The 72,089-nt window shown below is 47.2% G+C and overlaps 2 protein-coding genes across 2 annotated transcripts in view; one reads left to right on the top strand and one right to left on the bottom strand.

Annotated features, from left to right (window-relative positions):
• LOC308151648 (cytochrome P450 3A27-like) overlaps positions 1-11,684 on the top strand; it is a 14,876-nt gene extending 3,192 nt beyond the window's left edge. Inside the window, exons 8-12 of the mRNA XM_080524556.1 lie at positions 194-269; positions 9,047-9,207; positions 9,432-9,658; positions 9,846-10,008; positions 11,022-11,684. Coding sequence (XP_080380682.1) covers positions 194-269; positions 9,047-9,207; positions 9,432-9,658; positions 9,846-10,008; positions 11,022-11,150 — 756 coding nt within the window. The 3' untranslated portion in view covers positions 11,151-11,684. The remainder of the gene's footprint in view (positions 1-193; positions 270-9,046; positions 9,208-9,431; positions 9,659-9,845; positions 10,009-11,021) is intronic.
• A 9,849-nt stretch (positions 11,685-21,533) lies between these two features.
• On the bottom strand, positions 21,534-67,847 carry slc26a11 (solute carrier family 26 member 11). Its single transcript, XM_080524402.1, has 13 exons — positions 67,518-67,847; positions 64,843-65,035; positions 63,714-63,799; positions 63,530-63,609; positions 63,146-63,288; positions 51,430-51,608; positions 41,998-42,070; positions 40,357-40,468; positions 40,083-40,138; positions 29,983-30,123; positions 29,576-29,703; positions 23,111-23,210; positions 21,534-22,161 (listed from the first exon to the last, which is right to left on the bottom strand). The coding sequence occupies exons 1-13, from the start codon at positions 67,743-67,745 to the stop codon at positions 21,917-21,919; spliced, it is 1,764 nt and encodes a 587-aa protein (XP_080380528.1). The 5' UTR covers positions 67,746-67,847; the 3' UTR covers positions 21,534-21,916.
• Positions 67,848-72,089: the final 4,242 nt, after the last annotated feature.

Below are 72,089 nucleotides of genomic sequence, written 5' to 3'. Positions count from 1 at the left end.
CAAGGCTACTTACTTACTTCTTAGCCTAATCCTAGACTAAATAGCTAACAACTGAGATTTCCATTGAAAGTGTGATTCAGCCCAGGACAAGGCTTAATCTGTGTCCAGGAAACCTCCTTACATGTTCCACAAGTGTCTCTGTGTCGTATAATAAGACTCGTTCTCGTGTGATTTGACCTGACGTTGCTTCCAGAGTCGGATGGATTTCCTGCAGCTGATGATGGACTCCCAGAAAGGCAGCGGCTCAAAAGGAGAGGAGCAGAGTAAAGGTGCCTGCCTCAACCACACACACACACACCCCTCTCCCAGCTGACACACCTGCCTCAACCACACACACACACACACACATACAGTACCTGCTTTAAATGCATAACTAGCCATCCATACTTCTTCTTCTTCATCTTCCTCTTCCTCACTCAGCTCCTCCTCCTGATCTTCGCTCAGTAGCTCCTCCTCCTCTGACTCTGCCTTCTTCCCCTTCCCTTTATCTTTTCCCTTCTTTCCAACATCCTTCCCTTTTCCCTTCGGAGGCTCCTCTTTTCCTTTCTTCCCTCCTTTCTTATCGTCTTTCCCTCCCTTCTTATCATCCTTTCCTCCTTTCTTGTTGTCTTTTCCTCCCTTCTTGTCATCCTTTCCTTTCTTCTCCTCCTCCTTTACCTTCTTTTCTGGTTCTGATTTCCCTCCTTTTTTGCGGCTTTGGAATCTTTCTTGGCAGGCATTCTGACGGGCAGCTACAACCACACCATGCCCTCTCTTGGGCTCCGTGCCGCAAACCTGGCGGCAGCACACACACACACACACACACACACACACACACACACACACACACACACACACACACACACCATCACACATCCATACTAGCTAATACCGTATGTCTGGAAAGGTTTTGAGAACTTTGAGAAAAGAACGATAAGGCACAACGAGTTTCGGAAGACGAAGAATGCTCCCTGGATTTCCCTCCCCATCTGCCTATAGAAGACAGGCCCGTAGTGAGGGGGGGTTCGGACGGTTCGAACGCCCCCCCATCACGGCCAAGGTCCAGATGTTCAGAAAAACAGCCAAACAGGGTAAAGTTGTTATATTTACCTCACTAACGTTAGCCTTACTAGTAGTACTAGCTACGTTATTAGCATGTCTGCTAGTCTGTCAGGTGAATTTGTGGTGAATTTGTGAACATAATTGTAACGGACTGAGTTCTAGTGGGTTAACATTACTGTTGCTTTAAGAGTTGTTGTTGTTGGATGACGTTCATCCGGGGGAGGGAGGGTTCTGGGGCTGAGAGCGGAAGAGGAGGGACTTAGGAGAGAGAGCGGGAGAGTTAGACCAGAGTGTTGAGTGCTGGGTTTTGTTATGATTGAGTGTGAGAGATATAACTTGTAACTGAGAATAAAGCTGGTAATCAAGAACCCTCCGTCTGGTCTGTGACAACGCTACACTAGTGTCAGAAGAAAAAAAAAAGAAAAAAAGAAAAGAGAGACACGAAGCTACGAGGGAAGTACGCCTACAACCGCTAACGCAAGCTAGCCTGACGTACTCGCCCTTCCCCAACGGAGTCATGCTACCCGGCGGTGCGAACAAGATCAAGCGGGAGGAGGAAGACAGCGCGTCAGTGGCAGAGGGCCACTGGCACGGAGCGACAACGTCAACATTGCTCCCCTCTCAGTGAAGACACCCAGGTATGATGGCAAGGCTGATTGGGAGGCTTTTCATGCACAATTCGAACTGTTATCCAGGGCTAACAAATGGTCCAAAGAAATTAAGGCTCTACAGCTTGCAATGTGCCTTACTGGTGACGCTCTGTCAAGCCTGCTGTTACTGACCCCGGATGATAGAAGTGACTATGATGCTTTAGTGGGGGCATTAAAGAGGCGTTTTGGACAATGTTCAGCGGACAGCTTGCTTCGCTCTGAACTGTACAGTCGGAAGAGGCGGCCCGGGGAGCCGTTGAGAGATCTCGCTAATGAAGTGGAAAGGCTCGTTCACCGTGCCTATGCTCACATGCCCCCGTCCATCCTGAGTGAATTAGCTCGAGACCACTTCCTGCAGGCACTACTGCCGAGTGATCTGCGTGTCCAGACGCTGCTGGCTCATCCTAAATCTCTCCTGGAGGCATTGGAGCTAGCCTCGGAGAGGGAGATGCTGGGCGCTGGCACCCCCGCCGCTACGTTGGAGGACGCACCGAGGGTGAGGGCTGCTGTCGTGTCGGAGAGGAGTGAAGCGGCGCCGGCCTGGGCGGTGAAGCTAACACAACTGGTACGGGCTGCCTCGCTGAGGGGACAACAGCGGCCACGGATGGGACCGAGGCTCTGCTGGGCATGCGGAAAACCCGGCCACCTGGCCAGAGAGTGCACCAACACGGCGGAGAAACCAGGAAACGGTATGGGGAACGCATAACCGGGACGGTGCGACTCCCCGGGGCGGCGTCCCGACCCCGCACAGGCGGGGAGACAACACGACACGACCAGGTGGGGACATTACAAACAGGGGAGGGTGGGGGCGGCCAGCAGGTGCAGGTCGTCATGCTGGGCCGGACGGGGACGGGAAACTGCTGGTACGCCACGGTGACATTTGGGGGGATATGCTGCTCCGCCCTCGTCGACACGGGGTCATCGGCCACCCTGGTGAGACCCGACGCGGTGGGGAGCGGGACCACAGTTTTACCCACCACGGTGAGATTACAGACAGTAACTGGGGACCGGGCACCCATGGTGGGGGAGGCATTGGAGACTGTGGGGGTCGGGAGGGAGAGAGTTCACTGCCCAGTATGGGTAGCGGAACTAGAAGACTGCATATTGGGACTGGACGTGCTCGAAAGACTGGACTGTGTGATTAGCACCCGGAGGGGGACACTCACATTCCCAGACGGACACGTAGTGCAGATGACTAGACAACCCACCCCGCCGAAACGTTCCCCGACCCCCACCGTTGCAGTACTGACAACTGAGACAGCAGCCAACACGACTTCCGGCGGCGTCCCGGATAGACACCCGATACTGCCCCATGCCCCACCCACCACCACAGATGCGCAACCGCACCCCACACCCGCTGCGCCCACTGGTAAGGGGGGGGGGGGAGAAGACGGAGAGAGGGTCTCGGTCGTGAGGGAGGTGTGGCAGGGGAACTGTGATGGACTGTCGCATGTTGAACAGGGCCTACTGTGGCAACTGTTATTAGAGTTTAAGGACAGTTTTTCCCTGTCAGAGGACAACGTGGGACAGACCCACCTAGCCCAACACAGCATCGATACGAGGGATGCTCCACCCATCAGGATGAGACCCCGACGATGGCTCGACAGGCAGCGGCAGAGAAGGCGTTACAGAACATGCAGCGTGCTGGTCTCATTGAACCCTCCACCAGCCCCTGGGCCGCCCCAATCGTCATGGTCCCCAAGAAAACAAAGGACGACTGGCGCTTCTGCGTGGACTTCAGACGCCTCAACGGCGTGACCAAAAGGGACACCTATCCCTTCCCACGAGTCGACGAGTCCCTCGACGCGGTGGCGGGGTCCTCCTGGTTCACGCCGTTGGATCTACGCAGCGGATACTGGCAGGTCCCCCTCACCCCCGACGCCAGACCCAAAACCGCATTCGTCACACACGGGGGCCTGTGGCAGTTCAAAGTTCTTCCCTTCGGCCTCTGCAATGCACCCGCCACATTCGAGAGACTAATGGACAACGTGCTCGCTGGGATCCCCCGCCAGGAGTGCGTCGTATATCTGGACGACATCCTGGCCCATGGAGAATCATTCGAGACGGCCCTCAGGGCGCTCAGACGCGTGCTGGAGAGGGTGGCTGCAGCGGGTCTGAAGCTAAACCCCCAGAAATGCCACTTCATGAGACGGGAGGTCAACTTTCTGGGGCACAAGCTGGGGTCTGGCGGTATCAGCACCACACAGGAGAAGGTGCAAGCGGTGGAAGACTGGCCCACCCCCAGCTCCAGTTCCGAAGTGAAAAGTTTCACAGGACTAGCCTCCTACTACAGGAGATTTGTGAGGGGCTTCTCCACCATGGCCCAGGGAGAAGTTCATCTGGACAGACGAGTGCCAGAGAGCATTCACCTCGTTGAAGAAGGCCCTCTTGGAGGCCCCCATCCTCACCCCCCCCGACCCCACCCTGCCCTTCATACTCGACACGGACGCCAGCAATGTCGGCGTGGGGGCGGTGCTGTCACAGGTGACCTCGGAGGGGGAGAAGGTGGTGGCATACTACAGCGGATCACTCAACAAACATGAACGCCGCTACTGCGTCACCAGGCGGGAACTGCTCGCCGTGGTCAGGGCTGTCCAACACTTCAAGTACTACCTCGGGGGCCTCCACTTCACAGTCAGGAGTGACCACTCCGCCTTGCAGTGGCTCATGACCTTCAGAGAGCCAGAGGGCCAGCTGGCACGCTGGATCGAGGAACTACAGGCGTACGACTTCAACGTGATCCACCGTGCGGGTAGACAGCATGGAAACGCGGACGCGCTTTCCCGCCGGCCCTGCGCCACTGACGGCTGTACCTACTGTGAAAGAAGAGAGGTGCGGGAGGAGGAGCAGCTGCGACAAGGGGTGAGATGCGCCGCAGCGGCCCTAACAGCTATCGACGCGGGAGAGTGGAGACGCAAACAGGAAGAGGATGCTGACATCGGGCCCGTGCTCACGTAGGTAGCGGCGCAACACCAACCCCGGTTGGAAGAGATCGGCCTGTGTTCAAGGGCTACAAAGGGGCTGTGGAGTATGTTTAACAACCTGCGCCTGTGTGACGGGGTACTGCAGAGGGGGTGGAAAGACGCGGCCACAGGAGAGACACTGTGGCAGGTGGTCGTACCCAGGACCCTGCGGGAAACGGTGCTACAATCAGTCCACGGAGCCCCTGGATCTGGTAATTTCGGGGTCAGCAAAACGCTCCGCCGCCTTCGTCAGGGGTTCTACTGGGGCCAACATGGGCGGGACGTGGGGGACTACTGCCGCCGCTGTGACAGCTGCACAGCACGTTAAGGCCCCACGGGCACATCTCACGCCCAACTCCAGCAGTTTCCCACAGGCTGTCCCATGGAGAGAGTGGGGATTGACGTGCTAGGTCCGTTTCCTCGCTCAGACAAAGGTAACCGGAACAGGTAACAGGAAATCATCGTAGACTTCAGGAGGAAAAAGTCCGAGATCCAGCCCCTGCTCATCGACGGAGAGAGCGTGGAGAGAGTCTCAACCCTCCGATTCCTGGGGATGCACATGCGGGATGACCTGACCTGGAAGGACAACACAAAAGCCACCATCAAGAGGGCACAACAGCGGCTATACACCCTGAGAGTCCTCAGGAAGGAACACAGCAAGCAGGAGATACTGGTGACCTTCTACCGCGGCGCAGTGGAGAGCATCCTCACCTACGGCATCTGCAACTGGTTCTCCAGCTGCACAACAGCGGAGAGAAATGCGCTACAGAGAGTCGTGAGAACAGCACAGAAGATCACCGGCGCCCCCCTCCCCTCTCTGGAAGAGCTGTACAACACACGCTGTCTCAGGAAGGCCTCCAAGATCTCCAGGGACCCGACCCACCCTGGGTACGAACACTTTACCAGGCTGCCCTCGAAAAGACGGTTCAGGACCCTGGCCGCAAGGACAAACAGACTGAAGAACAGCTTCTACCACAGGGCCGTCCAGGCCCTGAACACAGCAAAGACCTAAGTTCTGGGCCCTGGACAGTCTGGACGGATTGATGGCAGCTGCTGGACTGAAAAAAAAATCAGGTGTAGTGCTGAGGCACAAACATGTACATTTCAAGCCTGCAAACTGTGACACTTTAAATAAATGTGAAATAATACTATTGTGCAATATGACAACCCTAGTCGTCTATCTGTACAGTATAGTACAGTGGATAGTGTACATAGCCTTTATTTATGTAAACCAGCTCCTTCCCTTCTTGTGATTTTTTTTTTTAAGTTTTTTTTTTTTTTCCCCTTTCCTAACACCAGGGGAGCCACCCCTCCTAAATTTCGTTGTTTGGTACCTGTACTGTAGCAATGACAATAAAGTCCATTCATTCATTCATTCATTCAACCGCTACATCCTCACTGCCATGGATTATTACACAAAGTGGCCGGAGTACTGCCTGCCGGACCAAGAAGCAGAGACAATAGTGGATGCACTGGTGGAGGGGATGTTCAGCAGACTGGGGGTCCCTGAGGTCATTCACACCGACCAAGGCAGGAACTTTGAATCTCGCGTGTTTGCGGCCATGTGCGAAAAGCTTGGCTCCCACAAGACCCGCACCACACCCCTCCACCCACAAAGCGACGGACTAGTTGAAAGATTTAACCGCACGCTGGGACAGCAACTGGCCATAGTGACGGCTAAACACTAGCGAGACTGGGACGCGCATGTCCCCCTGGTGTTGATGGCGTACCGGTCTGCGACGCAAGACTCCACCTTCTGCTCCCCCGCACTTCTCATGCTGGGCAGGGAGATTAGGACCCCGGCTGAGATGATGTTGGGCAGACCGCCCGACCCCCCGGCGGACCCCCCGGGGCTGGAATATGCCCGAAAGCTGCAGGATCGACTGGAGTGCGCCCACGAGTTCGCCAGAAAACAACTGCGGAGTGCAGGGGCGAGACAGAAGAGGAACTACGATGTGCACACCAAAGGGCAGCATTTCACGGCCGGGGAGCTGGTCTGGGTTTACAACCCCCAGAGAAAGAAAGGCAGGTGCCCCAAACTGGACAGCAAGTGGATGGGGCCCTGCAGGGTCCTCGAGAGACTGAGCGAAGTCGTGTACAGGGTCCAGCTGCCGCCAAGAGGTAGGAGAGTCGCCCTGCATCGAGATAGACTGGCCCCCTACCGTGGCACGGGCACCCCCCCAGGAGAAGGGGGTGAACGGCGCGGTAACCGGGTTGAGTTACCGGTTATACCACTATGAAGGCAAAAAGCAGGAATTATGTTTTTTATTCATTCACTTTTTTGCTGGTTGTGAACAATGAAACAAACAATAATTTAGTACTTGCCTTAATTTTTCTTACTTTTACCTTAGTGTCTCTAACATACACACACACTGACTGCAACTTGTCCATGTATGCCTGCCATCATTCATACAAAATAAAGTGCCAAAAGGCTGAACTGCCCAGAAAGCAGGAGTTAACATGTTTGAAGGAAGGACTACATACAACGCTGGAATAGCCGTTTCAATTAAATATCTTCGACAAAGTACTTCATATCTTGGTTCCAGTGTTTTCATCATTCGGCGCAAAACTTTGTTTTCGGCTACACTGTACGGGTGAAGGTCCTTGCAGATAAACCCAGTGATATACTTGCTAATAGTCGTAGCCCTCTGGGAGTTAAAAGGAAGCCTTGCTTCGAAATATAATGGTCCCAGACTTTAGATTTGTAGGCTAGAGGCAGGTCCGGCCCTAGGACTTTTGTGGCCCTAAGCGAGATTTTTTATGTTTTAACTATTCTTCACACGAGAGATGGTGCAGAAACTGGGAGCATCAACGTTTTTTTTTGGCCAGTTGGTTATAGACCAATTTTCTAGAGTGACTGAGATGATGTTGACAGATGACAGTCCCATCGACTGGGCTTGTTCCTCTCCACCATTCAACTTTGTCCATGTTTGTCTCCCCAGGCCTCAGGGTCACATTCCTGAGCAGTTTTGTTCCTCTCCATTTGCTCAATTTATTTAAGACAACCTGATCCACATTGATTCCTATGCAAATCAGAGACCCTATAAAAACAAAGATATTGATTCCAAAATTACATTAATGATTATCCTTGCATTAAGATGGACTCAATGAACAATCCAACATCAGTCCTAAAAAAAAAAAGAATGTGGTTGTGGCCCTAAGCGACCGCTTAGTCCGTTTATGCCTTGGGCCGGCCCTGGCTAGAAGTGCATCTAGTATTTGTTTTTCCCTGCTTTCCACCATTCATCTTCTTATACGTAGTTGGTTCACCTCCGTTCTACATCGCACATGCGCAGACTTTTTAAAAATAAATGATATTGATATTTGCCAATGTTAATCGATAATCGTATTGCAAGAGGCCACGATACGATAATCGCCGTGTCAATATTTTGTCCCACCCCTAGTGTCAAATCTGTGATGTCATGAGTTGGGTTCAATGAGATGAATGATGATTGGCTGGTCCTTATCAATGGCTCCTGGTTTCAATGCTGTGGTATTCTGGATGGTATAAAGCAGTGGTTCTCAAACCTCTCCTCGGGGACCCCCAGCCGCTCCACATATTTGATCTGTTCCACCACCAGCACACCCTGGTGTGAGGATAGTTTGATCTGTTCCACCACCAGCACACCTGGTGTGAGGAGAGTTTGAGTTCTTTGGTCCCGGGGTTCTGTGACTGAGGTCACCTTTGTTCCTGGGTGCTGTTGTGTTGTCTTCATGTTGTAAGTATATGAGTATCAGTGTTGTGTTGTCTTCATGTTGTAAGTATGTGAGTATCAGTGTTGTGTTGTCTTCGTGTTGTAAGTATGTGAGTTGTAATGATCATTGGTCATCTCTCTCTATTCTCTATACTAGAATGTAACTTTTCTCTCTAAGTATTTGCCTTGTACTAGATATGTACAAGTATACATTATATTAAAGCCTCATTGGGTTAGGGTTAGGTTTAGGGTTAGGATATATTATAGGGTATATATTTATTCTATTTGACCTTACTTACCATGTTGTCCTAATAAGCACAGACTCAACGTTTCTATGCACACAGTAATAATACAACAGAGATTTATGTGGTCTATGTGAAAGAATTCTGGCAATCTGACAAAAAACTGAACACCACTGAAAAAAGGTCCACTTAAAAAATAAAAAAAAAGACCCACCCGTTCCACCAGGCTGGCTATGGGCCTGGAAGACACAACACAATGTCGGGACGGTATGCCGGGAACATATTCAGTGCATCGGAGGACCCTAACTATTGTAAAACGTCAACCAATTCCTTTCCTTGGGGTCACTTAGTGGCATAGCACACTAATGCGCATAATGCATAATTGCAAAGTCCCTGGTTCGATTCTGGCCATTGACATATCCTGCATGTCATCCCTCTTCTCTGTTTCTCTCTAGGATTGAGTGATCATGAGATCTTGTCCCAGGCAACCTTGTTCATCTTTGCTGGCTATGAGACCACCGCTACTACTCTGACCTTCCTGGCCTACAATCTGGCAACCAACCCTCACATCATGACCAAGCTGCAGGAGGAGATAGACACAGTGTTCCCCAACAAGGTACCCCCTCTGCAGTTTCCTATTCATATTCATCTGATACAGGAAGTATGATGGTGATACATGAAATGCAGATTTGTGTGTAATCTCGAACAGTACAGTACGGACAGTACTTCTGGTGCTGATGTGGTTGACTCCTGGCCAGTGCTATTAATTTGTAAACAGGAAGTAGATAGATGATGCACTATTTCACAGGGTGCTAATGTGATTGTAACATCCCTGTGCAGGCTCCTATCCAGTACGAGGCTCTGATGCAGATGGACTATCTGGACAGCGTGGTCAACGAGTCTCTCAGGCTGTACTCTACTGTTGTGCGACTAGAAAGGGTCGCCAAGAGAACCATAGAGATCCAAGGCATCACGATCCCCAAGGACACAGTCGTCATGGTTCCCATTTATGCCCTGCACCGTGACCCCGACCTGTGGCCTGACCCAGAGGCGTTCAAACCAGAGAGGTGAACCGCATCATAACCACATGAACCACACCATAACAACAATCTCAATCGCACCCGCAGCCATAAGAGCAGTGTTCCACAACAACCATAAAACACGTTAATGCTAAACACACAAACAGGGTCTTCTATGCGACAGGTTATCATGATTCTTATTCGATTTTTCCCCCCCACTCCTCTCTGTGTGCAGGTTCAGTAAGGAGAACAAGGACCGCATCGACCCATACGCCTACATGCCATTCGGGGCGGGCCCACGGAACTGTATCGGGATGCGATTCGCTCTGGTGATGGTCAAGTTGGCTTTGGTGGAGGTCCTACAGAAGTTCAGCTTCGCCACCTGTGAGAGCACAGAGGTGAGACCCTCAGCTGGATAGGGGCATTTGACAGCTTCAGCTTATGAGGAGGGCCCTGAGTTTTGTGTGACAGGACCAGGAAAAGTCCAAGTCCCCTGTACTACGGGGGGGGCCTTGTTATATAGACTATGACAAAACAAATGAATGTGTTATAAACAAGTTTTTCCTGGTTAAACCTTGTGGATACAGCACCATATTCAGAAACATCAGGATGTTGTACTAGACTTACATTTCTACTAACCCGGGTGACATTTGTAGTATCTTCTTAAGTAACTTGTTGGAGATGAATCACGAATATGCTTCTGAGTTTTAAGACTATTTATTTAAACAAAAGTACAGTTTACAAAGGACAGCTGCTGCTGGTGTTACTGGAAGGATGAGAGCTGGCTGTTGGGGTGGTCAAGAAGGGCAGTTCCCTTCGCCCACTCACTATTTATCAACAATAATATGTAAATACAGTTTCAAATAATCGTCCTATCACATTCACTGCAGCCTGACCCAGGTGTGAAGAAAGGGCACTCACATATGATGTCACCCTGGGCTAATGTTATTCCAGGTCAAAGGTTTTAGGGCAGATTCACAGGAAGTCATTCTAAGATGACCATATAAGGACAGTCACTTCCTGAGGCAAAACATATGGCTCTAAGACAAAAGGATGTGTTAAAAACACATGTCATAAAACCCCCCTTTGTCAGCAGACATTCTTACATAGCCTAAAGCCTAACCCTAAGTAATACAGTCCATGCATGTGTGTGTTTAAGTAACATATACTACACATTCTACTAGTGAGGAAAGACTTCACACCCAGAGACCGTCAGAAGCCAATACTGATTTACAAAGTCTAGTTTGACCTGTAGCTGTAAATAAAGCTGTAAGACACCCCCATATCTTAATAGTCTACCCCTGCACTGGTGAACTGTTTGGAATACATATTACAGATTTAACCTTTAAAATGTTTTTTGATTCTTTTGTAATTGAAATCACACTTTATTCAAACATGTCTCTTTCCACAGATCCCATTGGAGTTTAGCGGAGAAGGGTTGTTGAGCCCCAAACGACCAATCAAACTACAGCTGCTGTCCCGTTCGAAGCCCGCCTGCCAGCAGTCCAACAACAACCAGCTCAAAGCAGAGATCCGGTGATGAGAACCTGCTGCAGGTCTCTGGGTTCTGCTGCTCCTGATAGGCTGCTCTCATGTCACATGGTACCTGTCTCTCTAGTAGTGTCTTACTGCTCCTGATAGGCTGCTCTCATGCCACATGGTACCTGTCTCTCTAGTAGTGTCTTTCTGCTCCTGATATGCTGCTCTCATGTCACATGGTACCTGTCTCTCTAGTAGTGTCTTACTGCTCCTGATAGGCTGCTCTCATGCCACATGGTACCTGTCTCTCTAGTAGTGTCTTTCTGCTCCTGATATGCTGCTCTCATGTCACATGGTACCTGTCTCTCTAGTAGTGTCTTACTGCTCCTGATAGGCTGCTCTCATGCCACATGGTACCTGTCTCTCTAGTAGTGTCTTTCTGCTCCTGATATGCTGCTCTCATGTCACATGGTACCCAGGGTTCGAGTTATGTGGGAGCCAATGGGAGCTGAGCTCCCATAGAGATGGTCTGAGACTCTCTGAGCTCCCATGAAGGCAGTAAAATCAAAAATCTGTGGGGGTCGCTAATAATACATTACCACAACTATTATTTGATCAAAATGTCAATGTAATGAATATTATTTAATTTATATTATAAATATTGTAAAATAAACACGTTTTCCAAAAGAGCTACGCGCACCATTAATCTCCTGTGAATGACAGTAGGCCTTTGACTGCCTGCACTTCACCACCAAGACACCATGGGGCGCAGTAGAATATTGTGCAACAGCAAAAGGTTGATTAATCAGCTGTGCGGTAAACCGTTGGAACACACAGTGCACAGCTGATTAATCAATTAAACCAATAGAGTGAGACAGGATATGTTCATATACCAGTTGCCTTTCAGGAAGTAGTGAGATCGTGCACCTAGCCTATTATTGAGAAGCAAACATTCATTCATTAGCTATACAGGAGTATATACATACAGTAGCTACCATGCCGCCCAAAAAAAGGCAATTTTTTGACCCTCTCCCGTTCATCCAATCTTGGATAAAGAAAGAACATCGGACGTCAGCATCATGGGTTCCAGGACCGCGACCGCAGCCTACTGAAAACAGACCAAACAGGTCTATCTTGTCTCCGTAAAGGTAAGGTGGCTTTTACTTTTTACTAACCTAGTGTACATGTATTTTTCGCTCCTTCTGTATAGCAAAAATAACACAATTATTGGCCGAGATACATGTGTGACTATCGCTTTTATAGCTGTTGTTTCATGTGGGGCTGTTGATGTGGTGAAATGAGTAGCCTGCAGCTGTAGCGTCAGGATATGTTGGTATTTGAGGAGGAGGATGAGGATGAGGATGATGTTTCGGTACCGGTACCGTTTTTAAAGTATCGATTTGTCACCGGTATCGAATAAAACCCAAACTGTACCCAACCCTAACTATATGTTTACATGCCAACTAATTAGCTAATTCATTTCTGTCATTTAGAGCTGAGGGGAGCAACAGAGAGACGGACAACAGGACAGTAACAGAGAGACAACGGGAGAGGAGAGCAATAGAGACAGAACTGAATGCACTGAACTTTTTTTAAAATTCTTTGCATTATTAACACTGTTGTGTTATTGTGTTATTAAAGTGTTTAAGTGTTTTATGGTAAAGCATTATGAGTGGTGTGTGTGCAGGTTGCTCGTGAGTTGTATATTTTGGGGAGGGGGGAGGCTTGTGTATGGGGGCGGGGGGTCCTCACACAAAGGAGTAGCCTAGGGCCACTGACCACCTTAATCCGCTACTGCCTATAGCTAATTAAAACTTGTAAGTCCCATCGCTGTGTGGGCATGATTCGCGCGTGCATGAGAACATTTCGCACTGTTATTTTGGAGACCCCCACAGAGATCAGCTTATAACTCGAACCCTGATGGTACCTGTCTCTCTAGTAGTGTCTTACTGCTCCTGATAGGCTGCTCTCATGTCACATGGTACCTGTCTCTCTAGTAGTGTCTTACTGCTCCTGATAGGCTGCTCTCATGTCACATGGTACCTGTCTCTCTAGTAGTGTCTTACTGCTCCTGATAGGCTGCTCTCATGTCACATGGTACCTGTCTCTCTAGTAGTGTCTTACTGCTCCTGATATGCTGCTCTCATGTCACATTATATGATTTATTGAGTAATTGTTAACATTTCGTATCATTGTAATGTGCTGATGTAGGCTACTGTATATCATTGTTTGTTTACCCATTGACATATTGTCTTATGTCGCTACTTCTATGACTTGACACACTAACAAACTTCCCTACCTTTTCTGATATAGTATTGCTGTAACACAACTGATAAAGGACAAATAATTAATGACATAATGACACAAAACCCAGTTATATGGTCTTGTGGTGTTTTTGTGATCGTATTACTGCACTCAAAAGACCAGATAACAGGGACGGTAACAGATACAGATGAACACATTTCTAAACCTTATTTATGCTTTCATTAACGAAAGATATCAGAGGATTTATGAGTTAGCTGGCTAGCTTGATGACCCTGCTTGATAATAATCAGCTCAGCTCTCCAGGAACATATGTGCCATAGTCCAGAGAGTTTACACTTCCCACACTGCCACTCCCCCGTTGCCATGACACAGGAAGTGGGTCAGATGTTTTGCTGCACAGTGAACCATGGGTGAGAGGTGGCGGTAGGACATTGAGTAATAGTATGCAGTAATATTATTTCAAAAAAGGCCAGCCAGGCCTGTAAATACAGTGAAGTAGATAATATGTGACAGGGTCTGATGAAAAAGTAAAAAAAAGGTAATGACAGTTTCAGTTTTTCCAGATTTTGTTGGGAGGAGAAAAAGAGAGGAAAAAAGACGGTGCTTCACAAACCAATGAATGCCTTGACTTGCCTTTTTTTGTGTGCATGTTTTGTTTGCATTTTGATTACATTATATAATTGTATTTGGTATAATGACAAATAAACTTGAAACTTGAATTATCGCGCAGGAGTGCGTACCTCTCCACGGAGCGTATTCACAAGTGAAGTGTGCTATTTTCATGATGGAGTGGGTGGGGAGTCCCAGAGACAATGAGTGGCAGGGGGCTTTTATGTGTGTCCCAATTTTATTTTATTACATTTTAATTTTAATCATAATTTGATTGTGATATCATTTTATAGTGATATAAAGTGAATAATTCAATAGTGAGTTTTCCCAACGGTATTTAGCTTTACAAAATACTGTTTACTGTCATATACCTCAATGGGAAGGTTGCACCAGCTGTCAAGCATGGAAGTGAGAGGAACTCTCAAACACCCTCCCAGTTCTGGGGGGCTGCATGTCTACTATAAACATGGATTGTACAGTATTTAGAACCATCTTCAAACCAATATGAATAATGAACATGAATACACCAACCAAATAATGTGATTGCTTTAGCTGTTCATATTATAGGGTCTGATATCTATTTCAGATGCAATGTCCTGTCCTTTTTACACATGCTCAGTATTTTGTTTCTCTCAAAAGTAACACTGCATTGAACCTGAGATTTACAAATTCATATTACAGCTCTTGGAAGAGGAAAGAGAAATAAAAAAAATAAACATAGACAAGGGTACAGTTATATTTTGTGTAACCTTGTAAATGGAAAATTGTCAGTGTGCAATAGCGCTAATGGTACAGGGTAGAGTGGTAACACTGCTCCCTATTTTATTTTAGACTCAATGACACTGAGCCATGGTCACAGAACACTGAGCCATGGTCACAGAACACTGAGCCATGGTCACAGAATCAGTTTATTGTTATATCCCATTATACAAGTATCTTTTTGGAGTTCACAAGTCCACAGTGAGCAGAATTGTCAGCAGAGTGTCAAAGGTATAATAATACACCATGCCATCTACCGCATCACGCAAGCCGGCGCAAGCCTGCCACCCGGCAATCACTCGCAAAAAGACTCTGCTAGCACCATCGGTGGTCAGTGAAAAGTCGATGGTGACTGGGCAGCACGACCACTGCGGGTGGTGCCAGTCGGCCAGCAGATGTGGAGGAGCGGAGTGAACGGGCAGGTGTGTGGAGGTGGAGGAGAGGAGTGAACGGGCAGGTGTGTGGAGGTGGAGGAGAGGAGGGGCAGGTGTGTGGAGGTGGAGGAGAGGAGTGAATGGGCAGGTGTATGGAGGTGGAGGAGAGGAGGGGCAGGTGTATGGAGGTGGAGGAGAGGAGTGAACAGGCAGGTGTGTGGAGGTGGAGGAGAGGAGTGAACGGGAAGCTGTATGGAGGTGGAGGAGAGGAGTGAACGGGCAGGTGTGTGGAGGTGGAGGAGAGGAGTGAACAGGCAGGTGTATGGAGGTGGAGGAGAGGAGTGAACGGACAGGTGTGTGGAGGTGGAGGAGAGGAGGGGCAGGTGTATGGAGGTGGAGGAGAGGAGGGGCAGGTGTATGGAGGTGGAGGAGAGGAGGGGCAGGTGTATGGAGGTGGAGGAGAGGAGGGGCAGGTGTGTGGAGGTGGAGGAGAGGAGGGGCAGGTGTATGGAGGTGGAGGAGAGGAGTGAATGGGCAGGTGTGTGGAGGTGGAGGAGAGGAGGGGCAGGTGTATGGAGGTGGAGGAGAGGAGGGGCAGGTGCAAGCCTGCCACCCGGCAATCACTCGCAAAAAGACTCTGCTAGCATCATCGGTGGTCAGTGAAAAGTCGATGGTGACTGGGCAGCACGACCACTGCGGCCCCGCAGAGGCGGTGGTGCCAGTCGGCCAGCAGATGTGGAGGAGCGGAGTGAACGGGCAGGTGTGTGGAGGTGGAGGAGAGGAGTGAACGGGCAGGTGTGTGGAGGTGGAGGAGAGGAGGGGCAGGTGTGTGGAGGTGGAGGAGAGGAGTGAATGGGCAGGTGTATGGAGGTGGAGGAGAGGAGGGGCAGGTGTATGGAGGTGGAGGAGAGGAGTGAACAGGCAGGTGTGTGGAGGTGGAGGAGAGGAGTGAACGGGAAGCTGTATGGAGGTGGAGGAGAGGAGTGAACGGGCAGGTGTGTGGAGGTGGAGGAGAGGAGGGGCAGGTGTGTGGAGGTGGAGGAGAGGAGTGAACAGGCAGGTGTGTCGAGGTGGAGGAGAGGAGTGAATGGGCAGGTGTGTGGAGGTGGAGGAGAGGAGGGGCAGGTGTATGGAGGTGGAGGAGAGGAGGGGCAGGTGTATGGAGGTGGAGGAGAGGAGGGGCAGGTGTATGGAGGTGGAGGAGAGGAGGGGCAGGTGTGTGGAGGTGGAGGAGAGGAGTGGCAGGTGTATGGAGGTGGAGGAGAGGAGGGGCAGGTGTGTGGAGGTGGAGGAGAGGAGGGGCAGGTGTGTGGAGGTGGAGGAGAGGAGGGGCAGGTGTATGGAGGTGGAGGAGAGGAGGGGCAGGTGTATGGAGGTGGAGGAGAGGAGTGAATGGGCAGGTGTGTGGAGGTGGAGGAGAGGAGGGGCAGGTGTATGGAGGTGGAGGAGAGGAGGGGCAGGTGTATGGAGAGGAGGGGCAGGTGTGTGGAGGTGGAGGAGAGGAGGGGCAGGTGTATGGAGGTGGAGGAGAGGAGGGGCAGGTGTATGGAGGTGGAGGAGAGGAGGGGCAGGTGTGTGGATGCTGATCATTGCTTGCATGTAGCAAGGGACCGTTCCCTTGGCTGCCGGGTAGGTGAGCACACAGGTCTTAAAGCTCATGCGAGCTGCTATGGGGAGCCGGTGATGGGCGCGGAGGAGAGGGGAGACTTTGGGGATGTTGAACACCAGACGGCCGGTAGCATCCTGGATGAGCTGCAGAGGTCTTTTGATACATAAGTAAGTAAGTAAGCTAGCTAGCTAGCCAGCTATGATTGGAAACAGATTAGTATCCAGTTATGGAATTTATCACCACTTTGGCTGATGTGATGATGTGACATGGCTTTGTTTGGCTAGTTAACTAGTCACCTCAGTAACATTAGCGTAGCATGCTAGCAGCGGTTTTAATATAAAATCAGGGCTCTCAAGTCTCACGCATTGCCCAATGGGTGAGACTTGAGAGCCCTGATAAAATGGCCATGCCAAGATAAAAGCTATAGCTGACTAGTGAGCCTGCATCAACCTTAATGCTATTTAAGTGGGAGATGCAATCTATAATTGATCTAGGGCCATATTTATCTAGCCTACATCATGAATGTTTCTAACATTTTGTCTGAATCCAAGATGGCAGACACTGAAAATAAATGAATCCTGGTTTCCATCCAATCCAGGATTAAAATGATGATGTGCAACGCGTCTCTGATTAATTTTAAGACTAGTTTAAACCTGGATTTACTAAACCTGGATTAAGCCTAAACCAGGATTAGTTTAAACCAGGTTGGTGCAACCCAGCCAGTCAGCCATTTCTATTAATTTAAAATATTCACGCATGACTTAACGCACAACTGAAGAATTATTACAACAAGATGTAATAACTTTCAGAGCAGCAGCCTTTGACACCACTTGGACATACTTCTCCAGCACATTTTGTGGTCACAGGAAGAGCAGAGATTTAAACCTGGGGTCTAAAGGCCCTCACATAGTCGAGCGGACAGCACGCGGACAGTACGCGGAGTGGACTCTGAGGGTATCAACATTCAATACGCATAACTTCTTCAACTTTTCAGATTTCAATGTATGACACATCATTTGAAAGCTTACAATCTTCCCTTTCATAATCTGGAAACTGAAAAATAACCTTGCCCTACTTGGGGACCTTTTCATCAGACCCTGTCACATTTAGTCCTCCACTTTATATCACAGCTAGTATAACACGTTTAATTACTACCAAACCAAACCAAACCAATATGGTCTAAAGTGAACAGCACACTGTCCATTTGTCATATATTTTTCATACATGTCCAAACATACAGTACCTCACTTGATAGCGGCGGCTCTTTGCATGAGCGAACCTCTCGATGACTTTCCTGTTGAAACGTTTGCAGGAGAAGTGCTATACAAATAAAGGTTATTATTATTGAAATACATCTGTGCCTGGATCAATGTATTTTTAATGGAAAGCATGGTAAGGGCGTTCAGTTGCTGTTGTCCCATTGTGTTTCTTGCGAATGTCTTAATCCTCTTCAGTGTTGAAAACGTATCTCCAACTTCTCTTCCAAACTCAATGTACTAACCCGCATGGTCAACCATTAATCTACACGATTCATTGTTAGCTAGTTAGCATTAACGACAGAGGTACAGTAGTAGTACAGTGCTTTGTGATCGTTTTCCTGTCACATCAGAGGCCTCATTTATAGAACGTGCTTAGATCAAATTTTGATCTTACCCGTGTCGTACGTAGAAAACCACGTCAACATAGTGATTTATACCATTTCAACGTGAGTCAATTTGACCGTGGAAACGATCGTAGCTCTACGTCGAGTATTCAACTTGCTTACGCACATTACCTACTGGTTATGCAGAGTTATTACAGGCATGTGAGCCGCACTGCCTAGTGTAATTCATGCAAGTGGCTCGTAATAAAACTAACGATGTTGTTATCAGCCGAGAAAATGAGTTTAATTCAAGATTTAAAAGGAACTGATGTTTATGATTGTATTTCAGTCTTCCTTTATATCCCTCCGTAGCTGCCTATCTCCCCTTCAACATGCCTAGTGCGTTCCACAACGGACCTTGCCCGGCCATGCGCTAAATTATACTGGATTTTCTCCGGTGTCAGGGAGTGAGCAGCCATATAAGAATAAGACCACCTGATAAGAATAAGACCATTATATTATTACAGTATAAGCAGCACTCGAGTTGAGGGTGGATGGCATCCCCCCTGAAATAAAAACTGTCAAAATCGCCCCCCTCTTTCCATACTTTATGTCATTTTGTCAATGAACGTGGTATTACTGCTATTTCAAGGTGCGAGGGGGCACGCACACATGCAATGACATTTTTACCAAGTTACTGACACTGAAGTCACTGACGCTGAGGGGATGCTAAAATTGTCCTCTTATGATAAAATCCACCACCTCCCCTGATTTTCTTTTACAACTTGAGTAGAGTATTTAAGCATGTGCCTGGTTAGTTGTCATGATCAAACGTTACAAATGCAACTTACCGAGAAGCCACCCTACTCTGCCCTCTCCCACTTCCAGACGAACGCCTACCCTATAGCACTTGTCTTAATTCAGCCGCTCTAATTGAGCCGCTATCACAGGGCGTTAATACAAGCCTCATTCACCTGCGTTCATTTTACCTGTGTTGGTATTTATAGAAGGAAGCACGTACGCAACTTTAAACCATCTCAGCCCGTTTTATAAATAATGCTTACGTCCGTTTAGAAAAATGTGCTTACGTGAAAGTCAAAGATGACGTTCAAGTACTTTTTTATAAATGAGGCCCCTGGCCATGTTAACATCATTAGCGTTTCATATTTTTTCGCCAGCTGTTGCTAGGTAGAATTCATTATTGGGCATAAACTCTTCTGCTCCATCGCCCAGTGTACTTTTTCCCTTCTTACATCAGTCACACTCACGTTCCCTTAGCAACGATTAGGCAGACCGCACCACTGCCCTACAGCAGAGATAGGACAGGGAGCGCAGTCCACAGCGCGAGAACAAACGCACACACTAGAGAAATTACTCCAAAACAGCACTATAAGGATTGTGAGTGAAGTTTATTATATGTATAGACACCAATTTCACCAGTGAATCACTATTTCGTATTAAATATAAAATACATGTTGCGCTCTGTTCAGATGTAACAAGCATCTTGCACCACACCGCCACCTGGTGGCCTAGTGGGGCATTGCCCTAATGTAGAATCGCCGTGGCTAGAGATGTGGACAACACCTCAGGAACCCCACCAATATCACATATTGATTGATTGATTGATTGAGAATGTTTATTTTGGTCCCCTATACAATTCACAATACAGATATTAAAAAATGTACACAGTCACAATGCATAACACCAGGACCAAAAAGGTGTAGGCTGAAGCCATGGCTTCATATCAATCTGTTATGCAACTGCTATGTAGTCATCTGAGAATGCTACCAATGTGTTTCTAAATCCCATTCATTATAAAGTTAGCGAAAACATCAGTCAATCAAATTATACTTACACGTACAATAGACTTAGAGCTAGACCATATAACTTGTCCAGGAGTATGTATTTGTCCAAGGGCTTGTTCAGGCAGGTTGAATGTTACAGAGCGTTCAGCAATGCGGCCAACAGGTATGCATGAATAAGTTATGTCTGCTCTGTACATTGCATTTCTATGCCTATATCGATGTGAACATTTCGCACACACGGAATACACCCCTGGACACCAGATTGAAGTATTCCCTTATTAGTGTTACACTGGCACATACAAAAATACAAAAAGTATATCTGCTGAAGACCTATGTTTAATTATGTATCGATAAAAACACACTTTGGTGGATGAAGTCCTGGCTGTGTAATCACACAGACTGTGCATAGGCAATCAAGTAGATTTGGTGAGTTCATTTTTGTACCTTGTTCATTTGGACAAGATAATGTAAAGGGAATTGATCATGGATCCATACATGTCATTTAACATAATTTTTCTGTGTGTAATTGTACTTCTGCACTGTCAGTGTCATATGTATAAAAACATTACAACAACAAAAGGTTAAAATAATGTATTATACTAATGTAGTATTTCTCCAGTTTAGAGTCCTTGAGATAACTTGCAAAGGATGTGTGGTTGCAGGTCAGTTTGGGTGATAAAGTGATTGGCTTTTGCTCTGTTCCAGATCCTTGATGTGCTTTGGTTCTGAAGGGGTTAAAAACAAACCAGGAACATGTTGTTGCTGTTGTAAGACCAGACAGTGATCTAGGATCAGCTTACACAATCCTAACCTTAACCATCAGGGAGGAAAACCTGACCGAAGATCAGCGCAAACCTGACCTTACATTTATGTAGAGAGATGCATTCATACAACACCCAAAACAACACAGTAGAGGCGCACCCATATGATTTTGGGAAAACTGAACAAAATAACGAGTAGTCTCTATTAAGAATCGTCTGATTCTGAGGGCACAAGAGAGTTCTCAATGTTTAGTATTGATTCTAGGCTTTGCATTTGCCTTTGGAGTTCTGCTCTTGGTGTCTGTCAACATGAGGATCAAGAACATGTCAATGAAAGTCAGGGGAGCCATTATGAGGCTGAAATATCATAAAAATCGAATAGTTAATTCCAACAGTTTGGAACATCATTAAAAGGAAAGGAAGCATCGGTGAGCTCAGAAATCGACAGAGTAAGACTTCTTGTGGATGCTCACCATGATTAAGACATCATTGAAACAGGGGGACTATGTCTAAAAACTGGTGTATATCGTGAAACCAATATGTACACAAATACAAGCTGAGAATCTCCAATGGGATCTTCACTGTCCCATGACTTATGCAGGGTGCTGTACATACATACAGTACATACTATACATGCTGTTGACTGTAGTTAGGAATAGAAATGTTTTCATCATGGTGAATCGGTTTCTTGACACATGACATGTGAAACATGAGAAACATCAGGTACAATGGAGAGAAACACTGTGCTGGGTTTGTGAAGTCAGTATTTAGTAGATTTTTCCTTAAGTGGCAAGTTTTGACAGTATGTACCTTTAGTAATCAGTAGGCAGTATGAACGTTTGGTCACAGCACTAGTCTGCCCTGATCCATTTCTAGGAGGACTAGCACTGCTGACCCTGTGCTCTGATAGGTCCAGACTAGGAGGACACTGCTGACCCTGTGCTCTGATAGGTCCAGACTAATCCCAGTCACCAATTTCAAAGTATCAGTTTTGATCCATTGATTGGAGGTCAATCATGAATTTGTTCTGCATACCATCAAACATCACCACCTTGTTGGTTGGCTAGACGGTCACTGGGTGGGTGACCGATAGGATCTGCAGCGCCGCCTCCACACTCTCTGTGTGCCTCAGGCCCGGCAGGTCCGCCGCCAACAGAACCTCCAGAACAGAAGGCTGCAGTCCAGAGAAGACCAGGCCCGCGCCGTGCAGCCTGAACTGTCGTAGCAGGTCTCTGAGCTCCTTCACCACGGTGGAGTCTGCTGTGCTGACGTGGTGACAGTCTAGAACCACCGACCTGGGGGGAGAAGCTAGGGGGACAGGGGGGAGAGGGGGAGGACAGAAGGTAGGAGAGGAAGGGAGGAGGGGAGAGGGAAGACAGGAGTTAGGAGAGGAAGGGAGGAGGGGAGAGGGAAGACAGGAGTTAGGAGAGGAAGGGAGGAGGGGACAGGGAAGACAGGAGTTAGGAGAGGAAGGAAGGAGGGGAGAGGGAGGACAGGGGTTAGGAGAGGAAGGGAGAAGGGGAGAGGGAGGACAGGGGTTAGGAGAGGAAGGGAGGAGGGGAGAGGGAGGACAGGGGTTAGGTGAGGAAGGGAGGAGGGGATAGGAGGGGAGTGAAGGAAAGTGAAGGATAGAAAGGAGATAGGGGACAGGAGATGAGGGACAGGAGATAGAGGACAGGGGAGTATTAGGTGGACAAGAGATTGGGGTAGTAGCATAAAGGGGGGATAGGGGAGTAGTACAGATGGGGGACATGGAAGGATGAAAAGGGGTAAAGGGTGGACAGGGGTGGGGGGGATAGAAAGGGGATAGGGGAGTAGAATAGAGGTGGGACAGAGGAGGATAGAAAGGGGAAAGGGGGGACAGGGCGTAACACAGTAGAATAGTTTCTGTGGAAAACTCACTCCTTTACATCCCAATTCAGGCAATAGCTTACACACGTCCAGAGAAACATCCACCAATAGGCACATGAAAATATTTTTAAAGATCTGCAGGAATTGCGTCATGCAAACATGTCATCATGGACCACAATCTCAAAAATAACCGTTTCCAACATCTGGTGGAATCAATGCCACGAAGAATTGAGGCTGTTTTGAGACCAAAGGGAGCCCCTACCCAGTATTAGTATCGTGTTTCTAATAAAGTGTTCTGTGAATGAATGAATGAATGAATGAATGTCAAATGTCAAATGTCAAAATGAGTGTATTTTGCTGCTATAAAAACTCAAGTAAAAGTGTTTGTACATCCACATGCTCTTACCCTGCAGGGCCTGGGTGTATATGACATGGCTGAGATACTCTGTAGCAGGAAAACTGATCCCACTGCCCAGCTCCATCACCAACACCTCATGATCTGAGACCTGTACACAGAGAGATAGTAGTACACTCCAAAGTATTAGACACACAAGAAAACCAACACAAACCTGTAAAGAATAAATGACACAGCAGCATTAAACACGTCACACACACGCCCCGCATAAGCAACGGCACGGTGAAGCATGTCGTCTTCTTTTGGCTCTCTACTCCAAACGTTTGGATTTGAAATCAAATAATGACTATGAAGTTACAGGATATACTCTCAGCTTTTATTTGATGGCTGTGGGGAGCATGGCGCGTTCTGGCCTGCAGAGGGAGCCAGACTGTCGTTGGAGGGGGATAATGAGCTGACTGTGGACAGGTGTCAGTGATCAGACTCGTTATCCTAACTGGTCTATTTAACCTGTGTGTGTTTGTTCCCCCGGGAGAGTGAAGGAGACGGAGAGTGGCTGCCACACACACAGACAGACAGACAGACAGACAGACAGACAGACAGACAGACAGACAGACAGACAGACAGACAGACAGACAGACAGACAGAGAGAGAGAGAGAGAGAGAGAGAGAGAGAGAGAGAGAGAGAGAGAGAGAGAGAGAGAGAGAGAGAGAGAGAGAGAGAGAGAGAGAGAGAGAGAGAGAGAGAGAGAGAGACTGTTCGAAAGAACGACAACCGATCCCGAAAGGGGGCGGAGTGAACATGGAGCAGAATGCCAAGTCCCGAGAGGGGAATCAGCTGGGTGTGACGCGCTGGAGCGGCGCACGCCTGCATTCCCAGCGACTGAACTTTATTCTCCCACCTCTCCCCAGCGCGTCGGTGACGTGGCTGGGCCGGTTGTTAAATAAATACGTGTTGATTACACCGTTCCTCTGTGTCGACCTCCCTCTGTGCCTAGAGACCTTTACATCTGGCGCCCAACGTGGGGCACAGAGAGGGGGTCGGCACACGCACCCAAGAGGATGACAGATGCAGAACTAGGCCAGGTGGTGGCACCTGGCCCGTATGCAGCAAGCCCAGACGGCCATGTTCGCGGAGCTGAGGCGGGGACAGGCCGAGGAGCGGGCCAGGTTCCGCGAGCTGCTCAACCGGACCGAACCAGCCGAGGGGGGTCCCCGGGTCCGGCCCCAGAAGATGGGGGAATGGGATGATCCGGAGGCCTTCCTCGCCACCTTCGAGGGGCTGGCCAGGGCGGCGGGGTGGCCGGAGCCGATATGGGCGTCCCAGCTGCTGCCCCTGCTCACCGGGGAAGCCCAGCTCGCGGCGCACGGGCTCCCGGCGGCCGCCCAAGCCGACTACACCATCGCGGCCAAGGCGATCCGGGACCGGCTGGCCACCTCCGTCGGGACTGCCCCGTGATGGAGGTGGGCATGGTAGTCCGCGTCGTCGGCGGTCCGACCCCTCCCCCGTGTCCAGGACAGGCGTTTCGCATCCCAGTAAGGGTACAGCGCGAGACGCACCAGGCGCTGTTGGATTCTAGTTGCTTACAGACCATGATCCACCAGCGCCTGGTTCGACCCGGGGCATTGTTAGAGGCATCGCGGGTTTTGGTGAGGTGTGTGCATGGGGATATTCACGAGTATCCGGTAGTCTCCATCGAAATTCGTTATGAGGGGAAAAAGCATAGTGTTCGGGCGGCGGTTAGTTCGCACCTCACGCACCCTCTAATTTTGGGTTTAGATTGGGCTGGGTTTCCGCAGGTATTAAGGGATACTACTGGGGTGCGTGCACGACCGACAGGGAAATGGGAGGCGTGCACAGTGCTCTGCGCTGATGCGAGGGCGTCCGACGCTGCCGAGGAGCCGGAGGAGGCTGTGGGTCCAGCACCTGCGGATCTGCCGCCTGCGTTCCCTCCAGTAGCCGACTTCCCCCTCGAGCAGTCTCGCGACGTCACTCTACGCTCAGCCTATGACCAAGTGATAAGTATTGATGGTGTGCTGGTACGGCCAGACGCTGTGCGCGCCCACCCATATTTTGTATTGATTGGGGACAGACTGTATAGAGTGAGTCGTAACACTTGCAGGGACGAGGAAGTGACCCAGTTGTTGGTACCTGGGAACCGCCGGGAAGCTATATTCCAGGCGGCGCATTATAACCCTATGGCAGGCCACTTAGGATACGACAAAACACCCAACCGGATAATGGCTTGATTTTATTGGCCGGGGATTCGGGCAGAGGTGCGGCGGTGGTGCGCATCCTGCCGCGAGTGTCAATTAGTCAATCCCCCGGCGGTGCCCAGGGCGCCGTTGCGCCCCCTCCCCCTGGTGGAGGCACCATTCGATCGTATTGGGATGGATATAATCGGGCCATTTGAACGTTGCTCACAGGGCTATCGGTTCGTGTTAGTCCTCATTGACTACGCGACTCGATACCCCGAGGCAATACCGCTTCGTACTATCTCTGCAAAGAGTGTAGCACAGGCATTATTCCAGGTCATCTCCCGGGTGGGGATCCCGAAAGAGATCCTCACCGACCAAGGCACTAACTTTATGTCACGAACACTTAGGGAACTCTACGGGTTGTTAAGACATTAAGGCGGTCCGAACGAGCGTATATCACCCGGCCACTGACGGGCTGTGTGAGCGATTCAATCGGACGCTTAAGTCAATGATCCGTAAGTTCATTCACGAAGATAGTCGTAATTGGCACAGGGGTTAGACCCTCTGTTGTTCGCAGTGCGGGAAGTACCCCAGGCTTCCACAGGGTTTTCCCCCTTTGAGCTCCTGTACGGGCGCAAGCCACGGGGCGTCCTAGACCTGATTAAAGAAAGCTGGGAGGAAGGGTCTAGTGACAGTACAAATGAAATACAATACGTCCTGGACCTACGAGCAAAGCTCCACTCACTGGAGGTTATGTCACGGGAGCATTTGCTCGAGGCCCAGGAGCGTCAAAAACGACTGTACGACAGAGGGACTAGCCTACGCAATTTCGCACCGGGAGACAAAGTCCTCGTATTACTGCCCACGTCTAGCTCTAAATTACTTGCCAAGTGGCAAGGGCCGTTCGCGGTCACACGGCGAATTGGTAGACTACGAGGTAGTGCGGTCGGATAGAGGGGATAGCACACAAATATACCATATTAATCTCCTAAAAAAATGGAACGACGTGGTCCCTGTTTCCCTGGTGTCGCTGCTTCCCGAGAGAGATGAGTTCGGGCCGGAGGTCCCAAAAACTAGTATTAGTGCCACGACCTTCTTAGGAGACCATCTCTCTGCGAGCCAGCGGGCGGACGTTGATAAATTGCAACATAGCTTTGCGGATGTGTTCTCCCCTATACCCGGTCGTACTCGCCTCATAGAGCATCATATAGTTACGCAACCGGATGTTACGGTACGTACGCGGCCATACAGGCTGCCGGCTCACAAACGAGATGTGGTGAGCCGGGAATTAGACTCTATGCTAAAACTGGGCGTGGTCGAGGAGTCGCACAGCGACTGGTGCAGCCCCATCGTGCTGGTGGCAAAGCGCGATGGGTCTGTACGGTTCTGTGTTGACTATAGACGGGTGAATTCCGTGTCAAAGTTCGATGCCTACCCTATGCCCCGGATCGACGAGCTCCTGGACCGGCTTGGCACGGCTAAATATTACACGACATTGGATTGCACGAAGGGATACTGGCAGATACCATTATCGCCGGTATCCCGGGTAAAAACAGCATTCTCTACCCCGCGGGGTTTATTCCAGTTCACCACGCTTCCGTTCGGGTTGTTTGGGGCCCTGGCCACGTTTCAGCGGCTGAACTCTGCGTATGCTGCGGCCGCACTCTGCGTATGCTGCGGGGTACTTAGATGACATTGTCATCTATGCGGACACCTGGCCGCAGCATATGCAGAGGGTGGCTGCGGTACTACAGTCGCTGAGGCAGGCGGGGCTGACGGCTAACCCGGCGAAGTGCGTGATCGGGCGGGGGGAGATCCGGTATCTGGGGTACATCCTGGGCGGTGGGGAAGTGCGACCGCAGGTGGATAAAACCACTGCGATCACCACTGCCCCGCGGCTCAGGACCCGGAAGGACGTGAGGCGGTTCCTGGGACTTGCCAGCTCCGAAAACCCTGGCACAAACTGCCGGTAGTAGCTGGCCTGTCCCAGGAACCGCCTCAAGTCCTTCCGGGTCCCTAACCCGACCTCACCCGGAAGGGGGCCCCATATCCGGTCCAATGGAGTGAGCTGTGCCAAGTGGCGTTCGATGGGATTAAGAACACCCTCTGTGGGGAGACAGTCTTGTATGCTCCTAACTTTAACGTTTCTTTACGCGTTCTGGCCTGCAGAGGGAGGCAGACTGTCGTTGGAGGGGGATAATGAGCTGATTGCGGACAGCTGGGTGTGACGCGCTGGAGCGGCGCACGCCTGCATTCCCAGCGACTGAACTTTATTCTCCCACCTCTCCCCAGCATGTGAACATGGTGGAGGGGACGTGGCTGGGCCGGTTGTTAAATAAATACGTGTTGATTACACCGTTCCTCTGTGTCGACCTCCCTCTGTGCCTAGTGACCTTTACAATGGCATTTGGTGTATATTGGTTTCACCTTTTATGCATAGTCCCTATATTTCAGGGCACCAACAAAGAAACAGATTCATATAATGCCAAAATGAAGTACTCATGTTTAGTATTTAGTTGACAATCCTTTGCATGCGATAACTGCCTGCAGTCTGTGACCCATTGACCCACCAGACGCTGAGTATCTTCTCTGGTGATGCTCTGCCAGGCCTATACTGAGGCTGTCTTCAGTTGTTGTTTGTTTTGAGGTATTTTTGCCTAAAATCTTATCATCAGGTAATTAAATGCATGTTTAATCGAATTTAAATCAAAAATCCAAAACATTGACTTGTCCAGTCGAGGACTTTTTTGTCCTGAAAAACTCTCTAGTTGCTCTGCCGTTTGGAGTCATTGTCTTAATGTATGATGATGTCATCCAATGGATTTGAGCCATTTGCTTGTACTCAAGCAGACAAGATGTTTCTGTCCAAACACATTCTGCTTCTGCCGACAGCAGTTACATCATACAGCAGTTACATCATACAGCAGTTACATCATCAATTAAGACCTTCAAAGTTAGCAGCTACACATGCCCAAACCATAACCCCCCCTCCACCATGTTCACAGATGAGGTGGTATAACCCCCCCTCCACCATGTTCACAGATGAGGTGGTATAACCCCCCCTCCACCATGTTCACCCCCCCCCCCCCCTCCACCATGTTCACACCCCCCCCCCCCCTCCACCATGTTCACAGATGAGGTGGTATAACCCCCCTCCACCATGTTCACAGATGAGGTGGTATAACCCCCCTCCACCATGTTCACAGATGAGGTGGTATAACCCCCCCTCCACCATGTTCACCCCCCCCCCCCTCCACCATGTTCACAGATGAGGTGGTATAACCCCCCTCCACCATGTTCACAGATGAGGTGGTATAACCCCCCTCCACCATGTTCACAGATGAGGTGGTATAACCCCCCCTCCACCATGTTCACACCCCCCCCCCTCCACCATGTTCACAGATGAGGTGGTATAACCCCCCTCCACCATGTTCACAGATGAGGTGGTATAACCCCCCCTCCACCATGTTCACAACCCCCCCCCCTCCACCATGTTCACAGATGAGGTGGTATAACCCCCCTCCACCATGTTCACAGATGAGGTGGTATGCTGTACATCTTGGGCAGACTTTTTTCTCCAAACTTTCCACTTGCAATCACTCTGGTCCATGACAATATTCATATTATCTGTCCACAATACCTTTTTCCAGTCTGCAGGATTTTTCTGTAATTTTAGCACTAGTGGTTCCAGTTTTAATGATGTTCCAAACGGTTCATGTTGATAAGCTTAAGGTTATGCCTATGTTTCTGATCATTTGCAGATATTCCAGACATTTCAACCTAATAATGACTTCCTTGATGCTCATTGATGTCTCATTGGTCCTCATGTTGACAGACCACAATAGCAGACTCCCAAACTGTTGGTTTGTTACCCTGAAATAGGGAGATTGCGTATAAAAAGTGTTATCGTTTCAGAATGTTGAAAGCTGAGAATCTCTACTTCAACCTCATCACCTGTTTGATTTAAAAAAAAAAAAAAATGTATAGAGCCAGAGGAAACAAAAATACTTCACTGTCACATTTACGCAGGGCATTGTAACCACACACACACACACACACACACACACACACACAATAAAATACACAGCAGCATTAAACACAAACCTGTACAAGTGCACAGCAGCATGGAACATAATATACACGCATGCAGGCACACGCACACACACACACACACACACACACACACACACACACAGACACAGACACAGACACACAGACACAGACACACACACAGACAGACACACACACACAGACACACACACACAGACACACACACACACACACACACACACACACACACACACACACACAGACAACCTTGAGCGTTGGCCTGGCAACGTTGTAGAGCAACATGATCCAGGACACGACCACGCCTGCAACGATGCCATACTGCACCTCCCAGAAACTCAGGAGGAACGTGGCCAGGAAGGGCAGCAGGTCCAGTTCTAGAAGGATGGACACACACACGCACGCACACACACACACACACACACACTCCTAGTTAGAAGACACTCACAATCAACCCTAACCCTAACCCTAAATATCCGACCTGAAAACCTCTACTGTGATGCAACCCAAGCTTCCCACGCAGGGTGGAGTCTGTGAATCAACCAATAGAAAGCCCCACGCAAACATCTTACATGACCCAGGGTTTCCGAGAGCATATGAAGGCAGCATTAGATCGAGGTTGCATATTAAAAAGGGATGAAGACTGAATCACTCACTGCGTATCCTCCAGAGCTCAGGGACCACGCGGTAGTCCACCATGGGAGCCACGGCACAGATGATGACGGCAGCCAGAGAGGCTTTGGGGATGTAGTAGAACGCAGGCATGAGGAAAGCCAAGGACAGGAGGACGACCACACCTGACCACCAGGGGAGAGAGAGACCATGAAGGACCACCAACTGACCACAGACTGACCACAAATGTAAATGGTAAATGGTAAATGGACTGCACTTATATAGCGCCTTTATCCCAAGCGCTTTACAACGGCCTCTCATTCACCCATTCACACACACATTCACACACCAATGGCGGCAAGCTACCATGCAAGGTCGGCCCGCTCACTGGGAGCAATTTGGGGTTCAGTGTCTTGCCCAAGAACACTTCCACATGTGGCCAGCCGGGGCTCGAACCGCCGATCTGCCAACCTTGCGATCATTAGACGGCAGCTCTACCTCCTGCGCCACAGCCGCCCCCTCCGTACATGGTACAATCGGCACGACGACATCTGACCATCAAAGGGAGAAAGACAGACCTTAAAAACCCACACATTGACCACAAGCTACCATGTATGGACATGAGGAACACCAAGAACCAGGAGCAGGACCACACCAGACTACCAGCGAGATCACCAACAACCTGCACACAGTGACTAAGTGCAGAAAAGTGCAGTTGTCGGGACGCAGGCTCAACTCAGGTCAAAGGCCAGGGAGAAGAGGTACGTCTTAGCTACGGTTTTAAAAGCCTCGACGCTCTGGGCAGATCTGACGTGGAGGGGGAGGCTGTTCCAGAGCCTAGGGGCTGCCTTTGCGAATTCTCTATCCCTCTGGTTTGTAGCCTGGTCCTAGGGACCTCCAGCAGCAGCTGGTCAGCTGACCTTAGGGCCCGGGATGGGGTATGGTGGCGTAGATGACTAGTTGCGATACCCTGGGTTTACATCTTGCACACACATAGGATTTACCTGCGGTCTAGCACCCCAGTTTAGAGTAAGCACCACCCATTGTACTTTGAGGTCCCTAGCACCCGTAAGGGAGGGTGGGATTATTTTCGGATTATCACTTTTATTTGGTGCCACTGTTAGTCCTCTCTGTGCCCTGTGTTGCTTTATCAATAAATATTAATTTATTGCATCTTGGGTTTCCTGGTTTTTGTGTGACTGCACCCTCACTTGTCTATTCTGTTGCTTTATGTTGCGCCCTGCTACCCCGAGTCACCAGGGGGCATAACAACGAGGCCGATCGAATGATCCACTGTATCAAAGGCGGGTGAGAGATCTAGGAGTGCCAAAATGGCGGGACTACCAGAGTCGGCGGCTAAGAGCAGATCATTTAGGACTCGCAGGAGGGCATGTTTGGCATATAGGAGGGCAGTGCTACGGCATGGTTTGAAGCCAGACTGAAATGTATGTATGTGAATGTTATGCATAACAAAAAATGCTTGCAACTGAACGTAAACCGCTCCCGGACTTTGGACAAGAACGATAATTGGGAAATGGGCTTGTACCACAGCGTGTTTGAAGGCAGCTGGGACACGTCCAGAACTGAGAGAGGTATTGATCAGTAATAAGATAATTGGGCCGACCGACTCAAACACTTTTTTAAGAAGGCGAGAGGGAAGGCTGTCTGAGGGGCAATTTGTGGGCCGTAGGTGCTGAACTAAATTGGAGAGTGAGGAGGGGGATACCAGCTAGAACTGCATTAAGACAGCAGGCTGTGGACAGAGGGGGGGGGGGGGGGGGGGGGGGCTGGAGTAGTTAAGAGGTGAGCTGGTCAAAGAGCAGAAAAGTTGTCAATGAAAATTGTTGTGGTTGTGGATATTGTTTCATCATGGGTTGTATTATTGTTTCTGTTAATAATGTTGTTTTTTAGCTGGTATTTTCTGTCTATGTTGTGTGATTGTTTGTGATATGTTTCTGTGTGGTCCCTAGGAATAGTAGCTGTTAGTAGCCTGATGATGAAACAGCTAATGGGGATCCGTATACATGAAAAAAACACACAGCATAAAGGCCGTCTAACCACCAGTGGGAGAGAGAGGCCGTGAAGACCACACATTGACCATGTGTACATTCTTGCACACAGACCAGATATTTACCATAGTTAACCAAACTCTAAGGAATTAACCACAAGACAACATTCATAGACGTAGAATGATATACTTGATCTGGATATACGGTGCCCTGTACAGGTAATGGGACAAAGCATTTTTGCTCCTTTTGGCTCTACACTCTATACTCTACAGATACTCTATACTCTATAGATACTCTATACTCTAGGCAAACCTAAAGCCTAGAATCAAGACTAGACATTGACATCTCTCATATGACTGCACAAATGATGTGACAGAACACATCTAACCTGTCAAGTCAAGTGTCCCATCACTTTTGGATACCGTGAAATAGGGGGACTATGCATAAAAACTGTTGTAATTTCTAAATTGTGAAACAAATATTTACACACATACCTTTTATCAAATAAAAGCTCAGTCTCTACTTTAACCTAATAATATTAGGTTCATAATTTGATTTAAAATCCAAACTTGTGTACTGTAGAGCCAAAAGAAGAAAACATTTGTCACTGTCCCATCATTTATGCAGGGAATTGTATAATCATTTATTACTTTTAATCTAACATTATACTGTAGGTTGGGTCAATATCATATTTTATTATTTAGTTTGGTTCTGTTTTGGGCCAATGTAATTGACATGAAAACATGATTGACAAATGAATATGGCGGAAAAGTCATCTTCATGGCTCTACAGCAAAAGTATGGATTTCCTTGAACAGCCATGGAACAACTCACGGTGACCCTGTGAGTGATTTTTTTTTAATACATTTGCACTCGATCACATTTTAGGACCCTCCTTTCATGACTTGTCCTAGATATGTGCATTCTACCACCCAGTAGTATCCTTACATTTTCAAAATCATATCAGGATAAGCTAGTATAAAGCTATTTAGCAGTTTTTCTGTGTAGGAGGCAGGCTAATTTACAAGAAGCGACCTCTAGTGATCTTTGTGTATAAGTAGCAGATTTGCATTCTAAAGAGGGGGTCTATTAGACCCCCAAGGTGGCACTAATAGTAGGTGAAATAGGCACGGCTGGCCTAGTGCTAGGATACTCTCTGCATGTTAATCTCTCGCCAGGCACACTGTCTGGCTCTGCTAGATTATGCTGTGTGACAAAAGGATATTAAATGAGATGTAGAGTAGTGCAGGTGTAGAGTAGAGTAGGTGTAAAGTAGTGTAGGTGTAGAGTAGTGTAGAGTAGTGCAGGTGTAGAGTAGTGCAGGTGTAGAGTAGTGTAGGTGTAGAGTAGTGTAGGTGTAGAGTAGTGCAGGTGTAGAGTAGAGTAGTGTAGAGTAGAGTAGGTGTAAAGTAGTGTAGGTGTAGAGTAGTGTAGGTGTAGAGTAGTGTAGGTGTAGAGTAGAGTAGTGTAGAGTAGTGTAGGTGTAGAGTAGTGTAGGTGTAGAGTAGTGTAGGTGTAGAGTAGAGTAGGTGTAGAGTAGAGTAGTGTAGAGTAGAGTAGTGTAGGTGTAGAGTAGTGCAGGTGTGGAGTAGTGTAGGTGTAGAGTAGTGCAGGTGTAGAGTAGAGTAGTGTAGGTGTAGAGTAGTGCAGGTGTAGAGTAGTGTAGGTGTAGAGTAGTGCAGGTGTAGAGTAGTGTAGGTGTAGAGTAGTGTAGGTGTAGAGTAGTGTAGGTGTAGAGTAGAGTAGTGTAGAGTAGTGCAGGTGTAGAGTAGTGTAGGTGTAGAGTAGTGTAGGTGTAGAGTAGTGCAGGTGTAGAGTAGTGTAGGTGTAGAGTAGTGTAGGTGTAGAGTAGTGTAGGTGTAGAGTAGTGTAGGTGTAGAGTAGAGTAGGTGTAGAGTAGAGTAGTGTAGAGTAGAGTAGTGTAGAGTAGTGTAGGTGTAGAGTAGTGCAGGTGTAGAGTAGTGTAGGTGTAGAGTAGTGTAGGTGTAGAGTAGTGTAGGTGTAGAGTAGAGTAGTGTAGGTGTAGAGTAGTGCAGGTGTAGGTGTAGAGTAGTGCAGGTGTAGAGTAGTGTAGGTGTAGAGTAGTGTAGGTGTAGAGTAGTGCAGGTGTAGAGTAGAGTAGGTGTAGAGTAGTGCAGGTGTAGAGTAGTGTAGGTGTAGAGTAGTGTAGGTGTAGAGTAGTGTAGGTGTAGAGTAGAGTAGTGTAGAGTAGTGCAGGTGTAGAGTAGTGTAGGTGTAGAGTAGTGTAGGTGTAGAGTAGTGCAGGTGTAGAGTAGTGTAGGTGTAGAGTAGTGTAGGTGTAGAGTAGTGTAGGTGTAGAGTAGTGTAGGTGTAGAGTAGAGTAGGTGTAGAGTAGAGTAGTGTAGAGTAGAGTAGTGTAGAGTAGTGTAGGTGTAGAGTAGTGCAGGTGTAGAGTAGTGTAGGTGTAGAGTAGAGTAGTGTAGGTGTAGAGTAGTGCAGGTGTAGAGTAGTGTAGGTGTAGAGTAGTGTAGGTGTAGAGTAGAGTAGTGTAGAGTAGTGCAGGTGTAGAGTAGTGTAGGTGTAGAGTAGTGTAGGTGTAGAGTAGTGCAGGTGTAGAGTAGTGTAGGTGTAGAGTAGTGTAGGTGTAGAGTAGTGTAGGTGTAGAGTAGTGTAGGTGTAGAGTAGAGTAGGTGTAGAGTAGAGTAGAGTAGTGTAGAGTAGTGTAGGTGTAGAGTAGAGTAGAGTAGTGTAGAGTAGTGTAGGTGTAGAGTAGTGCAGGTGTAGAGTAGAGTAGTGTAGAGTAGTGTAGGTGTAGAGTAGTGTAGGTGTAGAGTAGTGTAGGTGTAGAGTAGTGCAGGTGTAGAGTAGAGTAGTGTAGAGTAGAGTAGGTGTAAAGTAGTGTAGGTGTAGAGTAGTGTAGGTGTAGAGTAGTGTAGGTGTAGAGTAGAGTAGTGTAGAGTAGTGCAGGTGTAGAGTAGAGTAGTGTAGAGTAGTGCAGGTGTAGAGTAGTGTAGGTGTAGAGTAGTGTAGGTGTAGAGTAGTGTAGGTGTAGAGTAGTGTAGGTGTAGAGTAGAGTAGGTGTAGAGTAGAGTAGTGTAGAGTAGAGTAGTGTAGGTGTAGAGTAGTGCAGGTGTAGAGTAGTGTAGGTGTAGAGTAGTGCAGGTGTAGAGTAGAGTAGTGTAGGTGTAGAGTAGTGCAGGTGTAGAGTAGTGTAGGTGTAGAGTAGAGTAGGTGTAGAGTAGTGTAGGTGTAGAGTAGTGTAGGTGTAGAGTAGTGCAGGTGTAGAGTAGTGTAGGTGTAGAGTAGTGTAGGTGTAGAGTAGTGTAGGTGTAGAGTAGTGTAGGTGTAGAGTAGTGCAGGTGTAGAGTAGTGTAGGTGTAGAGTAGTGCAGGTGTAGAGTAGTGTAGGTGTAGAGTAGTGTAGGTGTAGAGTAGTGTAGGTGTAGAGTAGTGTAGGTGTAGAGTAGAGTAGTGTAGAGTAGAGTAGTGTAGAGTAGTGTAGGTGTAGAGTAGTGCAGGTGTAGAGTAGAGTAGTGTAGAGTAGTGTAGGTGTAGAGTAGTGTAGGTGTAGAGTAGTGTAGGTGTAGAGTAGTGCAGGTGTAGAGTAGAGTAGTGTAGGTGTAGAGTAGTGCAGGTGTAGAGTAGTGTAGGTGTAGAGTAGTGTAGGTGTAGAGTAGTGTAGAGTAGTGTAGGTGTAGAGTAGTGTAGGTGTAGAGTAGTGTAGGTGTAGAGTAGTGCAGGTGTAGAGTAGAGTAGTGTAGGTGTAGAGTAGTGCAGGTGTAGAGTAGTGTAGGTGTAGAGTAGTGTAGGTGTAGAGTAGTGTAGGTGTAGAGTAGTGTAGAGTAGTGTAGGTGTAGAGTAGTGTAGGTGTAGAGTAGTGTAGGTGTAGAGTAGTGTAGGTGTAAAGCAGTGCAGGTGTAGAGTAGAGTAGGTGTAAAGTAGTGCAGGTGTAGAGTAGTGTAGGTGTAGAGTAGTGTAGGTGTAGAGTAGTGCAGGTGTAGAGTAGTGTAGGTGTAAAGTAGTGCAGGTGTAGAGTAGTGTAGGTGTAGAGTAGTGTAGGTGTAGAGTAGTGCAGGTGTAGAGTAGAGTAGGTGTAGAGTAGTGTAGGTGTAGAGTAGTGTAGGTGTAGAGTAGAGTAGGTGTAAAGTAGTGTAGGTGTAGAGTAGTGTAGGTGTAGAGTAGTGTAGGTGTAGAGTAGTGTAGGTGTAAAGCAGTGCAGGTGTAGAGTAGAGTAGGTGTAAAGTAGTGCAGGTGTAGAGTAGTGTAGGTGTAGAGTAGTGCAGGTGTAGAGTAGAGTAGTGTAGGTGTAGAGTAGTGTAGGTGTAAAGCAGTGCAGGTGTAGAGTAGAGTAGGTGTAAAGTAGTGCAGGTGTAGAGTAGTGTAGGTGTAGAGTAGTGCAGGTGTAGAGTAGTGTAGGTGTAGAGTAGTGTAGGTGTAGAGTAGTGCAGGTGTAGAGTAGTGTAGGTGTAAAGTAGTGCAGGTGTAGAGTAGTGTAGGTGTAGAGTAGTGTAGGTGTAGAGTAGAGTAGGTGTAAAGTAGTGCAGGTGTAGAGTAGTGTAGGTGTAGAGTAGTGTAGGTGTAGAGTAGAGTAGGTGTAGAGTAGTGCAGGTGTAGAGTAGTGTAGGTGTAGAGTAGTGCAGGTGTAGAGTAGTGTAGGTGTAGAGTAGTGTAGGTGTAGAGTAGTGTAGGTGTAGAGTAGAGTAGTGTAGAGTAGAGTAGTGTAGAGTAGTGTAGGTGTAGAGTAGTGCAGGTGTAGAGTAGAGTAGTGTAGAGTAGTGTAGGTGTAGAGTAGTGTAGGTGTAGAGTAGTGTAGGTGTAGAGTAGTGCAGGTGTAGAGTAGAGTAGTGTAGGTGTAGAGTAGTGCAGGTGTAGAGTAGTGTAGGTGTAGAGTAGTGTAGGTGTAGAGTAGTGTAGGTGTAGAGTAGTGTAGAGTAGTGTAGGTGTAGAGTAGTGTAGGTGTAGAGTAGTGTAGGTGTAGAGTAGTGTAGGTGTAGAGTAGTGTAGGTGTAGAGTAGTGCAGGTGTAGAGTAGAGTAGTGTAGGTGTAGAGTAGTGCAGGTGTAGAGTAGTGTAGGTGTAGAGTAGTGTAGGTGTAGAGTAGTGTAGGTGTAGAGTAGTGTAGAGTAGTGTAGGTGTAGAGTAGTGTAGGTGTAGAGTAGTGTAGGTGTAGAGTAGTGTAGGTGTAGAGTAGTGTAGGTGTAAAGCAGTGCAGGTGTAGAGTAGAGTAGGTGTAAAGTAGTGCAGGTGTAGAGTAGTGTAGGTGTAGAGTAGTGTAGGTGTAGAGTAGTGCAGGTGTAGAGTAGTGTAGGTGTAAAGTAGTGCAGGTGTAGAGTAGTGTAGGTGTAGAGTAGTGTAGGTGTAGAGTAGTGCAGGTGTAGAGTAGAGTAGGTGTAGAGTAGTGTAGGTGTAGAGTAGTGTAGGTGTAGAGTAGAGTAGGTGTAAAGTAGTGTAGGTGTAGAGTAGTGTAGGTGTAGAGTAGTGTAGGTGTAGAGTAGTGTAGGTGTAAAGCAGTGCAGGTGTAGAGTAGAGTAGGTGTAAAGTAGTGCAGGTGTAGAGTAGTGTAGGTGTAGAGTAGTGCAGGTGTAGAGTAGAGTAGTGTAGGTGTAGAGTAGTGTAGGTGTAAAGCAGTGCAGGTGTAGAGTAGAGTAGGTGTAAAGTAGTGCAGGTGTAGAGTAGTGTAGGTGTAGAGTAGTGCAGGTGTAGAGTAGTGTAGGTGTAGAGTAGTGTAGGTGTAGAGTAGTGCAGGTGTAGAGTAGTGTAGGTGTAAAGTAGTGCAGGTGTAGAGTAGTGTAGGTGTAGAGTAGTGTAGGTGTAGAGTAGAGTAGGTGTAAAGTAGTGCAGGTGTAGAGTAGTGTAGGTGTAGAGTAGTGTAGGTGTAGAGTAGAGTAGGTGTAGAGTAGTGCAGGTGTAGAGTAGTGTAGGTGTAGAGTAGTGCAGGTGTAGAGTAGTGTAGGTGTAGAGTAGTGTAGGTGTAGAGTAGTGTAGGTGTAGAGTAGTGCAGGTGTAGAGTAGTGTAGGTGTAAAGTAGTGCAGGTGTAGAGTAGTGTAGGTGTAGAGTAGTGTAGGTGTAGAGTAGAGTAGGTGTAGAGCAGTGGAGGCTGGTGACTTCCAGAATTGGGGAGGCCAATTTTTTTTCTGCTTGCTCGCTTCACTCGCGATGGAATGTTCCCTGTTCTTCTTATCTGTCTTTGTTAAACATTATTAATTTGTGTTTGGCGGTACTGAAGGGATTGGGACACTCTCAGGATGGTGGATGAAGCAGCTTTTATTGCCTGCACAATGGGTCATCAAATAAACAAAACAATTGGCATGAATCTCTGGTCCGCCTGCAGCAGCTATTGTCCCTTCTGCTCAGGCTCACAACATTCACCACAACATACTACATACAATCAATGACATGTCAAAAGCACTCAAACACTATGTCAATCAGACACACAACATACAATTCAGAACAATACTTCATCCATTTCTAATATTTATCCTGCAGAACAGCACTCATACGCGTGTGGCGGAAAAAGGTACTACACGGAGGCCAGGCCTCCTGTTCCCACCCATTTTCAGTGATTTGGCCAATCACATATTGCCATGAAAAAAATTGCATTACATTGACTTCTATGAGAAACCACTTTCCGACAGGAGGCCTGGCCTCCGTGTAGTACCTTTTTCCGCCACACGCGTGTATGAGTGCTGTTCTGCAGGATAAATATTAGAAATGGATGAAGTATTGTTCTGAATTGTATGTTGTGTGTCTGATAAAAAATATAATTATTGCTTTTTTAAATCTCTCTCTCTTCTCTCAAATTATTGGGGAGGCCAGGCCTCCTCCACCTCAATGGAGGAGCCTCCACTGGTGTAGAGTAGTGTAGGTGTAGAGTAGTGTAGGTGTAGAGTAGTGTAGGTGTAAAGTAGTGCAGGTGTAGAGTAGAGTAGGTGTAAAGTAGTGTAGGTGTAGAGTAGTGCAGGTGTAGAGTAGTGTAGGTGTAGAGTAGTGCAGGTGTAGAGTAGAGTAGGTGTAAAGTAGTGTAGGTGTAGAGTAGTGTAGGTGTAGAGTAGTGTATGTGTAGAGTAGAGTAGTGTAGAGTAGTGTAGGTGTAGAGTAGTGCAGGTGTAGAGTAGAGTAGTGTAGAGTAGTGTAGGTGTAGAGTAGAGTAGTGTAGAGTAGTGTAGGTGTAGAGTAGAGTAGTGTAGGTGTAGAGTAGTGTAGGTGTAGAGAAGAGTAGTGTAGGTGTAGAGTAGTGTAGGTGTAGAGTAGTGCAGGTGTAGAGTAGAGTAGTGTAGGTGTAGAGTAGTGTAGGTGTAGAGTAGTGTAGGTGTAGAGTAGAGTAGTGTAGGTGTAGAGTAGTGTAGGTGTAGAGTAGTGCAGGTGTAGAGTAGAGTAGTGTAGGTGTAGAGTAGTGCAGGTGTAGAGTAGAGTAGTGTAGGTGTAGAGTAGTGTAGGTGTAGAGTAGTGTAGGTGTAGAGTAGTGTAGGTGTAGAGTAGAGTAGGTGTAGCAGGAAGGATGGGAAGTGGGTGAGATTATCCCAGACTGTTACTTACTAAACATAATGCATAATAATAATAAAAAGTAAAAGTAAAAAAAGTAGAAAAGTTGACTCTTTTTGGCATATGGCACCTTTCTTCCAGAAGATAGGAAAGGCCTACAGACTTGTACAGGACTTTTGTAAATACAGTATCATAATACATCATCAAACAAATACATTGATTTAGTGGATTTGGGGGATAAAAAATACTGTTTGGGAAGGGGGAATTGAAAAGGTATTTTGAGTTGTAATATGGATTATTGACACAGAAAAAACATTCAATACAATTTTATTCAAGCTTTTATTGACCTTCCTCAATTGTTGTACTGTCCTACTGTAAATGTCAGTGCTGAACTAACTAACTCTAGTTCATGTCGGGCTGATTGATAAAAGGTGTTATTGCTAAAAGTTGTTATTGATAAAAGGTGTTATTGATAAAAGTTCTTATTTATAAAAGGTGTTATTGCTAAAAGTTGTTATTGCTAAAAGTTGTTATTGCTAAAAGTTGTTATTGATAAAAGGTGTTATTGATAAAAGGTGTTATTGCTAAACGTTGTTATTGCTAAAAGGTGTTATTGATAAAAGTTGTTATTGATAAAAGGTGTTATTGATAAAAGGTGTTATTGATTGGTTCAGTTGTGAATGTTGTGACTTACTGGTGACTACCCCGCCTGCTGGCGTACACACGCCCGTCTGGGAGTTCACTGCAGTCCTGCACATATAGAACACACATGTTAACTACAGACGCACACGCACACAGACAAACACACAAACGTTAGGATATAACGTATAAAACACACACACACACAGGCGCAAGCACGCACGCACACACACACACACACACACACAGACACACACACACTGACACACACACGGATGCACGGATGCACGGACGCACACACACGGACGCACACACACGGACACACACACCGTCCAAAGCTCCCGGTGACAGGGTAAGCTGAGACGAAGGAGCCCATGACGTTAGTGAGACCGATGGCAAACAGCTCCTGGTTGGCATCGATCCTGTAGTCATTCTGACTGGCTGAGGAGACACCACCAGGAACACCCAGTCAGATCAACAGAGAATTCTTGATCTGTCATGATTAGTGTCTAGAGCAGCGATTCCCAACCTATGGGCCGCGAGGGTACTGCAAGTGGGCCGCCAAATCATGGGCAACATAATTTTTTGGATTTAAGTTATGGTACTGTCTTTTTTTCTTTAAAACCTTCAAAAATGTATCATCAGTGTGATACTAAAAGATAGGAACTTATGGTAGGACCTACATCCGTTGATCCGACTGCACTGTATGTATGATGATGCATATGAAATATCCAATAAGAATAAAAGAATAATGATGAGACACCAAAACATTTTTACGAGTGCGCAAATACTTTTGACATTTTTAAGTGGGCCTTGAGTCCAAAAAGGTTGGGAACCGCTGGTCTAGAGTACACAAGGGAAAAAGAAAAAATAATGACATTATATTTACAATTAGAGCAATATAGAGCAAAAGACATACAACATATCCACACAATTGGAGCAAGCGCAAACAAGCAAGCACAGATGATTAGGGTTGGGTATCGTTTGGGTTTTATCCGATACCGGTGCCAAACCGATACTTTAAAAACGGTACCGGTACCGAAACGGTACTTAAATCGGTAATTTTGATTTAAAAAATAAATAAATATATATATAACTCAGTGTTTCCTCCAGTATTTTTCACATTAGTGGCGTGCACGCATGAAACGCGCACGCGCGCTCAAAACAAAGACGTCATTTCACCCAAAACTAGAGGGTGGCCATTTGTTTTAATAAAAATAGTGGTTAAGCCATTAATGCCGAGCGGCAATGTTTTATATAGCAGGTGATCAAATACCAAGATATCCTGAGGCTGCAGCTGCAGCAGAACATGGGGAACGTGCATATAGCACTGAACATAGGTTACTGAATAATATACATGTGACTGACAGATACGCCCAAGACACTGACACACACACACACACACACACATACACACACACACACACAGTGAAAGATAATCAGCTCATCGAATATGAAGTACACAAGAGTACACACAGAACCAGGAACGCGCATACAGCACTGAACAACCTCCGTAGAATATAAACTTGTTTCTAAAGGTGAAACACTCCCTGTTTGGGAACAAGGAGCTAGGTGTGAATGCATCCTAGATCTTACAGTGCACTCGGCAGAATTGTTGACCTTCTTCAGGCAACTGAGGGGGCATTGCAACGACAGTGTTGAATTTGTTATTATTTTTTGAAAGCAGGATGATTCAGGCCACGGTGTGTCCAGACTCTTATGTAGGCTGTTTGTGCTCATGCACATTTCATTTGAGACATATTTAGAGTATGTGACAACAGGTGTTTGGCTCCATTATCAGATGTGGGGAGAAGGGATAATGTCAGTGACATGCGCTCAGTGTAGGCACTAGAGCCAAAAGAAGAAGAAAATGCTTCAATGTCCAAATACTATACAAATCCACAGGGCATTGTATGTTTTGTCATCAGGGCTCATTTGAAAAGGAGATTCCAAGAATAGAGGGATCTTACCGAAGGCTTTAGCTATGGCAATGCTCTCCAGTACACCCATGAATGGAATGACAGCCAACCCTTCTCCAAAGTCCTGCCAAAAAGAGATGCAGGATTAATGGGCTGTCATTCACTTATCACTGTGACGTGATCGGACAGAAATAATAATAATACTAATAATACTAATAATACTAATAATACTAATAATAATACATTCGACTTATATAGCGCTTTTCTAGACACTTAAAGACGCTTTACAAACTGAAAAGATCGAGTAGTAAAATAAAAAGAAACAAAAAAAGAAAGAAAGAAAGTATAGGGTCTAATTAATTTTTAGATTACTAAATCTAAATCTAAGTGTCTTTGTCGGACAATCTACTCTGTATACTGCAATTACACCTAGAGAAGAAGCGGCGAACAAGCAACGCCAGCGTCCTCTCTCGACCGGCATTTTTGGAAACGTGAAAAGTCTTACGGGTATGATCAATGTAAGGTTAGCTAGCTACCTCTAAACATGGATTTGGCTGGGCATGAATTAATTAATTTGAGGTGGTAAACACAGTCCAGAAATTGTCAATTAGTCAACGATACCATATTTCCAGAGCAGTGCTGTAACACTGACAACGATAACACTGATATTTTGCTGCCAAACTTGCTAAGTGATTATTTAACTTTTTCCATTATCCCAGAAACTGGGACAGTGCCGGTGTGTCTGGTTAGAAGATTTATATTCTAAATCAGTTTTCAGCTACAGTGGGTTCGGAAAGTATTCAGACCCCCTTAAATGTTTCACTCTTTGTCATATTGCAGCCATTTGCTAAAATCAATTAATTACATTTTTTTCCTCGTTCATGCTCACACAGCACCCAATATTGTCAGAAAAACACAGACTTGTAGAAATGTTTGCAGATGTATTACAAAATAAACACTGAAATATCACATGGCCATAAGTATTCAGACCCTTTGCTGTGACACTTATATTTAACTCAGGTGCTGTCCAATTTTTCTGATCATCCTTGAGATGGGCCTACACCTTCATTGGAGTCCAATTATATTGGAGCTTAATTATATTGATTGGACTTGATTGGGAAAAGCACACACCTGTCAATATAAGACCTTACAGCTCACAGTGTAAAGTCAGAGCAAATGAGAATCATGAGGTTCCCGCATGAAAGCCCGCATCGAGTTTGCCAAAAAACACCTGAAGGACTCCCAGACTCTGAGAAATAAAATTATCTGGTCTGATGAGACCAAAATCAAACTTTTTGGTCTTAATTCCAAGCGGTATGTGTGGAGAACACCTGGCACTGCTCATCACCTGCCTAATACCATCCCTACAGTGAAGCATGGTGGTGGCAGCATCAGGCTGTGGGGGTGTTTTTCAGCTGCAGGGACAGGACGACTGGTTGCAATTGAAGGAAAGATGATTGCAGCCAAGTACATTGATATCCTGGACAAAAACCTTTTCCAGAGTGTTCACAACCTCAGAATGGGCCGAAGGTTCACCTTCCAACAAGACAATGATCCCAAGCACACAGCTAAAATAACGAAGGAGTGGTTTCAGAACAACTCTGTGAATGTTCTTGAATGGCCGAGCCAGAGTCCTGACTTAAATCCAATTGAGCATCTCTGGAGAGACCTGAAGATGGCTGTCCACCAACGTTCACCATCCAACCTGACAGAACTGGAGAGGATCTGCAAGGAGGAAAGGCAAAAGATCCCCAAATCCAGGTGTGAAAAACTTGTTGGATCATTCCCAAGAAGACTCATGGCTGTATTGGCTCAAAAAGGTGCTTCTACTCAATATTGAGCAAAGGGTCTGAATACTTATGACCATGTGATATTTCAGTGTTTATTTTGTAATAAATCTGTCTGTGTTTTTCTGACAATATTGGGTGCTGTGTGTGCATGAACGAGGAAAGAAATGAAATTAATTGATTTTAGCAAATGGCTGCAATATGACAAAGGGTGAAAAATGTAAGGGGGTCTGAATACTTTCCGAACCCACTGTATATTAGTGAATGGTCACGTTAGCCATGTTACTTGTTCCAGTATATGTGACACACTAGCGTATTTGGAGTTACCAGGCGCAAAACAGAAATACGTCAAATCAGTCTTCAAACTATTTCTGACCTAAAAGTCTGATTTTCGTTTTTTTTGCTAACATTCAACTTGAAGCTTTGAAGTACCCACTCGTTATTTTTCCGAACAGTTTTACGTTCATTAAATAAGTATAATCTATCAACAAAATGAGCTTGTTTGTCATGCTTTTTCCGTGGCGCTTGAGGGGGTGGGCTGAAATAACATGTGTTTCATTTGGGTGTGATTGGCTGTTGAGCTCGCTCAAGGGGGAGTCAGACAAAGGGCGCATGATTCAATGTTTTCATTCTGTGAGGGAGAATGTATTTCAGATTCAGATTCAGATTCAGATAACATTTATTGCCATTATGCATTACACATATAGGAATTTGCTTCGTCATTACAGTAAGTGCGTTTATACTTTTTTCACGTGTCAAAAAACAGGACAACACAACAACAACAACACAGGACAGACAACAGTGCATTGGATAGTGCGGTATAAAGTGCAGTGCAGAGTTTTTACAGTGAGTCCAGTGCATATTCAGTCCTGGGCAGACTTGGGGGCGGGGGGGAGGGGGAAGCCAGAGTCATTTATCAGCCTGGCGGCTGAGGGGTAGAAACTGAGCCTGTGGCGGGCCTTCAGTGCCTTAGGCAGCCGCAACCTTCTTCCAGAGGGAAGCAGGGTGAGGAGGCCGTGGCCGGGGTGGAAGGGGTCTGCCATGATCTTCCTTGCCCTCCTCAGAGCCCTGGTGTCATGCAGGGAGTTGAGGGAGGGCAAGTTACAGCCGATCACCCTCTCTGCTGAACGTAGCACCCGCTGCAACTTGGCCTTGTCCTTGGTCGTTGCAGCAGGGAACCATGATGATGGAGTGGGTGAGGATGGACTCTATGATGGCCGTGTAAAACTGGACCATCATGGACCTCGGCAGCCTGAGTTTCCTCAGCTGCCGGAGGAAGAACATCCTCTTCTGGGCCTTCTTCGTGAGGGCCTCGGTGTTCTGCTCCCACTTTAGGTCCCGGGAGATGGTCATGCCTAGAAAGCGGCATGACTCCACGGAGGTCACCGGGGTACCTCCCAGCGTGATGGGAGGGGGCAGGGCTGCTTTCCTTCGGAAGTCCACCACCATCTCCACTGTTTTCAGAGCATTTAGCTCCAGATTGTTTAAACTGCACCAGCTCTGCAGCCCCTCGATCTCACCCCTGTAGGCAGATTCGTCCCCCCCGGAGATGAGGCCCACCAGGGTGGTGTCGTCTGCAAACTTCAGGAGCTTGACCGAGGGGTGGCGGGAGACACAGCTGTTGGTGTAAAGGGAGAATAGTGCTGGTAGCAGGAGGGACATTGGCCCCCCTGGGGGACGGGGGTGGTGGTTGTAGCCGGGGGGGGTGGAGGGAGAGGGCGGGGGTGGGCGGGAACCTCTCTTTCTCAAACCTACAGTAGAACTCGTTCAGCTCGTTAGCGAGAGGGAAGTTGTCGGACATCAGCGGGGACCTGGGTTTGTAGTTGGTGATGGTCTTTAGGCCTTTCCAGACGGAGGCGGAATCCCCCTCAGAGAGCTGTTGCTGCAGCTTCTCCGAAAAGCGATGCTTCGCCTCCTTCACCGCTTTGGCGAACCTGTACTTGGCCTGCTTGACCCGGTCCACGTCCCCACTGCGCCTAGCCACCTCCTTCTCTGACCTCAGACGCCTGAGTTGGGATGAAAACCAGGGCTTGTCGTTGTTGAAGGACTTCCTGGAGCGGAGGGGGACACACACCTCCTCGCCAAAGCTGATAAATGATGTAACAGTGTCTGTGTATACATCCAGATTGTTACCAGCCTCTGGCCCCGCCCACTCCACCAAGTCCTGGTCACAGCCTGCACTCTCCAACCAGGCGCAGAGTCGCTCACATGCCTCACTGGACCACACCCTGAATCGCCGTACAACAGGTTTAGAGAGTTTTAACCTCTGCCTGTAGCGAGGGATCAGGTGTATGAGGATGTGGTCACTGTAGCCCAGTGCAGCACGGGGGACAGAATGGTAGGCTTGACGAGCTGTACAGTAGCAATGGTCCAGAGTGTTCACCCCCCTGGTGGGACACGTGACTTGCTGCCTGTATTTGGGGAGCGCCCGGCTAAGATTAGCCTGGTTAAAATCCCCCAAAACAACAACAAAACTGTCCGGGTAACTACGTTCCACACTCATCAATTGCTCTGCCAGTGTGTCTACTGCTGCGGTGACGTCAGCATCAGGTGGAATGTAGACACACGCGAGAATGAATGAGCTGAACTCACGGGGGGAATAGAATGGACGGCAGAGGATGAATAGGGATTCTATAGCCGTGGAACAGTGTTTGTGGAGCACTGTCACCTCGGAACTCCAGCGCACGTTTACAAAGAACATTAACCCCCCACCCCTAGACTTGCTCACCGCCTCGAAGTCTCTGTCAGCCCGGAACGCGGAGAATCCCTCTAGCTCCACCGCCTCGTCAGGGACAGATGAAGATAGATGCGTCTCCGTGAACGCGAAGACAGCCGAGGAGTGGAAGTCGCTGTTCCTTGCAACGAGACACCGGAGTTCATCCATTTTATTGCAAAGGGAGTTCACGTTGCTCAGGAATATGCCCGGTAGTGGTGGTCGCGTTCCTCTCCGCCGAAGGCGAACCAAGCAGGCAGCTCTCCGACCTCGCTGCCTTCTGATCCCACTCACAGCTCTGGCGAAAAACGCGGTCCCCCTCACAAGCATTTCGAGTTTGCACATCGATGAATACTGCTTAGCTCAATGAATTGTTCAGTAATGACTGAAGGCACAACGAAAGTCCCGAAGAAACGAACGTTTACTAGAACAACATACGGATTTCACAGGATCACCATACCGCAACACTTTCTACTTTTGGGTGAGTAGCCTTTGTTTGTGTTGGGCTAGCCGCGTTAGCTAGCTAACATTAGCTACTATGTTCTATCGTCGTATTGCCTAAGACTTTCTAAAACAATCGCATAGCATTATGCTGTTCTTATAAGTTGTGTTGTTTATACTGTGTACTGTGTACAGTTAGCTAACTGTTTTTCTTTTGTTACTTGGGTTGGGCTAGCCGCGTTAGCTAGCTAGCATTAGCTAAGTAAGTAAGTAAGCATAGCTGCCAAGTCTCACGCAATCGCCGTGAGACTCACGCATTTCAACCAGTTCTCACGCTCTCACGCCGCATCTCTATTTCTCACGGCGAGAAATAACAATTGTTTTACGGGACTTTTATTTTTGAAATTCCTTGAAAGAAAGCTACCGGACATGAGTTTCGTGGCATCTTTCTGCACGCGCGTTAACTTGAGTCTGCAATCGAAGCGGCAGGCGAGCGCTGATGGAAGAACCTGTGTTCACGCAAGAACGTAGCAAGCAGTGGTTGCCAGATTGGGCTACTTTTGGTCACACTGGACCTGGCAACCACTGCTTGCTACGTTCTTGCAGCTCGCGTGAACACAGGTTCTTCCATCAGCGCTCGCCTGCCGCTTCGATTGCAGACTCAAGTTAACGCGCGTGCAGAAAGATGCCACGGCAGCTTTTAGACCGGTTGGGCTGGACATTGTCAATTCCGTCTGGCAACCGTGGTAGCAAATTATGTGCATACATTACAACATCGTATCTGGTAGCCTACTGGACTGGGTTGCACCAATTTGGCGTAAGTCATTATAAATGCAGGCATTTAGTAGTTACTAAACCCCTAGTTGTTACTAGCAAGTTTCAAACTAGTTGTTTACTAATTTCGGTTGCACCACGCCAATCTTTTGTCAATCTTAGCTAGTAAATACTCAGTTTTTTTTGGTAACTGTTTTTTGTTTCTCTACTGTAACATAACCAGGTACATTCATAATAATAATAATTACAATTTACAATACAAATACAACAATTGGGGGTCCCTCAAAAAAAATGTGGGCGCGCTGCGCTCGCACAAGATCAACCACCAAAGCCCTCATTCTGACCCAGGAAAAACCCTGGTATGTACTGTATAACATGATAGCCATCTATGAGCAATGCACTGTATATAAGATGATGACCAAGGGTCTTTCTGCTGCTGACCAAGGGGCTGAGTCCTGTTGATGGCGCCCATTTTTCTTTTAGAGTCTGTAGGCTACTGTATTTGTTTATGAAGATTTCATAAATATGATATATTGTCTGAATTTTTTTCTTGTTTTATAAAATGTTAATTATTTTCATTTATTGTGCTGGTTTATTATGAACAACATGTAAAATTGCAGGAAACTAGCACAAATAATTGGGTGGGAGAGAGGGGTGCCAAAACGAGCACAGGGGTGCCAAAACGTGCACAGTTGAAGTAACACAACCTGAAGTAAGTTATGTGTCATATTGTCTAAGACTCTAAAACAATCGCATAGCATTATGCAGTTCTTATAAGTTGTGTTGTTGATGCTATGTACAGCTAGCTAACTGTGTTTGATTTGTTTTTAGTGTCAGAACAACTTCATGCTGTGGTGTCTGGAGGACCATGCATGGCCTTGCCTTGACATTAGCCCTCCATCTCCTGATTGTCTGAGTTACCAGCACTTCAGGTAATTCATTATCATGTATTACCTCTTTCATTTTATGAACAGGGTATGGCGGTAATATTATTTCATTTACTGTGGGCAATAATTCTATGTATTGACTTCCGTCTGTTCCAGCTTTGATGCTAAGGAACCTGGCGTGGTTATGGCTGAAAATCACTGATGTCAAGCCCCCCAGAGGTGATCTTCATGTTCAAGGCCCACTCGGACTTGACATGGCCAGACAGAAGTATCTTTTTGATCAGAGAATTCTGTTCAGATGAGGCAAAAGACACCACATGCCCACCAGACTCCACAGCACCTCAAAAAACATTACTTACTTTACTTATTATTGTGATTATGTACCTTGCTGCAATGCTAATGTTCAAAAACCAAAGCCAAAGATTTTTGTTCTTGTGTACTGTAAAATAAATTCTGATTCTGATTGAAGACTTTTTTGAACCCCCTGCCACACCCGCCTGGAGTCGTTGCTCAGGAAGCATTCCTCAATCTTCTCTCTGTGGTCTGCCTTGGCCTCCCGGATGCGTCCTAACTATTCCCACCATAGTTGGGGTAGACCACGCCAACTTCTGGAATATGTAGGGGTGTTTTTTTTTTTTTCTTCTCAAACACAAACACAATCACTGACACTAAGAATAGGCGCGCGTTCCAGGGCCAACAGGACAATGAGAGCCGCGCCCGGCCGCTTGCGGCCGTGCCCGCGGCGAACATTGACCGTTGGCCCGCGGCACACTCAGCGCCGCCGAGTTGCATACAGAGATGGGTAACCTATATCTAATCGTGCACCCCGTGTTACGTCTAAAGCTAAAATCCAATGGGGTTGCGGAACGACCTGCGGGGCGGAAGAACAAGATACAGAGAACACCCCTACATATTCCAGAAGTTGGCGTGGCGTGGGCGTGGTGTGGGCGTGGTCTACCCCAACTACGGTGGGAATCGTTAGGACGCCTCCCGGATGCCACGGTTTAGGTTAGCCCTGGTGGTGTTGTACAGCAGTTTGTCCTTCGCTGAGAAGGCGTTGTTCAGTTGTCGGACCTTCTCAGTCATCCATGGCTTCGTGTTGGGGTAGACCCGGACACGTTTGTCCACGGTGGCTGAATTGGTGCAGTTCACTATGTGGTTCAGAACCGACGACGTGAACTGTTCCAGGTCCTCATGCTCATATTCCTGCCATGAGGTGTCATTCAGGCAGATCTGCAGTGGAGCGGACCCTGCTGGCCAGGTTCTGACAGTCTTAGTGGTGATGGGAGCACTTTTCCTCATGGGAGTGTAGGCTGGTATCAGGAGGATGGACACGTGGTCAGACATGCCTAGATGAGCTAGCGGTCTAGCTTTGTAAGCAAGCTTGATGTTGGTGTATACCTTGTCCAGTGTGTTATCTCCTCTTGTTGCACATTTAACATGCTGATAAAACTTGGGTAGTACTACCTTCAGGTCAGCATGATTAAAATCCCCTGCGATGATGTGCACTGCTTGAGGATCTGTGCTCTGTCCACCACTGATGACGTCATGTAGCCGGGCTAATGCTAAGCTAGCATCCGCGCTTGGTGCAATGTAAACAGCTGTTATGTACACTGCGTTGAATTCCCTCGGGAGGTATGTGGGTCGGCATTTAACAGTCAAGTATTCCAGGTCTGGGGAGCAGTGGCTACTCACAGTTTTTGTGTTTAAGCACCAGCTGTCCTTCGTAGATATAACCAGGCCGCCCCCGCGCTTTTTCTCGCTAAGCTCCGTCTTGTCCGCTCGGTGTAGCGAGCGGCCTTGTAGCGCGACCGCAGAGTCGACAATGGAAGCGCTGAGCCAGGTGAGAATAATCTGTGAGAATAATCACACAGCTATCCCCCACGGTGTTGTTGGTAGCTACCTGCAGTCTCAGTTCGTACATCTTGTTAGCTAGGGATCTTACGTTAGAGAGGAATATACTCGGCAAAGCTGGCTTGTCCGGGCTCCTCCTCAGCCTCGCTAGCAGGCCTCCCCTGCGGCCCCGGCGTTGCTTGCGGTCCCTACGCCGACGTTTGCGCCTCAGGGTCGGGACTGTGTACCAGTTTTTCCCCGGTGATCGGGCAATATCGTCAGGAATCCTTTGTTGTTTCAGGAACTCCGCTGTAAGTCGTGCCTGCTGTAGGTACTATTTACACAACAGTTCCCTATAAGTACTGAAATAAAAATGTACATACAAATGTACATAAAAGCCCTAAAAAGCACCGATGGTAGGAGCGCTCCCAGCCTCGCATGTGAACGCGCCGCCATCTTGGAACCTTCATATTTGGTAATACCTTGCTAGGTAATAATGTTAGTTATAGCTATCTGACCCAGTGACTAACACTGACAGATATTGATAGTTGACAGCTGTCAATCTAGAGGGGGAGTGGTTGGGGGTGGGGTTAACCAGGTGTTGTTACCACCCATTACCTGGCTGTGTGAAGAAAGAACAAACTCTTTGAAGGGCATTTTCTCTTCTTAGTGATTTCAGGGTTAACAACTTTCAAATACTCATGTCGTCTTGAATTTGTTTCCGTATGCATCATTTGAAAGCTTACAATCTGTAGTTTAAGCACATGTAAAAAACAGAAAAATGATTTTGCCTACAGGTAGCTCTTTTCACTGTCTGTTGCCACATATATGTCTCCAACATCAAATACAAATATTTGATCACTCTCAACAATCCAGCTAAAATAGTGTTTACTAGTCTTTACTAGTCTCTTATGGAGATTCCAATACAATTCTGCTACGTTTGTCCCCAGACAGTTTGTTCATATTTTCATTGTCATGGCTCTTTGGTTGTGATGTGTTTGTTCAGCAGATTCTCCATGCATGACTGGCACAGCACTCTGACACTCACCTCTACGATCTCTCCAAAGGAAATGACGGTACCATTGGGCGTGGTCTCCGACATGGGAGGGGACCTGAAGGGGGGGAGACCCTGCGACGTCTTTCCAGTGATAGTGAAGACGTGAGAGCCGAACGCATCCCAGGAGAACGCCACACAGGACGCCGCCACCACCACCAGAGCGTTACGCCCTGGAGCGTCACAGAGAGGAAGGGGGTCATGAAACCATTCTATTCAGTATGGAACTAAACTCCATCACAAAGGACATAGTGGAGGGTAGACCAATGTACATGCTGTTAGCATTCCTCTTGTTCTCAGATGTCTAGCAGTGTTCTTTTTACCTGCCTTTCTGTTCAAACACTAAATTCATGTTTATCATCGGTTTTTATGAACATGACACCTAACATTTAAACCTCTTTACCATTAATGTTTTCTTAAAATAGACCACATACCCTCCCACAAAACTACACACAGGACCGTTAGAATCAACATTCATGAGGTGTTGGGTGTAGTGGTGGGTGTCTTGCAGACTTTACTCGTAGCTGCCATAAAAGGCATAAAACTGGCTGAAATTGAAAATTGGCTGAAACCCACCAACATATACAACTTGGTTACTTGAAGTTGGGAATTATATGGAATGGAGGAGATTACACACAATTTACGGTTACAAAGAAATACAAGGAATGAGAATATTAACAGCATGACTGTGGATAGGTGAATAACCCTATGTATGCAGTGTTTCCTCCAGGATTTTTCACATTAGTGGCGGAGCGGTTGTCTTTCGCATAAAACGCGCACTGGCGCTCAAAACAAAGACGTAGTTTCACCAGAAACTAGAGGGTGGCAACAATTATAATTTCTTAAATAGCGGTTAAGTCATTAAAGCCGAGCAGGTGATTTTATATAGAAGGTGATCAAATACCAATATATCCTACAGCTGCAGCGGAACATGCGGAACGCGCATTACACACACACACACAGAAAGATCAATACGAAGTAGGCCTACATGAGAGTACACGCACAAAACCGGCTAACGTTACTCATTAACTGTTTACACAAGTAAAATCACAGTGTGACAGTCAGATGGAGCATTCGGTAAACAACAACAGCAAGGTAATGCTATCAGTTGAGTTAAAGAAAACCAACTCTTACCTTTGAGGACACCAACATGAGACCTGCTTACCCGTACCTCCGCCGTTCTGTTCGTGGTGATTTTAGAGGCAATAGATTATTTTTGCCCCGCGCTTATTGCTATGAATAGTTCGAAGCTAGGTGCTTGCACGTTAGGTGCGAGAATGCTCGGTTAACCCATTAGCGGGAACATTATTTGTTTCACAAAATAGGCTGATTTAATTGACCATGAACATCAGAGACATACATTACGAATGTTCATTTAAAATACTCTATACTGAGCACTGGTATAAGAACATGAACCAAAGAACAGCAGTAAATGCAATAACCCACAGTCGTCGCTGATGATGTTGCATTTTCGATTAGGATACAGGATTAAAGGCACCGGCGACGGGCTAAAAGAGAAATCCAAATGTCCCGCTAAATTCGGACCAATCACAAAACTGTTTTGAAAGCGCCTCGCCTCGCGCCGCGCGCCTGTTGAGAGCGATTCAGTCTCGATTGCAGTGCGAACACAAACGACGAGGTTAATTGCAACATTGTAACATATTGTAAATAACTACGCCCTAAATCGTAACAAAATGTTGGTCTGGAAGCGGCCTAAATCTAGCTTCAATCTGCTTTTTTTCTGTTCTCCGGTCATAATAACTCGCTGCCTTTCTGCGCAGCCTGAATCAAAGTGGACTGTCTGAATCAATTAGTGGCGGAGGAAATTCATTCGTGGCGGCCCGCCACGAATAAATGCATATAGAGGAAACACTGGTATGTATGTACATACATATATACATAGTATATATATACATACATACATACGTAGTATATATATATATACTACACTACGTATGTATGTATGTATATAAGTATATATGTATGCATGTATGTATATTCAGTTTTTAGATTCCTTTGTTATGTCTTGTTTCATTATTATTATTATTATTATTATTATTATTATTATTATTATTATTATTATTATTATTATTTATTTCATTTTATTATGTGTCCCATATATGTCAAGAAATAACCGATTGTGTGAAAATTAAAAATAATAAAAACTGTATATAGTTCATTGTAGTCCAAGGGCCAATCCCAATTCACCCCTACGGCTTCGTTTTCACCCCTACGGCTTCGTTTTGCGCGTTCACGTTTAGGGGTAGGGCTATCCCAATTCATATTTCATCGAGCCATGGCTTCATTTCGAGGCCTAACTATGGCTTCATTTCGAGCAATTCCAGGACCAGACTAGCTTCGAAGCCATAGGGGTACGCTACCCCTTGATTCCAGGATGCATTGCGAATCATCTACAGAAATGTTATGTCGCTCTATTCAATGCGGAAATGTCATTTTACTTTCTCTGTAATTACTTATTAATAAAGATTTGAAAAATTATGATAACCATCTTATTATCTTAGTTTAATGTCATTACAATGCATTATAGACCTTTTATTTATAACAAGCATAACCAAAAAAAAATCGCTTTTATGTCGGTGCTGTGTCTAACGTTACAGTAACGCAACGCTGCATGACAGTCGAGCATTTCAGAGATGTACAATCATAAATCAATTATTACCTGTGGCGTTTGACAGCGGATGATGGTACACATGATGCGCATTTTGACCTATTTCCATGTAGCGGCACCCACAATCTAATCCGAGCAGTTGTTATTAGGTAATATTATTAATGGGTTGTATCATTCATTTAAATGCATTATAGACCTTTTCTTTATAACAAGCACAACAACAACAAAACGTTATTATGCCGATGTGCTGTGTGTCTAACGTTACAAGCTGATTTGTGCATGACAGCCGCGCATTGACATATTTCCATGTCTGATGTCTAATGTCTAATGTCTGGTGTACTAATGTCATTTCAATGCATTATAGACCTTTTCTTTACAACAAGCATAACCAAAAAATCGCTGTTATGCCGAGGTGCCTATGCGTGTGCCTATGCTTAACATAGAAAGTTCCACAGTCCAGCGCGCTCGGGTTTAACAGTAGAGGACTGGTAGCCTACCTGATCACTTCCATTAGACTGTCAAAGCAAGACACCGGAGCACTCATATCTGCGTGTTTGTCACAGGGTGACAGTCCCTGATCCTCTGCCCGGCGTCAGTCCAATGGAATCGTCAAGCACAGCCTTCCCCATAGAAATACATCGGTGCGCGTTTACAGAGATGTACAATCATGTTTATTTCGAAATAAATTGTGGTGTTTGACAGCGGATGATGGTTGAAAAACAACATACTTTACATATTTAATGTAAAGTTATCTATCTAAAGTTATCTATCCACAGGCTGATATGTGCATGATAGGCACGAATCCCCCCCCCCCCTCGGTGGTATATGACGCTATCTGTATTGCGGCACTTATTATACCAAAACAACTCGCAATCTAATCCGAGCAGTTGTTATTATGTAATATTATCGATGGATGTGCCATTTTTGATGGAGGGCAGTGAGCAGGAGACTCATCAAGGACATAGTTAATTAATGCAGTGGACAGCGGCTGTTTCTCCAGCGTTCCTGTCACTTCTGATTTCGGAACGTCATAAAATTAAATCTGTAAGTCATGCATTTTTCCATGTTTCCCATTGATGGTATATGACGCCGTAAATGTAACTAAAGTTCAGCCGCGAAGTTGTTGCACTGTTGTCCTAAATCAGTGCAGACTGGCAGGGTAGGTTTCATACAGGTTAGAGCGCCGTTATTCTGTCATGGTCTGATAATGAAGCATTGTTCTTTTTTATTTGATGACTTGTTTGATCGATTGATAGCGTAAAAGTGAAGTTGTGAATGAGTCGCGAGCGTCAATGGTTTTCTAGATAATACTGATGACGTATCAGTTTTGAAGGGTTGTCCCATTTCATAGGGGTAGATTTCAACCCCGACGGCTTGTGGCCCTGTTCGAAGGCCTTGGCTCGAAATCGAGTCACACTCGAAAACGAGCCACACTCGAAAACGAGCCATAGGGGTAGAAAAGGGAATCGGGATTGGGCCCAAATGTGTAAATTAAACTAGTGTAACATATATGGGTACAGTTTCTTATACATTTTGTTTTGGATTAACTAGCTTTTGGTTCAAGTTCAAGTTTCTCAATTGTTGGTCCAAGTCAAAACTTGAAAAACAATAAGGTAATTTAGAGACTAGACACATACAGTGTGCTCCAAACATTTGGGCACCCCTAGTCAAAATGCCTTTTACAAATTACAACCGATAAATGGTACAAATTTAAACATGACACATTTCATCACATTTTAATCACATCTTTTACTTTTTTGTTTCAAAATAAGAAAACAAGGAAAAAGGCCTTGTGCAAACGTTTGGAAACCCTGTCAGCTAGTACTTTGTAACTCCTCCTCCAACTATAACAGCTTGCAAACACTTCCTGTATGTAGCCAGCTAAGAGTCTTTCAATTCTTGTTTTTGGAATTTATTATTCTTTCTGGCAAGAACACCTCTAGCTCAGAAATATTCTTCAGCCTGAAGAATATCATGCACGGCATGTTTGAGATCTCTCCACAGATTTTCAATAATACTCATGTCTGGGGACTGTGATGGCCATTCCAAAACCTTCATCCGTCTTTCCTGGAGGTACTTCATGGTTGATTTTGAGGTATGCTTCAGGTCATTGTCTTGCTGGAATACCTAACCTTAAACTTCAATTTCTGGACTGACCTTCGAACATTAGCCTCTAGAATGTCTTGATATTTGGTGGAATCCATTCTTCCTTCCACCTGCACAATATTGCCTGTGCCCCCAGCTGTTACACAACCCCAAAGCATAATGGATCCACCTCCATGCTTAACAGTTGGCAAGGTGTTCTTCTCTACAAATGCTTCACCCTTTTTTCTCCAAACATACCTTCTTTGGTTTGGGCCAAAAAGTTCCATTTTGGTTTCGTCAGTCCAACGCACATTGTTCCAATAGGCTTCAGGTTTCTCAATGTTTTTGTGGGGAGCATGGCGCGTTCTGGCCTGCAGAGGGAGCCAGACTGTCGTTAGGGGGGGATGACGAGCTGATTGCGGACAGGTGTCAGTGATCAGACTCGTTATCCTACTGGTCTATTTAACCTGTGTGTGTTTGTTCCCCCGGGAGAGTAAAGGAGGCGGTGAAAACCGAGCGAGAGAGCGGACGACACAGGGAGAGCCTGTGAGACCGAGAGAGAGAGAGAGAGCTGTGGCGAGGACCAACGAGATCCCGAAAGGGGGTGTGGTGCCGAGAGCCAGGTGGCTGAACAAGTCCCGAAAGGGGAAGCAGCGGAGAGAGCGAGAGAGCTCTGCCGAGGAGCGAACGGGTCCCGAGAAGGGGGCGTGACGCGGAGAGTCGGGCAGCGGACCGAGTCCCGAAAGGGGACGCAGCGGGCGTGACGGCAGTGACGCTGGACTTATTCTATATTCTTTATTATTTTGAACGACTAGCTCAGAACGTCAGTGACGGGCCGGCGGGGCGCGGCCTGGGGTACGGCCTGGGGTGGAGCCATGGCGGGAGCCACCAACGCCTGCCCCGAGGACGGGGCGGGACACCGGGGGGAGGAATGCACACGGGGGGCTAACCTCCACCCCACAGACGGCCCCACGGACGGTAGAGGAGGGATGCTGGCGATGCGGACAGCCTGGCCACGCCCTGGGATGAAGGTGGGTCAGGTAGTCCGTGTCGTTGGCAGTCCGACCCCTCCCCCGTGTCCAGGACAGGCGTTTCGCATCCCAGTAAGGGTACAGCGCGAGACGCACCAGGCGCTGTTGGATTCTGGTTGCGAACAGACCATGATCCACCAGCGCCTGGTTCGACCCGGGGCATTGTTAGAGGCATCGCGGGTTTTGGTGATGTGTGTGCATGGGGATAGTCATGAGTATCCGGTAGTCACCATCGAAATTCGGTATGGGGGAAAAAGCATAGTGTTCGGGCGGCGGTTAGCTCGCGCCTTGCGCACCCTCTAATTTTGGGTTTAGATTGGGCTGGGTTTCCGCAGGTATTAGGGGAAACTACGGGGGTGCGTGCACGACCGACAGGGAAATGTGAGGCGTGCGCAGTGCTCTGCGCTGATGCGAGGGCGTCCGACGCTGCCAAGGAGCCGGAGGAGGCGGTGGGTCCAGCACCCGCGGATCCGCCGCCTGCGTTCCCTCCAGTGGCCGACTTCCCCCTCGAGCCGTCTCGCGACGTCACTCTACGCTCCACCTATGACCAGGTGATTAATATTGATGGTGTGCTGGTACGGCCAGACACTGTGCGCGCCCACCCGTATTTTGTAGTGATTAGGGACAGACTGTATAGAGTCGTGACACTCGCAGGGACGAGGAAGTGACCCAGTTGTTGGTACCTAGGAGCCGCCGGGAAGCTATATTCCAGGCGGCGAATCATAACCCTATGGCAGGCCACTTAGGATCCGACAAAACACTCAACCGGATAATGGCTCGATTCTATTGGCCGGTGATTCGGGCAGAGGTGCGGCGGTGGTGCGCATCCTGCCGCGAGTGTCAATTAGTCAATCCCCCGGCGGTGCTCAGGGCGCCGTTGTGCCCCCTCCCCCTGGTAGAGGCACCATTCGATCGGATTGAGATGGATATAATCGGGCCATTTGAACGTTGCTCACAGGGCTATCGGTTTGTGTTAGTCCTCATAGACTACGCGACTCGATACCCCGAGGCAATACCGCTTCGTACTATCTCTGCAAAGAGTGTAGCACAGGCGTTATTCCAGGTCATCTCCCGGGTGGGGATCCCGAAAGAGATCCTCACCGACCAAGGCACTAACTTTATGTCACGAACACTTAGGGAACTCTACGGGTTGTTAGACATTAAGGCGGTCCGAACGAGCGTGTATCACCCGGCCACCGACGGGCTGTGTGAGCGGTTCAATCGGACGCTTAAGTCAATGATCCGTAAGTTCATACACGAAGATAGTCGTAATTGGCATAAGTGGTTGGACCCTCTGTTGTTCGCAGTGCGGGAAGTACCCCAGGCTTCCACAGGGTTTTCCCCCTTTGAGCTCCTGTGCGGGCGCAAGCCACGGGCCGTCATAGACCTGATTAAAGAAAGCTGGGAGGAAGGGTCTAGTGACAGTAAAAATGAAATTCAATACGTTCTGGACCTACGAGCAAAGCTCCACTCACTGTGGGTTACGTCACGGGAGCATTTGCTCGAGGCCCAGGAGCGTCAAAAACGGCTGTACGACAGAGAGACTTGCCTACGCAATTTCGCACCAAGAGACAAAGTCCTCGTACTGTTGCCCACGTCTAGTTCTAAAGTAGCCAGGGTCGTTCGCGGTCACACGGCGAATTGGGGATGTAGACTACGAGGTAGTGCGGTCGGATAGAGGGGATAGCACACAAATATACCACATTAATCTCCCAAAAAAATGGAACGACGTGGTCCCTGTTTCCCTGGTGACGCTACTTCCCGAGAAAGATGAGTTCGGGCCGGAGGTCCCAAAAACGAGTACTAGCGCCCCGGCCTGCTTAGGCGACCATCTCTCGGCGAACCAGCGGGCGGACGTTGATCAATTGCAACATAGGTTCGCGGATGTGTTCTCCCCTATACCCGGTCGTACTCGCCTCATAGAGCATCATATAGTTACGCAACCGGGTGTTACGGTACGTACGCGGCCATACAGGCTGCCGGCTCACAAACGAGATGTGGTGAGCTGGGAATTAGACTCTATGCTAAAACTGGGCGTGGTCGAGGAGTCGCACAGCGACTGGTGCAGCCCCATCGTGCTGGTGGCAAAGCGCGATGGGTCTGTACGTTTCTGTGTTGACTATAGACGGGTGAACTCTCTGTCAAAGTTCGATGCCTACCCTATGCCCCGGATCGACGAGCTCCTGGACCGGCTTGGCACGGCTAAATATTACACGACATTGGATTAAACGAAGGGATACTGGCAGATACCATTATCGCCGGTATCCCGGGAAAAAACAGCATTCTCTACCCCGCGGGGTTTATTCCAGTTCACCGCGCTTCCGTTCGGGTTGTTTGGGGCCCCGGCCACGTTTCAGCGGCTGATGGACCGTATTCTGCGGCCGCACTCTGCGTATGCTGCGGCGTACTTAGATGACATTGTCATCTATGCGGACACCTGGCCACAGCATATGCAGAGGGTGGCTGCGGTACTACAGTCGCTGAGGCAGGCGGGGCTGACGGCTAACCCGGCGAAGTGCGTGATCGGGCGGGGGGAGATCCGGTATCTGGGGTACATCCTGGGCGGTGGGGAGGTGCGACCGCAGGTGGATAAAACCACTGCGATCGCCACTGCCCCGCGGCCCAGGACCCGGAAGGACGTGAGGCGGTTCCTGGGACTGGCCAGCTACTACCAGCAGTTTGTGCCGGGGTTTTCGGAGCTGGCCAGCCCCCTTACCGACCTCAACCGGAAGGGGGCCCCAGGTCCGGTCCAATGGAGTGAGCTGTGCCAAGTAGCATTCAATGGGATTAAGAACGCCCTCTGTGGGGAGACAGTTTTGTATGCTCCTAACTTTAACATTCCTTTTTCTCTGCAGACAGACACGTCGGATAGAGGGCTGGGGGCGGTGCTGACCCAGCAGGTGGAGGGAGCCGACCGTCCGGTGCTGTACCTGAGCCGAAAGCTGTCGGAGCGGGAGGGCAGGTACAGCACGGTGGAGAAGGAGTGTCTGGCCATTCGGTGGGCGGTCGGCGCCCTCCGGTACTACCTGCTGGGGCGCTCGTTCACCCTCTAATCCGACCATGCTCCCCTACAGTGGCTCCACCGCATGAAGGATACCAACGCGAGGCTCACCCGGTGGTACCTCGCGTTGCAACCCTTCAACTTCACGGTGGTTCATAGGCCGGGGGCGCAGATGGTCGTGGCCGACTTCCTCTCCCGTGCAGGGGGGGCGGAGTAGGCTATCGGCCGGTTGTGTCCCCGGCCTCGAACTGGCGGTGGGGGTGTGTGGGGAGCATGGCGCGTTCTGGCCTGCAGAGTGAGCCAGACTGTCATTGGGGGGGGATGACGAGCTGATTGCGGACAGGTGTCAGTGATCAGACTCGTTATCCTACTGGTCTATTTAACCTGTTTGTGTTTGTTCCCCCGGGAGAGTGAAGGAGGCGGTGAAAACCGAGCGAGAGAGCGAATGACACAGGGAGAGCCTGTGAGACCGAGAGAGAGAGAGAGAGCTGTGGCGAGGACCAACGAGATCCCGAAAGGGGGTGTGGTGCCGAGAGCCAGGCGGCTGAACAAGTCCCGAAAGGGGAAGCAGCGGAGAGAGCGAGAGAGCTCTGCAGAGGAGCGAACGGGTCCCGAGAAGGGGGCGTGTCGCGGAGAGTCGGGCAGTGGACCGAGTCCCGAAAGGGGACGCAGCGGGCGTGACGGCAGTGACGGCCGCACGCTGGACTTATTCTTTATTCTTTATTATTTTGAACGACTAGCTCAGAACGTCAGTGACGTTGCTGAGCCGCGCTGTAGCCAAATAAAAACATATTTACAGCTGTTCCTCTGTGTCGACCTCCCTCTGTGCCCAGAGACTCTTACAGTTTTCTTTTGCATACTTCAGACGCTTAATTTTATGTTGAGGTCGTGGGAAATTCTATCTGGAATTTTTCTTGGTCTTCCCGATTTTGCCTTGACTTCAATTTATTTTCCATTTTCTGATGATGTTTCTGACAGTGGAAATAGGTAGTTTGAAACGTTGCAAGAGTTTTTTGTAGCCTTCTTGTTGGTAGAAGTGAACTATCTTGATTCTGACATCCTTAGACAACTGTTTAGAGCAGGGGTCGGCAATAGGCGGCCCGTGGGCCATTGCTGGCCCGTCACCAATAATATTTGGCCCAGCAGATTATTTTGAGAATCCACTTTATTTTTTATTTTTTTTATAAATAATAATATCGGACCGACAGTCCCACATATAGCGCCTATAATGTCCAAATAGAGAATCGAACTCCACCTGAATAATGCTTATTGTACTTTTATCCATGTTGAGAGTGAATGACACAGGGACAGACAATCAGGCAGCAAGGTGCACCGAAGCGCACTGACGCTGAACCCCTCAGAGTGAATCATAAGCAGGTGGACAACGCGTCACGGTGCTGAAATAGCCGACATACCGTGTGTGGTTTGAACAAAATAACACGAGCTCAGTAAGCCATTCAAACGTAATGTTTACGTATATGTGACTGCAACACACATATGAACAGTAACAACGCAAATTCTGTTTAATTTTCTGAAAAACATTGAAAACAAAATCGGCGCAAACAAAAAGCATCTCCCATCGGTCAGTATTTGCTTGATATCTGGTGATATTGACGTCACTTTAATCCACAGGCAGTTCTCAAGGTTTTTATGCATCCATCGATTCCTCTCGTGCGTCTTTATCGCATTCATTGACGAAAAGGACGACTCGCATGTATAGAAAGGGAACATTGTGAGCACGGAAAATGTCTCTCACAACGGCTTTGCATTGATGAAACCAGGTAGGATGAACGTATAGTTCACTGTCCATTCCTCTTTAAATGCCCTGTTTCCACCGTCAACTTTCCTCTTTAGACCTTTGGAGAGTGACATTATGTTTCTCTTGCTAGCAGGTTAAATGTTTGGCTAACTTCACCCGGCACGCAAACAACCAATCCAATAATAATAATGTGACCTTGTCTGGGAGGAGGGGGGAATAATTATCAGAATGAAACTATGTTACCTAATTATTAGAATAAGTTAGGCTACGCTACACCGTCAGTCCACACATTTATTATTTAAAAATATGGAAAAGTGTGAAACTACGTTTCAACGTTGTTGAGAATCAGAACACAAACTCGCTAGTCAAGCCAAAATACTGCAACATAATGGATTGGACAGCTACCTAGTTAACTAGAACACTACTTTACATTGTTAGCAGGTTCACAAAACAAGCTGTGTTAGTTGACTAGCGATGTGTACAGTCGAAAGAAAAGTCAAAGCATTAGAACGTGTCACATTTTTAAACAATCAATTACTTAAATTAGCCTTTGATTATGTTCGGGCCCGCCATCTAGTGGCTCAAAAAATAATTGGCCCGAGGCCAAACCTAATTGCCGACCCCTGGTTTAGAGGAACCCATGGTTTTTAACACCAGACATAACAGCCACCGCTGTCGGATACTTTAGAAGGCACAGAGTTACTTCAATATATATAGTTCAACCCTGGAATTATATTCATCTGACTCATTGAAGCCGAGTAAATCACCATGGTCTGGGCCTTAGTAATCATCTTCAAACAAAGAATAATCCAAAAGGGTTCCCAAACTTTTGCACATGGCCCTTTTCCTTTTTCATTTAAAAGAAATTGCAGAAAGGTGTCATGTTTAACTTTGTAGCATTTAGTGTTCAGGTTTGCTTTCAATCACTTGGAGATTAATTATAATAGACAGTTAAACAGGGGTGCCCACATGTTTGCATCCCACTGTATATAATAGAACACATTTATTTAATTGTATTTAAGATTTTTTTTTGAGTGGGGCAGTCCCACGCATATTTTTTAATTATTATTGATAGAAACAGTAAAGGTTTTTGACAGGAAGGATGGGTGAGAGAGAGAGAAGGGATGACATGCAGGACATGTCCGCGGCCGGAATGAACCGGGAACCAACCTGGTCACTGATTAATGATCTTTTCTGGTACTGACCTGTGGCGACTCCCCACACCAGTCTCCTAGCAACCCTGACACAGGTGGGGGAGTCTCCTGAGGGGGGGCCCAGGGTGGTCTTCATCCACATCAACATCACTAGCAGAGCCATGCAGAGCAGTCCCAGCACCACGTCTCCTATCCTGGGGGAGGGAACGCACACACAAACACACACGCACACACACACACACACACACATACACACACACACAACACACACAACACACACACAACACACACACAACACGCACACACACACACACACAACACGCATGCGCATGCGCACGCACACGCACACGCACACACACACACACACACGCTTTATGAGATCCCTCCCCATCACCCACACCTAAACACAAATCATTTCACAGCAGCTTACTGTACCTGGCCTCTGGGATCTTGTAGAAGGTGTCGTAGACCTCCATGAAAAACCCCTGAGGAACACCCTTCAGCCCCAGAATATTCTAGAGCAAGAAACAGCACAGTAGTAGCTGTATACCTGTGTGTGTGTGTGTGTGTGTGTGTGTGTGTGTGTGTGTGTGTGTGTGTGTGTGTGTATCACCCTCACCTTAAGCTGGCCAACACTTATGGTTACCGCTGCAGCACAGGTGAAGCCCTTGATAACAGGATAGGAGATGAAGTCCAAAAGAAACCCTGTAAAATCATCACCAGACCTATGAGAACCAGACCTGTGATCTAGAATCATCACCATACATATGAGAACCAGAGATGTCCAGTAGAACCAGAGGGTCCAGTAGGTCAGCTCCTGTTGACTTCTTTACATTTAGATTGAATGGAGTTTAATGGAGTATCAATAATCTGAGAGCTGTCTAAAGGAGAATTATGGGCTCAATGTCACTGCAAAGCTCAGGCTGGCAGACAATTGTAACCTCATTCCCCACAATTTTGGGGACACCTGATGAACCTAGCTTATCAAACAAGTCTCTTCCGGAGCCTCAGGCTCAACCTCAAACTCAGAGGCTAACCAACAGATACTTCCCCCAGGCGATCAGGCTCATAAACAAGCCTAATGTAGACAATTGACTATTATCCCCAAGCACACCCCATGTATACAGACTACCTAACCTTAAGCACACAGTCACTTTACTCAATATTACTTACTACTACTCTTACACCTCTTTTTATTTTACTATTTGTACTGCTAATTGTATCCTGTCTTATTGTCATTGTTATTATTTCACGTATGTCTTGTACTATTGTCACTTTATTTATCTTGACTTATCTTGCCTATTGCTTTATTGTCTTGTGCTGCAATGTCAGGAACCAAAGCCTAAGAATTTTGGAGAGAGGGAAGAAGGGAGGGGAGGGGGGGTGCGAGGAGAGAAGAGAGGGAGAAAGAGAGAGACCCAGTGGGGAGAAGAGAGGGAGAGGGAGAGAGGGGGAAAGAGAGAGGGAGAAAGAGAGAGGCCCAGTGTTCTGTTCATTCACGGGTCAGGACTTATGACTGTTCATGGGACTGACACAACGCTCGCCATCGCTGGGGGGCTTACAGGCCTGACAACGACTGAAGCCATGTGATACAGCCAGACAGACCTCTCTTACACTTGTGTAATGTGACGTAACAATAAAACTTGAACTTGAACACACTTTCAGTACTGTCAATATGGCCTGGAACCCCTTCTCAAATCAGCCCCCCCCCCTCCACAACACACACCTTCCCTCCATCCCCCTCTCACCCAGTCGTAGGAGGGCCATGGACAGCTGGATGGCTCCACAGAGCAGACTGAGGATGACAGCTCGTGCTGGGTCCTGCCTCACGTAGGAGGCACACAGCAGGGACATGATGGCAGTGGGACCCAGGGTCACATCCTTGGAGGTCCCAAAGAGGGTGTAGATGAAGCCCCCCATGAAGGCAGAGTACAGGCCGTACTGTGTGGAGGGAGAGAGGGGGTGGATGGTGTGAAGGTGGAAAAGTAGGAGAGATGCACCACCACTAGCTGCCTAAACCAGCAGTAAGGTTTTGCAGTAAACATGAGGTCAAGTTGATCAGTATCTGTAACTATCTATCTATGGTAGCCTACCTACCAATATGACATGGACAGAATCATGCTGAGGCTGAGCGGGTGGCTCCCTCCCGCCCCTAGGTGCGGAAACGTGACCATAGCTCGGCCTACGAAGGACTGATCGACTAGGGGTCACGATATCTACGTGTTCAGGAGACTCGGGTGCGTAAAAAACCCTCTGGGCTCATGTCTCTATAACCCCCACAGCCCGACCTACGAGCGAATCATGCGAAGGGGAGCAAGATATGGCAGGGGACTTTTTTGGGCAAAACTCCTGAGGTGATAACCAAACCAAAGATGCCAAACCAAACTAAAGCTGCCAAACCAAAAGGTCTATCATATCAAAACATAATCTAGGGATGTATAGGAATCTAGAATTTGCCCACCCAGATGGTAATGAAAAATGGTTTGGCCCAAGGACTATATAGCGTATGTGGAACTAGCCATCAACATTTGATAGGTTACTGAAACCACTATACAGTGGGGGAAATCCCCGCCAATTTTGTAAGTTTGCCCACTAATGGTAGGTTTATTTTAACAGTGAGAGACTGAATATCAACCAAGTGGTCACCAGGTTTGCGCACATCTCAGGAGGGATTTTGGTCCAGTCCTCTTTGCAGATCCTCTCCAAATCCTTAAGGTTTCCAGGTTGTCGCTTGGCAACTCGAACTTTCAGCTCCCTCTACAGATTTTCTATAGGATTAAGGTCCGGAGACTGACTAGGCCCTTCATGACCTTAATGTGCTTCTTCTTCAGCCACTCCTTTGTTGCATTGGCCGTATGCTTTGGGTCATTGTCGTGCTGGAAGACACATTCGGCCCATTTTCAGTGTCCTAGCTGAGGGAAGGAGGTTCTTGCCGTAAATTAAAACAGTACATGGCCCCGTCCATCGTCCCCTCGATGCGGTGAAGTCGTCGTGTAACCTTAGCAGAGAAACAGCCCCAAAGCATAATGTTTCCACCTCCATGCTTGACAGTGGAGATGATGTTCGTGGGCAGCCTTGAAAGCTCCTCGTGTGTAGTTCTGGGTTGATCCCTCATATTTCTCATGATCACCGATACCCCATGAGGCCAGATCTTGCATGGAGCTCCAGACCGAGGGCGATTAATGGTTATTTTGTCTTTCTTCCATTTTCAAATAATCGCACCAACAGTTGTCTCCTTCTCACCAAGCTGCTTGCCGATGGTCTTGTAGCCCATTCCAGCCTTGTGCAGGTCTACAATCTTGTCCATGATGGAGGGGTTGGAATCTGATTGATTGATTCTGTGGACAGGTGTCTTTAATACGAAAATCCCTCCTGAGATGTGTGCAAACCTGGTGACCAACTACAAGAAACGTCTGACCTCTGTGCTTGCCAACAAGGGAAATCTCGCGTGATCAGGGTAGTAAGTACCCTGACTGACCTGTACGAGGCAGCCATGTGCGACAGGGCAAATAAAGTTCTGAAGAACGAAAAAAAGAAGACGCGTCAGTCAGCTCGCTTCTTAATTGGATACATTCCATTCCACGTCACAATCAGACTCGCGAGTTGTCAGTTTCGCCCACACACAAGAGGACCTTTGATCGTAAATATTGAACATGTTTAATATTTACGATTGCCGGCCCGACCATTTTCCGAGCAGATTGTTGGGAGAAATTTACTCTTAACACACCTCACACCACAGGATAATCTTGGAGGATAATCTTTAGAGCCATCCGATAATCGGTCCTTGGTCGGAAGGGGGGAAATCGGGCCAAAATCGGTTGTTTTGCTAGGGGATCAAATACTTATTTCCCTCGATCAAATGCAAATCAATTTATAACTTTCATACAATGTGTTTTTCAGGATTTTTTTGTTGACATTCTGTCTGTCACTGTTCTAATAAACCTACCATTACAATTATAGACTGTTCATTTCTTTGTCAGTGGGCAAACTTACAAAATCGGCAGGGGATCAAATACATATTTCCCCCACTGTATGTGCTAAACCCTAACCCTATTTATTATAAAATATTTCTAGCAATACAATGAGTAACCTTGACTGAGACATGATGACTTGAGTTGGCTCCCTATTTAACAACCAGAACTGTGCTGAAAAAAACACAATGCGAAACATCTGTCTCAGCACAGTATTCGCTAAATACCGAACTCCACCCAGCCCACTCACTCACATATCAAACCCTGCTAAAGATGGGTCGATGATTTGAGCATATCCATGATATAGTTCTATTATAGAAAACAGTAAACGTTATGTTAACGATACTATCGTATATTGTGAATTTTGTTGGTCTCATTGTCTAAAGTAATATCATGAATAAGACCATTTTGAAATTGCCGAACCCTTAAACACAACAACCACCAGAACTCACCTGTACAGGGAGGCCGGCCACCTCGGCGTAAGCCAGCGCTTGAGGTACAGTTGTCAGCCCAACAGTGAACCCGGCGACCAGGTCCATCTGGAGCCAGTAGAGCCTGTACCTGGGGAGCCAGGTGAGGATGGGCAGCCAGGAGCGGAGGGTACGGTAGGAGCAACAGGAGCCCAGTCTCTCCCTCACCGAGGCTCCCCCGAGCAGGGGGGGGTCCACCAGGGGCTCCATAATGGGAGAGACTAGAAGGGACCCGTGCACACACACACACGTCTCTCCTTTTCTTTTACAAAACCTTTCCTCTCATCTCAGCTGAAGTCAGGCCAGGGAAGGTTGTTGTGGTTGTTTATGTTGGTCAGGCCAGGGAGGGTTGTTGTGGTTGTTTGTGTTGGTCAGGCCAGGGAGGGTTGTTGTGTTGTTTGTGTTGGTCAGGCCAGGGAGGGTTGTTGTGTTGTTTGTGTTGGTCAGGCCAGGGAGGGTTGATGTGGTTGTTTGTGTTGGTCAGGCCAGGGAGGGTTGTTGTGTTGTTTGTGTTGGTCAGGCCAGGGAGGGTTGTTGTGTTGTTTGTGTTGGTCAGGCCAGGGAGGGTTGATGTGGTTGTTTGTGTTGGTCAGGCCAGGGAGGGTTGTTGTGGTTGTTTGTGTTGGTCGGGCCAGGGAGGGTTGTTGTGGTTGTTTGTGTTGGTCAGGCCAGGGAGGGTTGTTGTGTTGTTTGTGTTGGTCAGGCCAGGGAGGGTTGATGTGGTTGTTTGTGTTGGTCAGGCCAGGGAGGGTTGTTGTGGTTGTTTGTGTTGGTCGGGCCAGGGAGGGTTGTTGTGGTTGTTTGTGTTGGTTGGGCCAGGGAGGGTTGTTGTGTTGTTTGTGTTGGTCAGGCCAGGGAGGGTTGTTGTGTTGTTTGTGTTGGTCAGGCCAGGGAGGGTTGTTGTGGTTGTTTGTGTTGGTCAGGCCAGGGAGGGTTGATGTGGTTGTTTGTGTTGGTCAGGCCAGGGAGGGTTGTTGTGGTTGTTTGTGTTGGTCAGGCCAGGGAGGGTTGTTGTGTTGTTTGTGTTGGTCAGGCCAGGGAGGGTTGTTGTGTTGTTTGTGTTGGTCAGGCCAGGGAGGGTTGTTGTGGTTGTTTGTGTTGGTCCAAGCCAGAGAAGCTAAACTGACAAAACTGACCTGAGATCCAATCAAGATCCAAAGCAATAATCATCCATACTGTATTCCAATTCCATGTATCTGTTCCACACAAAAACAAAAGGAAACATGGGTTAACATACTGATATGAGTTCTTCAACTGTAACTCAGATGCAGTGGCGTTTCCTGCCTCTGGGATTTGAGGAGGCTAGTTTAGATTAGATTCAACTTTATTGTCATTGCAGAGTACAAGTACAAGACAACAAAATGTAGTTTAGCATCTAACCGGAAGTGCAGATAGTGATATAAAACATGATAGTGATAGTGATAGTGATAGGTACAGTATGGCTAGTACGGTAGTTAGAGGTATATACAGTTAATGTTGTTATGTACAGTATGGTATGTACAGATGTATAAATAGTGGCTATATCAAAAAGAGGTATGTGTAATGTGAAAATATGGTTTGTGCAAAGGTAGTATTTGTAAACAGCAGTAGTGTAAAGGGTAAAGAGTGTTCACATTGACCAGGGCTGTGTGCAACCAGCAGTAGTGCAAAGGCTAAATTAGATTGTCCACAGTGGCCGGGGGGCGGGGGATACATACTGAGAGTCATTGTACCCCATGTGGGGGGAGGGGGGGGGGGGTGTTCAAAAGAGTGTGTGGTGGGGGGGATTGTTTATCAGAGTCACAGCTTTGTGAAAGAAGCTGTTCTGGAGCCTGCTGGTATGGGACCTGAGGATCCTGTCCATCTGAGCTGAGGATCACACTGTGATTGACAGCTGGTCATGACTCCTGGCATCTCAGACATAGACGTTAAAGTAGAAGGGTCTATCCATTCTTTACAGCAGTTGTTCATTCACAGGAAAGTAAAAGGCCTGCCTCCCATCATGTGACTTTCAATATGAATTGAGACATTGCCCCTTTATAAACACACATCGCTGTATTCTAGAACGTCTGTCTGTACGTCTCCTTTATTTAACCAGGTAGGTCAATTGGGTAGTGGTGGTCTAGTGTATAGTGAGTTGGACTTGTGATCGGAAGGTTGTGAGTTCAAATCCCGCCTGAAACCACACCACTACTAGTGTGCCCTTGAGTAAAGCCCAGTTTACCCTCCTGCGTAAAATCGACAGCGTAGGCTACGGCATAGCTTGCATAGGCCCGCGTAGCCTACTGCGTAGATTAACGCGCACCTCTCCAAAAATGTAAGTACGCATCAGTTTCTACGCAACCGTAAGCTCTGTGATTGGTCCGCTTGGTAGCACATGATTCCGACAAGATTCCGACTCTCTCGTCGGCCAAAATGCGGAAGCCATGACAGAAATATCATTTACTTTTTCTGTAATTACTTATTAATAAAGATTAGAAAAATTATGATAACCATCGTATTATCTTAGTTTAATGTTATTTCAATGCATCATAGAACTTTTATTTACAACAAGCATAACAAAAAAAAACGCTATTATGCCGCTTTGAGTAGACCGCCCTATGGAAGCGTCAGGCACAGCCTTCCTATAAGGAGCGCGATTCACATTTACGAGATGTACAATCCTGTTTATTTAGAAATAAATTATTAGTTACAGGGAGCCCCATGGTTGTTCGTTGGGTTTAAATTATATTTATGATAGACATATTTAATGTTAAGTTTAGGGATGTCCCGATCCGATATTGATATCGCATATCGCCGCGATATCGGTCCTGAATGCTGGATCGCAGATCGCACCAGAAAAAAAATAGGCAGCGATCTGGGGCTCGCGATCCGGCGTGTCACTCACGTGATGACAACAGTAGTAGTCAGTGGTCACGGGCATGAGAGTTGGCTAGTAGCTACCTGTGTGTAATGAGTCTGACAATGTCATGATGCTAGCTGGTGAAATCATAAACCATTTGCTTACGTAATTTTTCTTCTTTTTTTTTTTTTACATAGTCTGAAACTACAGATGGTAAGCTTTCAAATGATGCGTCATACATTGAAATCGGAAAAAAATTCAAGACGACACGAGTATTTGAATGTTTGTTTGTATCAATGTTTTGCTCAAGAATGGTGACTGCTAAAAACGCTGCTAACAGCTAACGTTTCGTTCTAAAACGAAAGTATTGTAACGTCCCCACTTGGACAGTGGTTGAAATAATGACAGATAGCTTCTCTCATGTAATCTGTGCGTTTAATTGTAAACTATCTCATACACAACTTTCTTAGTTCACCGGAGCTCTCTCTCCCAACGGTCTCAACAACACACACAGCACCCGCCCCCCCCTGTGACCTCCACCAATCACAGGGGTGCATTGGCACACAACACAGTAACAGTGCGAACATGAACATGAACTCAAGCATTAATGAACATTAATGAACAGGGTTGCTACACTATGTTTACAAGCCAGGTATCACTTACCGGTAGCCTCTGGCAACAGTGAATCCAACCCACAGATTATAAGTATTTAGTGATGGTTAAACTGTTGTATATTATATCGAGTGGTACTTTAAAACTTCCAAGTTGCCTGTTATGAAAAAAACGAAAAGCAGATATTGTTGACACCCCTTCGATTCTGCGACTGGTTTCTGGTCTCACCAGCGGGCGTCTCTAGGCTACACTTTTAAAAAGGGTGCTATAATTGATTTGCCATTTGTAAGAGAAGATAAATAGAATAAAAACATGAAGGCACTAAAACTAGAAATCTGACAGTAACCAAAAAAAAATCTACAATGCTGAATGCTGCAGTTTAAATTGTTTTAACTTTAAACCAGTTGGTCACTGAGTACTGCAGAGTACTGTTTTTGTTGCTTGAATAAAGGCTGGCAGTCTTTAATAGCCAACTGTTGTTGTGGACTATATACTGGGGAAGTATTTATTATTATTCAGGAGTAAAACAATAAATACAAATATCGGATTGATATCGGTATCGCAGATACCTGAAGCCCAGGTATCGGTATCGGTAGTGAAAAAATGGGATCGGGACATCCCTAGTTAAGTTATCTATAAGAACTGTGATTGGTCCGCTTGGTAGCGTCACATTCCGACTCTCTCGTAAATGCGGAAGTCATGACAGAAATGTCATTTACTTTTTCTGTAATTACTTATTAATAAAGATTTGAAAATGTATGATAACCATCTTATTATCTTAGTTTACTGTCATTTTAATGCATTATAGACATTTTCTTTACAACAAGCATAACAAAAATACGTTTTTTGATCGCTATTATGCCGCTATGAGTACACCGACCGGCGGCATTGTCAGAATGATAGCGATAGCAGAAGGAGGTAAACATCAGTACTAGGGATGCACCGAACATTCGGCCACCGAATGTATTCGGCCGAATATCGCAAAATAAAGCACATTCGGTATTCGGCCGAATGTGTGAAAACACCGAATGTTTACCACCGAATAGTGGCCGTGTTTTGATGACGCAATACAATTAAATATAACTCTCAACAGGCGCGCGGCGCGAGGCGACGCGCTTTCA

Source organism: Nansenia antarctica, assembly GCF_963989245.1.
Source record: "Nansenia antarctica genome assembly, chromosome: 2".
Lineage (NCBI taxonomy): Eukaryota > Metazoa > Chordata > Actinopteri > Argentiniformes > Microstomatidae > Nansenia > Nansenia antarctica.
Note: the sequence above shows the minus strand (reverse complement) of the source record. Positions and strands in the feature narration are given on the sequence as shown.

Bases quoted from the DNA above. Each gene is read 5' to 3' on its own strand.
- slc26a11 (XM_080524402.1), bottom strand. From the start codon at position 67,745: ATGGAGCCCCTGGTGGACCCCCCCCTGCTCGGGGGAGCCTCGGTGAGG. The intron at 40,139-40,356 runs GTGTGTGTGTCC...CTATATGTGCAG, and splicing joins GTCACCGGGAGCTTTGGACG to GACTGCAGTGAACTCCCAGA. The intron at 30,124-40,082 runs GTAAGTCACAAC...CCTGGTGGTCAG, and splicing joins AGCAGGCGGGGTAGTCACCA to GTGTGGTCGTCCTCCTGTCC.